Source organism: Mesocricetus auratus, unplaced genomic scaffold, assembly GCF_017639785.1.
Source record: "Mesocricetus auratus isolate SY011 unplaced genomic scaffold, BCM_Maur_2.0 Super-Scaffold_100676, whole genome shotgun sequence".
Lineage (NCBI taxonomy): Eukaryota > Metazoa > Chordata > Mammalia > Rodentia > Cricetidae > Mesocricetus > Mesocricetus auratus.
In genome coordinates this window covers 86,330,057-86,398,540 of record NW_024429266.1, presented here as the reverse complement: position 1 = coordinate 86,398,540, position 68,484 = coordinate 86,330,057, and the positions used below count along the sequence as shown (strand labels likewise).

The 68,484-nt window shown below is 50.7% G+C and overlaps 1 protein-coding gene, 2 long non-coding RNA genes and 1 other non-coding gene across 6 annotated transcripts; 2 read left to right on the top strand and 2 right to left on the bottom strand.

The window, feature by feature from the left end:
- Window positions 1–7,908: 7,908 nt before the first annotated feature.
- LOC121137238 lies at window positions 7,909–18,391 on the top strand. Its single transcript, XR_005874477.1, has 2 exons — window positions 7,909–8,195; window positions 16,605–18,391. It is a non-coding gene; the product is annotated as an uncharacterized LOC121137238 (long non-coding RNA).
- A 17,208-nt stretch (window positions 18,392–35,599) lies between these two features.
- Window positions 35,600–35,692, bottom strand: Trnai-uau. The gene is given in 2 exon segments: window positions 35,600–35,635; window positions 35,655–35,692. It is a non-coding gene; the product is annotated as a tRNA-Ile (tRNA).
- Window positions 35,693–42,694: 7,002 nt separating this feature from the next.
- On the bottom strand, window positions 42,695–44,068 carry LOC110342230. 2 transcript variants are annotated; one of them, XR_002384257.1, is made up of 3 exons: window positions 44,013–44,068; window positions 43,405–43,552; window positions 42,695–42,961 (listed from the first exon to the last, which is right to left on the bottom strand). It is a non-coding gene; the product is annotated as an uncharacterized LOC110342230 (long non-coding RNA). The 2 variants fall into 2 exon arrangements; XR_002384256.1 differs by having other exon boundaries at window positions 43,454–43,552.
- Window positions 44,069–45,748: 1,680 nt separating this feature from the next.
- Window positions 45,749–63,839, top strand: Haao (3-hydroxyanthranilate 3,4-dioxygenase). Of its 2 annotated transcripts, none has more exons than XM_021231306.2 (10): window positions 45,749–45,859; window positions 52,153–52,231; window positions 56,994–57,077; window positions 57,332–57,438; window positions 59,778–59,867; window positions 60,118–60,161; window positions 60,418–60,563; window positions 62,851–62,919; window positions 63,227–63,309; window positions 63,413–63,839. In XM_021231306.2, the coding sequence occupies exons 2-10, from the start codon at window positions 52,175–52,177 to the stop codon at window positions 63,489–63,491; spliced, it is 759 nt and encodes a 252-aa protein (XP_021086965.1). In that variant the 5' UTR covers window positions 45,749–45,859; window positions 52,153–52,174; the 3' UTR covers window positions 63,492–63,839. The 2 variants fall into 2 exon arrangements, with proteins under 2 accessions (XP_021086965.1, XP_005077310.1); XM_005077253.4 differs by lacking the exon at window positions 45,749–45,859 and adding an exon at window positions 48,675–48,956.
- The last annotated feature ends 4,645 nt before the right edge of the window (window positions 63,840–68,484 follow it).

Below are 68,484 nucleotides of genomic sequence, written 5' to 3'. Positions count from 1 at the left end.
CCCCTCCCCTCTCCCCCCTCTCTCTCTGAACCCCTGTTGGCAGGTACCCGTAGCTCCCCTCCCCTTGTCACCCCAGCCTGCCTCTGTCCCTCCACACGGATCCAGCCAGGTGAGCCCCTCTTAGCCTCTCCCACCTCTCTTCCCTGCCTCCCCAACTTTGCTCTGTGTCTGTATCGGCACTCCTACCCCTTCAAAGTAACAGCTCACCCAGGCATCACCTTCTCATGAGGCTCTCTGGGGGAACCTTTTAGGCTAAACTAGTTACCCCTTTCTAACCCCCCTCCCCCCCGCCCCAGCAAAAGTGCTATACCGCATTGCCTGACACCCACACACCACTGTAAACTTTACATGGGCAGAGCTGTGTCTCCTGTGTCTCCACAACCTGGTCAAACCTCTACCGCGCAGCTAGAAGGTTTCGTTCAGTATCTACTGAGTGAATAAGTGTTTTCAAATGCAACGAGATGTCTGTCTGATTTTTTTCAATGATAAACAGTAAAACGGGAGGGGTGTGGGGAAAGGGCAGGAACAGAGCAACCCAAGAATGTCCTCACCACCTCCCAGGAAAGGAGTGATTTCCCCAGAGGACACAGGCCTGTCACATCTTGCCCAGCTAATCTGACAGAAGCCAGCTGCAGTGGTTGTCCTGCCCTGGGGAAGGCGTGCTGAGGCTGGGAACCACATGCCACTGTTTGCCCCTGGGGACAGGGGCACAGAGGGAGGGTAATTGACTTGTCTCCCAAATTTATTTATTAATTCCTAGCTGTACCATTTGATGTGGTTTCCAGGAGGCACACCGTTGAAATCCCTTCACTGCCTTCACTGCCTTCCCCCAATACACACACACACACACACACTCACACACACACACATACACACACACATACACACACACTCACACACACTCACACACACACTCACACACACTCACACACACTCTCACACACACTCACACACACTCACACACACTCACACACACACTCACACACACACACACACACACTGCAATGGCCCCTAGGGAGCCCAGTGAACCTCAGAGCCAGCTCACCAACAAGACTCCAGGCAGGCAGGGTGTAGACATGGTGCCCACCACACAGAAGAGAACGGCTCCCATGAAGGGTTCCGCACCCTAGGCTGCAGACTTGGGTACCAGGAGGATTGGATCTCCATTGGATATCCCCGGGATCAAGTCCTCAGCCACAGAAAGGGGGAATCAGTGGCTTTGTAATAGGCGGGAAGACCTAATAAGCCACCTGGTGTGTTGGAATCATCTGATCCTTGGCAGGTAGAAACAGGAGGATCAGGAGCTCAAGATCATTCTTGACTACAGAACAAGTTCAAGGTCGGCCTGAGCTACAGGAGACCCTCTCTCAGGTGTGCACTTGCAAGCAAGCGCACGCGCGCGCACACACACACACACACACACACACACACACACACACACCAAGAAGAGAGCTGAGGCTGTAACTCCATTGGCAGAGAGCTTTCTAGCATAGCCCTGGATTCAGTCGCCAGCACTGCATAAACTGGGCATAGTGGGCAACCTGGGCCACACACGACTTCGTCACAGGGAGGGTGTTGGAAGTGAGGGGTCCTGGCTTGCCTGTTTACGTGGTTCACCTGGCCACAGGCGTTGTGGGTCATTCTAAGTGCCAGGCGGATGCCATGACTTGGTTCCCTGCTTATGATCCCCAAGGTTCCTGGGGAGCATGCCTGTTTCCTACAATTAGTATAAACAGGTTTTGTACTCAGGGAAATGAAATAAAGAGTGGAAGGCTGTGACCTAGACATGAGGTGCATCTAAATTTGTACCCTGCACGCAGCCTTGTGGCCACACTTGGACAAGCAGGGACATGATGGCCTGCATGCATGCTGTGTGGACACCATCGAAAGTGGGAGGTAAGGTCCTTGTTCTTCCGCTTCCCCATTTTCCTGTCCCCCCAGTCCCTCCCTACAGAACCTTTCCCCCTCTACCCAGTCTGTTCCCTGATTCTCTTTTACCTCTAAAGACCCAAATTCACTCAGCCCACACCAGGACCTGCCCTTCAGCTCCACTGAGCCAGTCATGCAATCCTGGAAGTCTTTCTTTCTCTCTTCACTCCTACATACACACCCACAAGCACAGACACACACGCACATACACACACACACATACACGCACATGCACTCACACACACACGCACAGACACACACACGCACAGACACACACACACACGCACACGCACACGCACTCACACGCACACGCGCACCAGCTACTTTAATCTATACACATCTTGGCTCTTGGGTACACCAGGGCCAGACCGAGAATTTCTTTCTCTGTGTATCCTTTACTGTTGTCATGGACACTGACCTAAGCTAGGAGGGGCCAGCAAGGTCCTCGTCCCAAGAACAAATCTTAATGGAATTCCCCAAACCTCAACAGTCAATTCAAATATTTGGAGCACTATTTTTAAAAACTCAAAATTAACTCCAAATATCCAGGATGAATGAAACGTCAAAACGTTTAGACTGATTTCTGGTGTGTCTTAGGCGTAATTGAGTTTGGCTTAGCATGGACTCCAGAGTGAACTCATCTGTGACAGAAAGGCATTCCTCGGCAGGATTCAGGATGCAAGAAAATGTGGCTCTGAGCCCTGCGTCCATCGAGTCTGTGCCTGTCCTTCTGTACAAGGACACCATGACACTAGGAGCTCAGGGTCCTCAGCGGCTGGAGGGACACAGCCCTGAAACCAGGACTAAGACGGTCAGCTGTGAGGCATGTTCAGAGCCAGGGATTCCAGCGTCCACAGGACCTGGTCCAAGAGACAGAGGCAAACACGTGATGATGGACAGACAGACTAAGAGTTGGGCTCAGGAGGCTGAGGAGTCAGGAGCTCAGAGGATCTTTGTGGATGTTTCCACCAAGCAGCATTCAGACCTGTTGAGGCAGGTCAGCCTGCCTACCCATGTGAGGTCACGTCAGGTGTCACCTCCATTACCTCCTCAAGGAAGGACACATGGCCCCTGAGCCCCGGAGAGCAAGCAGGCCATTACTCCAGAGGATTCTGGCCAAGGGGCGCCTCCACAGCCTGGCCCGCATGACTTGTGTAGGAGTAGGAATCCTGCCTTACATGTATTTTAGCCTCGGGTTCCTACTTGCTTAGACTCTAGGGGTCTTAACAGAATCCTATTCCGACCGGGGAGGGTCACCTTCTCGGCAAAGGAAGGAAATCCGGGGCTGCTCATTTCTACTTCCCTGTCCCAGGAGCCTCTGAAGTTCCAATACCACCTCCCAGGGAGGGTCTTTGCTCACACCCCCAGAAGCTCAGTGTGGCTAGTACAGCCTGCAAAGGCCAGGAGTACCCGAGGAGGGGAAAAATGCAACCACCGTTCCAGTTCTGACGGTGAAACCCCCAGCCTATACTGTGTGTATTGCATGCCTGCCCGCCTGTGTGGAAGGGATTGGGGACAGGTCCAGCCTGTAGTCACCAGCTAAAGAGATCCAAGCAGACTGGCCTCACTTGACACAGGTCTCTGATAGGTTTCAGTGGGCTATGCTGTCAATCAGAAATTCTGCTTGTCCTGGGAGCCTGAGCTGCGACCACATTTGCATCTACTCAATATACATCAATCTCCTGCCAGGCCTGAGGCTGCCCCACCCAGGCTGTGTGCACCCCAAAGCACACTGCACACACCCCCAAGCTGAGCAGTCTTCTTCAGCCCTCACCAGGGCTGAACGCAATAGCCATTGTGGTTGTGTGCAGCTGGTCCACACAGACATCCACACACTCTCAGTCGAGGGCTCTCTTCCTTTCTACCTCTTCCCAATGGAACGGCACCCACCACTGGTAACAAACAGGGGATTTGGGTGCCAACGGGTAAAACATCCAGGGGCTCACTGCAGAGAGCAGACACCCCAGCAGAGCCGGGAAGACGGGCTGACATCTGAGCTGCCTTAGGGCCCTGTCTCTGCCTCTTGGACCCTGCTGGTCCACTGGGCTGTGAAGAGGGAGTGGTATCAGGCTGACACAGGAGTCACAGGTCAGGGAACTCTAAACACAGAGCCACTATCTGAATAAAAAAAAAGACCTGAGGGCAACACAGTTCCACACTGTTCCTCAAGCCTCGGTCCCACTCACAGCCCAGGCTTCCTCATTTTAAACGCCAGCCCTGCCTCACCCACAGTGTGGCCCATCATAAAGCCAAGCTGTCTTCAGGGGAATCCCCTCCCCTTTCATCAGGTTAGCCCCTGCTAAGAGTTTTCAGTAGCTCCCTACCACCTAAGGATGAACTTTGACCAGCATTCCAAATCCTTCTGAGGACTGGAGGTGATTTTCTTGGCTCATCTTCCTCTTGTCTCTCCCAGAAACCCACACACAAGCCAGTGTGCACTGCACTCTCTCTAGACTGTGCCCTTTTACACCTACACACATTTTGTAAACCTTTCTGTATCTCCTACATACACACACAGACACTCACACACACTTACATACAGACACACACATAAACACACACTCACACACACAGGTATGCACTGATGCTTGCATGCACACACACACTTCTCACATGCATACACACAGGCATGCACTGATGTGTGCACGCACACACTCACACATACATACTCACACATATACGCACACATTCGTGCACACACACGTCTTCTACTGGGAAACCGCCTGTTGCCAGCTAGAGGCCCAGCTAACCTCAGAGTTGAGGCTGGGGCCAGGCCATCCATCTCCTCCTTGCTACTTGCTTCCTGCAGTGCAGGGCTGGGCACCCCGGCACAGACACTGTCACCCACTTATCGCACTCCAGCCTCGGGGGGTTGATGTGTTGTCTCTCTCCGGAAGGGTGTGACCCCAGCCCCCTGTGGAAGGCATCAGCCTCTGGCTGGGTGGCTCTGAGGCCCTAAGTCAGGCTGGGGCCTGCTCAGCTGGGTGGGAACCGCACACATTCCTTCGGAATTAAACAAGGTCCCGCTGGCTCCAGGCTTCTCAGGATGAAGAGGATCCGGTTTGCTCTTATGGCAACTTCTCTGTTTCCCCAGGCCGTGAGCCCCTGTGGTTCCAAAAGAGGGTTCTTCAGTCTCCCAGGGCAGTGACCTGAGCAGCCGCAGGGAAGGGTGAAAGGTCACATCTGTGGCCGTTTGGAAGCCTGGTTCAAGGCCAGAGCCTCTGCCCTCTGCCACCTCCTGCCTCGAGTTCCTCCTGTCGTGTATCTACCACACTTACACACACGTGCGCACACGCATGCCTGCGTGAATCCACAGCCACATGCACGCCACGCAGAAATGCATCGTGTCCATACAAGATATTCACGTAAACACACAAAGTCGTTCCCACACAGAACTGTAAGAGCATGTGTGTGCATAGAAACAAATGCACACTAACCTACACGCACAAAGGCAAACACAAAACCCTGTAATAGTGGCTGAGGGAATGTGGTCGTGGCAAGGGCCACACAAGCCACAGTTTCACGGCCGACCTGTGCCTCTCCTGAAATCACATAAACCCCTTTCACTAAGCTCAGCCCATGAAACTAAGATAAACATGTGACCCTGCTTAGATTCAGTCCCTGTGACTAACCGCAGTAACGTGGCCTACTCCAAACCAGTCCAGAGTGTTAGGCGGTCATGTGAGCCTCTGCGGCCCCAAAACTTGGGGCTTTGTATGAAAAGACAGCTCTCGTTCAGGCCACTTTACTCCCTTCGCCAGAGATGAGCAAACACACCCAGAGAACGTCTTTCTGCCATCTGCAGGAAATCGGTCACAAGAAATATAATTTGCCCACTGTTGGGTCCAACACAAGCATAAAAACATAAAGATTTTCAAAGGACAATAAAAGTGTCCAAGATGGAAAGGCGGGGGAGACGGCCCAGTCGGTAAAGTGTTTGCCGTGTGGGGCTGAGGACCTCACTTGGCACACCTGTAGCCTCAGGCTCCCCAGGAGAGGCAGGAGAATCCCTGGGGTTTGCTCATCAGCCAGTCCAGTCAGATAAGGATACCCCTGGTTTGTTAAGAGACCTTGTCTCAAAAAATAAGGTGGAAACTGATCGAGAAAGACACCCAATATTGACCTCTGATCTCCATGCACAGGCACAGGCACATGCACACAGACACAGACACACACACACACACACACACACACACACACACACACACACACAAATGCCATGATGTAAACAATACCTCTTAACTGTTGCAATCCCACGGCCACCCTGTATGTGAACCCCATGTCATGGGCGGAACTGGGCACCCTCAAACTCCTGTTGTGAGGCCCTAGCCCCCAGCACCTATGAATACAACCATATTTGGAGATGAGACCACAGCCGGGCGCTTTAAGATGGGACAGCTAGAGTGGGTCCCAACCCAGTCTGGCTGGTGTCCATATAAGGAAAAAAGACTAGAGCACACAGAAACCAGGGGCTCAGCGTAAAGGGGGCTACCGTGGGAAGAGATGGGCCAAGCAGGGGGCTAGAGAGGCCTCTGGCCCTGGCGGCTTGATTTTGGACTTCCAGCTTCTGTAGTCCAAGCAACTTGCACTGGTGGCACCAGTGATTCGAAGGCGGGGTGACCGGGTCCGGAAAGCCACCATGTGGCACTGGGAGCTCTCAATGCTGGGGCTAAGCTGCGGTGGGCCTCTCTGCCTTTCTCCTTCATAGGAATGAAGTTCTAAGCCCCTCAGCACAACCTGCTCCTGGTTCAAAGGTCACCTTGCAGCACATTGGAGGTCACTGGGCAAGTCAGGAGGGGTCAGCAAGGAGAGCAGGTAGGCCTCTTAAGCCTGGGCCAGCACACGGGCTGGCACTGAGCCCAGTGTCTCTCTTTGTGCTAAGGAAGGGCTTGGCAAAGCCTTCTTGTCAGGAACCCACGTTCGCTGAGGGCAGGCTCAAATTAGTCTGCCCGGCTGCACTCAGCTGGTTGCAATTGCAGCCCCTCGTGCTAGGATTTCACTTTCGACACTGATTTATGGGAAACACAAGGGTTGCCTAAAAATCACTTGAATTCCTGTTCAGTGAAGCGATGGTTCAGCGAGGCGAAGAGGGAACGAGCCCAGCCCTGCCTCCCCACAGGGGTGGGGAGATGAAGGTGGGAGTGTCCCCACAGAGGGGAATACACCCAGTGATCAGAGCCGCTCGGGTGGGCCACCCCACCCCCTGCCCCTCAGGGGCCGCAAGCGCTCTTTGGAAAAATGACATATTCGTGTAATCAGATTCTCAGTGGCACCGAAAGTAAATGAGCCAGAGGTACACATGTCAACAGGCATGACTCTCACCCACATGTGGCGAGAAAAGGCTAATTGCCGAGCATATACTACAATGTCACAATTTATACGAGATTTCAAAGTGTGTGGAACAACCCTGGAAATGCCTTTTAAAGATTTACACATGAGGGGGGAACAAAAGAGGGGTAGATGGGAGCAACACTCACAAAATACATTGCGTGTGTTATGAAAATGTCGTAATGAAGCCCAGAATAACACAGGTTATTCTGTTGTTGCTGTTGTTTTTATATTTAATCTTGTCTTGGTCTGCACTTAGAGATGAAGCAAGCTTCCTAGCCTCAGAGACGGGCATGGCAGCACACAACTGTGATCCCAGCAGGAGACTTGCTGTAGGTTTAAGGCCAGCCTGGGCTACATAGCAACCCCATGCTATGAAAAGGGGAGGGGGAGAGGAAGAGGAAGGAGATTATTTTTGCATTTTCGCAGCTCAGATCCCCAGATTCGAAGTCCATGAGCAACATTCCAAGTGGCTTTAGGAGCAACATCGTAAAAAGAATAATCCTCCAGTTGAGCCTCAGAGATTCTCTTACTCCTATTGCACCAAGAGATGAGGGCAGGGGTGGGGCTGCAAGCCTCAGAGCAGACTCCCATAGAAGTGGCGGGAGGCCTTCCTTGTGCTCAAATCTAGATAGTAAATACTCTTGGGGCCTCCTGCCTGAGGCCTCGGAGCTCTGCCCTGTCCTCTCAGACGGCCTACCCCTCCCAGGCCCTGGGGCCCTCCCTGTACAGCACTCCAGGAAACCATGCCTCTGCATGGCTGTGTTGGCCTACTGGGCAAACCTGGACCGTAGCTGCAGCTGTACACCCCAGTTGCCCCAAGCAGCCCAGAATGTGGCCACCCCCTGGTTCTTCTCAGTTCCTCCAGACACTGAGTCTGGCCCTGGATCCACCGCTCTCCTGCCTCTTGGCAGAATTAGCAGCCTGCTTTAACACAGGTGAGTCTTGCCCTCCAGCACCCAGCTTGTCTGGTTGTTCTCTGCGTACGTGGCTAACTTCTGGAAGCCAGAACTGTGGCTTATTTCTTCATTCAACCGGCATGGTGGTAAGTACCTCTGACATTCCAAACGCCCTACAAGGCGCTGGGGATTCGGTGGTGAGCAACAGTGTTCGGTCTTACTCAGAAAGACATGCCGAGTTGAATTGTGGAGCTAGAGCGATGATGGGAGGCAGAAGAGTAGAGTCATCAGCAGAGAAGGCCAAAGACCTTCCAACCAGAGCCATCTACACACAAGGGGAACGAGACTTAGGGGGACATCACTTGTGAAGGTCACATGTTAATAAGATACAGAGCCAGACACTACAGGGACCTGGGGCAGAGTTGAATATCCCTCCTGAGCATGGTAGTCACTGTCAGGCTGGCCTTGGAGAGCCGAGTCAGGCCTCTGGGCGCTATGTCCCCCTCTATCTGGAGGCCGTGCCCTGGAGGTAAAATCTGCATTCCCCTCTTTCCCAATGAGGGGTGGGGTGTGAGGCCTGGAAAACTGAGGACTGTCCCCTTAACAGGCAGTGACTCCTGGGACACACACCGCCACCCTGGGAAGCATGAGGCCCCCTCTTTTGCACAGACCATAACCCTGGAACCTGACCTTGACTTACCCTTACTCTCCCCGATACGCCATTATCACTTCTCCCCAAAACCGTGGGTCTCAACCCCCTTGGGGGGTGTCACAAATAAAATATCCTGCATATCAGATATTTATATGATGATTCATAACAACAACAAAATTACATTATGAAGTAGCAGTGGAAATAACTTTATGGTTGGAGGGGTCACCACAGCATGAGAAACTATATTAAAGGTCTCCACCCCTTTGGGGGGCTGTCACAAATCAGATCCTACATATCAGATATTACATTACAATTCATAACAGTAACAAAATTACATTATGAAGTAACAGCGGAAATAACTTTATGGTTGGGGAGGGGGCGGTTACCACAGCACAAGAAACTGTATTAAAGGGTCGTAGATCAGGAAGGTTGGGAACCACAGCTCCCAACACCCATAAGAAGCAAGGCTCCCTGACTGCGCTCCCTACTGTCTACCCCTCAGCCCCGGGGACCCCCAACTGCGGTGCCCAGATGGAACTCTCCAGAACCTGCTAAGGGAAATAGCAGGGTCCCGTGTCCCTCTCCAAGTAGAGCAGCTTGGGTGGCATTGGACTCAGGAAATGGGCTGTTTCCAGCTTTCCCCGCACAAAGCGCTCACTTTCAAACATCACTGGCTTTCAAAGCTCCCACTCGAGGCTCCCTAAGTGACTGGCGGGCCGCGTGCGTGCGTGGGTGCACAGTCCAGCGCACATCTCAAATGACAGCTCTGCCCCGTTTCACAATAATAGCACAGGGACAGCCCAGCCCCAACCAGCCTGAGACTGTTTTGCTTGGCCTGCAGCGTGTTTGACATGAATCTTGTTGCCAGCACTGTAACACTAGGAGAGGTCACATCAAAACCCAGACCTGCAGAGAATGGCTTCCATGAGCTCACCCTCCAAGGAAGAAGCCCCAGTACCCAGCATGCTTCATTGTCCGTCCCCCTCCCCCCCCCCTGCTCCAGCTTGCCCACCTACTGAGGGCTATTTATCTCTGCCATCTGCCCTGCCTCTCCTTTCAACACGTACTTTCCGGGCCGTGGGGGGGGGTGGGGCTCCGGGATTTGTGAATTCTCATTTTTAGGGTCTGAGGACGGGTTTCACCCGTGGGAGGTGTGGCTCTGTGGTCTGCAAATTCTGCAGACCCACACTCCCTCTGCCCGGGCGACAGCACTCTGGTGGGGAGGTGAGGCAGCCCACAGGAAGGCAAGTTTGGTTGGAGATGCACACATATAGCTGGGATTAGGTGCGGAGAGCAAGGAGAGGCCCTAGCCAGACTGTGAGAGAACAGTCTTGAGTAAGACATGAACCTGGGGAGGGCTGTGGGCTGGAGTTTGAGCCTCAGCATGGAGGGTTGACTTTTTCTCTTTTTATTCTAAAGTGAGCTCATTCCTACGGCACAACACTGCCCTTCAGCCTCTCCCTCCCTACCCCAGACTCAAGGTTCCCCTCATCCCTGCCCATAGAAAGCGGTGGGGAGTCACCAAGGCCTAGGCCGGGTGCCAAAGACCGCGAAACAGATGGCCTGAGAGGCTCCCTTCCCACAGAATGTGTAGAAGTTCAGGCAAGTGTCTGTTGATTCAATGTCTGTCCACCGTCAAACCTGTAACACACTCACCTTGGAGAAAAACCCAAGATGGAGGTAATCGAAACTGTTTCCCTGCCAACTGGGATGGAACGGTCTTGATTTGGTGTGAGGAAGGCTAGAAGGAGGCAAACTCTCCTCCCCAAGTGAGTAACAAACTCCCTCAGGCTTTGACAGAGCTACACCACCATGACTATTCCTGCAAGGCCATTTTGAAATGACAAGAAAGAGTCTACAAGACAAGAAAGAGTCTACTAAGGGATTGGCCTCTGTACCCTGTGGGCCCCAAGTACCTGGCGTGTGTACTTGTGGGAGGGGGTCCCTAGATGCAGGAGGGTTCTATATGGAACCACTGCCTCTCCTGCCTAGCCCACTGGCTTGTGTTAGAGCGACAGTCGACAGAGGCCCCAAGGTTCTTGTCCAGCCAAACGTGGGCTCCTCTTTGTGTCTGACTGGCTCGGACCCTCAGCTGACTCCTGACATCTCCCTCCCTCACCAGCTCATTTGCTTCCCCCATAAAATGTGGTTCTGCAACTGGAGATGGCTTCTTTCTCACCACCCCCCCCAGGCCCTCAGAGCTCCCTTGCCCCACAAGAGTAGGTTGCCCACACTGAGAGGAAACAGTAGGAACAGTCGGATTAAGCTATGCAGAAAGGCGCTCTGAGTAGGCAGTCTGCCTCCAGATTTTTATAGTTACGGTCCTGGACGGAACAGGGCTAATGCTCTTTTTGCCCTGAAGCCAAGTACCCTCCCTTTTAACCCTCATTCTTGCCCTCCTCACCCTCCCTTAAGTTATCTCCTCCAGGCCCTTTAACTGCCAACAACCTACTCTCCCAACTTTGATTTACGGTGAGCAGAGGAGGGAGAGCAAAGTTAGAGCTAGCTCCTCCACCCCCAATCCCATTTTAAAACCACCGGACAATCTGGGCAGAACTTTTCCTATTGAAAGATGAACACAAACCTACACACAGCCCCACATGGAGCCGCAGACGGACACACACCCTCACAGCCAGAGATAACAGTGAGGGCCAAGTCCTCCTCAGATCCACTGTCCACCCTAGCATGCCCTTTCTCTCTCACTCTGGGCACTCGGGCACACCCCCCCCCCCCCACCAGCCTGGCCTGCACCGTGAGGCATTTGCATCTTCTTTTGAGGAAAAACACTCGCTCCCAAGAAGGTTCCTGACAGGGCCGTTCTTTTTTTTTTTTTTTTTTTCCAGAGCCGCTGGATAAATTGCTTTTGTGCAAAAATAAACACAAGTGAAACTGCATTAGCTGAGCGAGTGACACATTAGTTACAGATGCAGGGCCTGTCAGAACGCTGAGGGAACAGCTTTTATTGGGGAAAGGCTGAGAGGCTCATAAATAACCAGTTGGCAATCTCACATAAACACCGCCTACCACAAACGGGGCCTGGCTGCCAGGAGGGCTTGGAAGAGCCCTCTCTGCCCGTCCTCAGAGAATAACGGCGAGGCTGGAGGAGGCAAAGGGTCACAAGCCCCCTTCCTCCCAGAGTTCCCTGCTTCTTGGACCCGCACCCTGGGCTCTGTGGGGTGGAGGGAGGGATCCAAGCTCTAAGTCCTAAGTGTCTGCCAGAGAAAGAGGGTCAATGGCCGGCTCCAATGAACAACTGGTCCATTTTCCTCCCTCCACAGAGGCTCGCATTAGCTAGCCCAGAAAGGAGAGAATAGGCTATGCTGCGGCACTGGGGACTGGCCTGCTGAATAGAGCCAAGGGAAGGGTTTGAAAGGAGCTTGGAAATCCTTCTCAATGCAACCCCAGTGGTTCCCATCAGAAGCGCTGGGAAAGTGGTACGAAGCCAGTATCCCCCTCAGCACCGAGGACAAAGGCTACAAAGGGTGGCACCAGCCTCATCCCGTCCCAAGACGCAGGGCGCCCAGGCTTCCTCTCATTGGCTCTTGAGAATGTCCTTGCGTTGGCCCTAAACTTCCTTTCTCTCCTCGGAGACCAACACTTCAGGCCACATCTGTTTGAGGCTACAAAGAAAGGCAAGGCCAACCAGTCCATTCTCGCGGCTTTTCCTTCTGTGCCAAGCCTGGTCGCCCCCCCCCACCTCCCCGCGGTTCACCCCTTTCCCAAGCAAATGCCCTTTGGAAAGGCTCTGATGGCCTTATTTGCACTGAGGCGGATGGTGTCTTGCTGTTGGGCTATGTGGGCTCCATTTGATCCCATCTTCCTCCCAGAGAGACCGAGCATGAATGATCATTGGCAAGTAGATAGCCTCAAACCCCTTGACAAGTTTTAGGATCGGCTAAAGGGGGGAAGGAAAACTGGGGCTTTTCTGCCTCCCACCCTTGTGTTTGGGGTTCCAAAGAGAACTCCTACCGGTCTCAAACTACCTCACAGCAAAGACTGGTGAGCACCGGTGAAAGTACCATCTTCCCTCCACTCCACATTAACTGGTCACCACTTTCCGCCACACGAAGGACCAAAAGTATTTAGACCGAGTATCTTGCTGTTTTGTCCATCGTGTTTCTTCATCTAGTCTCACATTTTCTTCAGCCTGACTTCCCTCTCCTTCCCCATGTACCTCGGGGGTTCAGCCCGTCTGAATTAAATCCCATCTGGGTCCTATAATTTTAGACTTGCCCTCCTGGATGCCTTTCTCCTTCTGCAGGCCCACATCCAACCCATCTAACTAGACACCTTTAAAACTGCCTTCTCCTAGAGTCTTTCTCTGTCTCTCTGGCTCTGTCTCTCTGTCTGTTTCTGTGTCTTCTTGCCTGTCTATCTCTCTTGTCTCTCTGTCTGTTTCTGTCTCTCTATCTGTCTCTGTCTCTGGCTCTGTCTTCCTGTCTATCTCTCTTGTCTCTCTGTCTGTCTCTGTCTCTGTCTCTCTGTCTGTTTCTGTCTCTCTATCTGTCTCTGTCTCTCTGTCTCTGTCTCTCTATCTGTCTCTGTCTCTCTGTGTCTTTGTCTCTGGCTCTGTCTTCCTGTCTATTTCTCTTGTCTCTGTGCATCTGTCTCCGTGTGTCTCCTTGTCTCTCCATCTCTGCTTCTCTCTGCCTATGTTTCTGTCTCCCAGTCTCTCTATCTCTGTCTCAACCCCGGGAGAACCCTTGAGTGTCTGTTAACTTTCCGTCTTGTTCCGGGTTGTTTGTGCAGAACCAGCATTTCCTTGTATCCCCCCACATCCGGCTCTCAGATCTGAGGCATTTATCCCTCTTCCAGGTCCCCTTCCTCCAAAGCTCTCGTGCCTAGGAAATGGTACCTATGCTGAATCAGTGAAGGGAGATGGTGACACAGTCTGGAGTCATGGTCCTGCCATGGTGGGAGGAGGTGATGGGGGGGTATGGCGAGAGTCGGCAGCCATGACGGAAACTGGCCCAGAACTTTCCCCTAGGAAGCCTTTTTAGGCTTTCATTTTGTTGCTGAATAACTCTGCTTTGGAAGAAAAGTTGAGATGCCTGGCAGGTACCAACAGCCCAGCTCTGCGGCTCTATTGGCTAAGGCTTGCCATCCAGACTCTTTCTTCCTGTGAGCAAATGCGGTGCTAAGGGAGATAGAAAGAGCAGTCCTAGGTGGCAACGGGGAAGGTTCTTTGGCCAAGACAGCCCTCAGGAGAGAACACAGTGCAGCCATAATTTATTGCTCTCGATATTTTTCACTTCCAACCTTATTTTTATAGACATTATTTCATAGGCTACAGCTTAAACACAGATGGAAAAGATTCTGGCTTTGTAATAGGAGATGGATTATGGTGGGCCCACCCCGCCGTTCTGTGCCTGTGAGTGAGTAAGTGCACATGACCATGGCCTTAGGTGGGGCTGGGAGATGCCTTCATTGTGTGTGTAGATTTTGATCTCTAACAATTCCACACTTATCTCTTCTTCCTCGTGCTCAGGCCCTCCGGATGCTTCCGGGGAGGAAACGGGATGAACAAGACGGTGGGGAAGAGGAGGGGCCAGGGCAGCCTATGAAATGTGTGGCTGGTTCTACCTGGGTTTGCTCTTTTTCGAGTCTTCAATGTGGCAGGATCCAAAAGGCATAGCTGAACAGATGGAAGGGGGAGCGCATGGTATCGTCTACATGACTATGATGTATGAATTGCCTTGCCCTTTGTGGTGTGTGCGTGGGGTGCAGGGGTGTCAGGATCTGGCTAGAAAACAGTCTCTGAATCCCTCTGATGTTGCCTGAGGTACTCTCCCTCCACGCCGTAGCGCAGAGTCCCACCTCAACGAATATCTTTAACATATCCTCAGGATTGAGGAGCCGGGGCAACAGCACAGTTGGGGAAGCACTTGCCTTGCAAGCACAAGGGCCGGCTTCAGGGCAGAAGCTGTGCTTGGTGGCATGGTGGTAGGGACAGGAGGGTTCCTGGGACATAGCATGCTCTCCAACTGGCCTAGCCTACTTGGCCTATTTAAGGCCAACGAGAAGGCTGTCTAGATAGATAGATAGATAGATAGATAGATACATACATACATACATACATACATACATACATACACACACATACATAGAGAGAGGGGGAAGAGAGAAGGTGGATGATGCCTAATGAATGAAATCTAAGGTTTCTGTAAACCTCCTATGACATAAACACATAAACACACAGGCATGCTCACACACAACAACATGTGGTTTTTAGAGTCTGGTGTGGGGCTTTGTTGACCCATACTTATTTAGGGAAAAGAGGAAAAGGAACACAAGGAGGGGGAAATATTGGAAGGAGAAGAAGTAAGAGGGACATAGGAAGGTGAAAGGAACATTACTCAGACCAGAGCCAGGAGATAGACCCCAAAAGAGATGACCTAGCCCAGAGCCAGAGATAGACCCCAAAAGAGATGACCTAGCCCAGCAGGAGTGTCTTGGCCCAGACCGTGGCCCACACACATCCACAAACTCTGGGAGTGCAGGCTGAGGCTAGCGTCGCTGCTGGCAAGCAGCAGGCCTAATAGAGCCCGGGCAGGCAGCTTAAAGACATGTCTTAGCGGCGGCCCTCCCTCCCCTCCCCAGGGAGACTTTTCATCAGACTTTATGAAGCTATGGGAGTGTGTATCTGGAAACACGAGGGGCTCAGGCTCATGGGGAGTCAGAAGCAAGAACAGCTCCCACTCAGCTTCTAGGGTCTGTGGGAAGTGACCAGAGGGAGGGGGGACCCGGGGAGGAGACCCACTTCTGAGGACTCTGTCCTTGTGGAGGAACGGCCATGTGGAGCGACACGTCCTGGGGAGACTGAGAGGCCATTCCTGGGTAGCTCTGTCCATGAGGACCTCTTGGTAGAGCTCTGTGGGAAATGGCTGTCAGTGACTTGGCAGAATCGTTTCTTTCGGTTTTCATTATAGGCATTTCTGTATTGCACAGTCGCAGTGGTAAAATTCTTAGGATCTGTCCTTGGGGTATCCTTGAGGGTCTGACAGACCAGAGGAGGTTAAAAATCTGTGCCAAGAAAGCCTTCTACCCTCTTAGACTTGGCCCAGCAATCATCGTGCCTGCTCAACTGAAGCAAAGCCATACCAACGCTGAGGGATCGGACGCTTTGAAACAGGAGAGAGGGAAGGATCTGCTCCATGTAGCAGAGAGCTTCAGGAAGGCAGTGCTGTGCCCACCACCTGACCTACTTGAGAAAGCTGGTCCAGGGATCCAGGAGCTACATTTCAGAAACAGTTCCTATGAGATATAGAAGACTTCCTGCTGCCCGGCTCCCGTCTTTGGAGGAAATGCATCCCATCCCCCAGACACATATACACTCTAGGTCTGATGGGGTTACCTGTCAATCACAAGGATCCTGGGCAAACACTCTTGAAAACCCGCTTTGAACTCTAGCTCTCTGCCTTTGGACTTCCCAGTCCTGAGAATCTATATACGCCCTTTTAACTCGAGCCTATTTGAATTGGTCTTTGGTCACTCACAGCTTAAAAAAAGGTCCCAACTGGTATACATGAGTAATAGGTGAAATATACTTCTCCTAGGCATGGCCAACCCACAGCCCACAGGTCACATGTGCCATAGCAAGGCTATGAATGTGCACCAACACAAAATCATAACCTTACATAAAACATTATGAGATGTTTGTTGCTTTTTTTGTGACTCAATTGTTAGGTTCTCGGGTGTGAATTTTGTAGACAGCACTGTGTTGCAATGTCAAAAGTTTGTTCGTGCTTTCAAGTTTAAGCCAAAGAACTAACCAGAATAACAATGCACTTTCCCAGGAGCAGAGGCCCAGAGACGTCTGGGAAAGAAGCAGAGAGACTTGGACAAGAAGGCTGGAAGCAACAGACAGAAGAAGCCCCACTCTGCTCCTACAGTTGGAAGGCTCCACATTTCACATGGAGGTGCACATGCGCGCATGCGTGTACACACACACACACACACACACACACACACACGAGCACACTTGTAATATAAAGACTGCATGGATCCTTGTGCCCCTTGGAATCCAACACTCAACCTCAGCACACAAGGTCCCCATCTCTAAGCATGCACTCTCGTGACGGACACTTTTAGAGTCAGTAGAAGACTGAGTCTGCGTGTCTTGCAAACCTTGAACTAAGCTGCCTCCCACATCAGCAATGGACGGACTGAACGGAGGAAGCAGCTGAGAGAAAAGCACAAACATGTGATAGCAACACCCCATGACAGCGGCAAGCACACATTTTGTTCCATGGGTACCGGCACAATAGCACAGTGTTCGCTACGCTTGCAAATCACAGGTGTGGAGCGTCTTCCACGACACATAATTTATGATTCACCTACATTTGCACATATGCATCTCAAGATGCAAATGCATGAGGCGTGAGACCGACTCTTTACACGGGCAACCACCCAGACACGGAGCAGCGCCGCAATGGCGAATGAGTCATCACTCTAAACTTGTCTACTAAGAAACCACTAAAGCTTCAAAACTCCACTCTAAAGTTATCCTCACTTAAACATTTTTATTAAACTTCATGTGTGTCCGATGGAACCCACCAGTCTGACATCTTGGTAGGGAAATGCTGTGGTTTGAAATGCAGGGTGTCCTCCATGGCTCACTTGTGCGACACCTGGTCCTCAGCTAACGGTGTTGTCTTGGAAGGCTGTGGAAACTGCGGGTCACTGCGGGCAGGGACAGATGTTCTGGAGCTCAGCCGCATCTCCTGTCTGCTCTTGTCTTCCTGACTGTGAATGCCTAGTGACCAGTCACAGTGCCACATCCCTGCCATGGCGCCTCCCCAGCTATGATGGATTATAACCCACCTGTCACCGTGAGCCAAAATAAACCTATCTGTATCACTGTTGCCGGGTACTTTGTCACAGAAGCAAGGAAAACAGCTAACCCAGTCACTCTGAAGATTTTTAAAAGGCATCTTTATCCCGTTTATTTATATGTCTGTTTGTTTATTTTAGGTCTGTGTGTGTGCATTCACACCACAGCACACATGTGGAGGTCAAAGGACAACTTTCAGGAGTCAATTCTCTCCTTCCACCCCGTGGCTTCTGGGAATCGAACTCAGGCCCTCGAGCTTGGTGGCAAATGCCTGTACTTGCTGAGCCATCTCAATGGTCCTAGGGACAATATGTTTAAGGTTTACGTGAGAAGGACTGGGGAGATGGTTCACTAGGTAAACGCATGAGGATCTTGACCTCCACCACCAAGTATCCAGGTGTAGCACGGCGGTGGGCACCTGGAATCCCAGCACTGGGGAGGAAGATACGGGACTTTCTGTGATTGGCTGATCAACCAGTCCAACCAAATTAGCAAGCTCCAGGTTCCACAAGAGACCCTGTCTCAATAATAATAAAAATGTGGAGCTACCTGAGAAAGACATCCCACAAGGCCCTCATACATGCGTGCACACACACATACAAGTAGACGCACACATACATTTTCACACGAGAAATGGTTGTAAATGCACATCTTTACTAGTTGACCCTGTAGCTATCAAATTAGAATAGGTGACGTTCCTGTGCTGATTCTCTTGTCTCTGTCTAATAAACCCCAAACCTTAGTGGCTCACAATGGGTTATCGTGCTCTGCGTTCACAGTTCTGCCCGTTGACTGTGAGAGATGGTTGCTTGGTGATGAAAAACTCTCACGCAATTAAACGGCAGCGGGACCTGAATGAAGCCTGCCGCCAAATGCAGCCTTGACAGTATGGTGCATCTAAGACGGTGGCATCTGCATGCTCTTCCCCCTGCCTCAGGTGGGATGCATGGAGCAAGTGGGATATGCTTAAACATATGGTTTTTGCCATGTGACTTTCTTATGGCTGTCTTGACTCTCAGTGAATGATAGATTCAAAGGAATCAAACGCCTAATATGATGATTGGTCAACCCACAGAGTACTCTGTTTGTCTGTTTTTGAGACAGGGTTTCTTTGTGTAGCCCTAGCTGTACTGGGATTCACTCTATAGACCAGGCTGGCCTCAAACTCAGAGATCCACCTGCGTCTGCCTCCCGAGTGCTGGGATTAAAGGGATATGCTACTGCCATCCAGTCCACGGTGAGTATCCTAAGACCCCAGGTAGAAGCCTTTTATAACCTATGCTCAGAAGTCATGTAGCATCATGGTCACCTCTTCTGTGGGTCCAAAGAAAGTCACAGATACAACCAGGCTTAAAGAAGTGAATCAGAGCAAGAAGTGCAAGTTCATTGCTGGGTGGGATGAGGAAGCTGTCTTTGAAGAACAACTACCCATAGTCTGGTCCTAAATGAATCACCTTCCTCTACTGTACAAATATACCTGCCCACTAAGACCCCCTAAGGCCTCAGCCATTAAACACCCTCAGACTCAGGCTCCAAAATCAAGACTTAAGCATCTAAGGTAAGCATATGACCAACCCTTCGGGGATGGTTCTTTTTGGTCCCAAAATTTGTGAGCCAAGAGACAAGTTATTTTACCATATTTAACTCCCAGCAGTGGGCAGTCACAATGTCAGAACAAGGGTGCTCATCTCCCAAAAGGAAGAGCAAGCTGCAACAGAGCTACAGGTATGCCACCAGTTCCCTCATTAGACCCATGTCTTCTCTCCAGAAGTGCTGGCTCCAACTCTTAATTTCTGTGCTGACTATATTTCTGTCAACCTGATACAGGCTGTAGTCATCTGGGAAGGCGGAATCTCCACGGAGGAATAGCCTCCATCAGACGGGCCCATAGACAAGCCAGTAAGAGCACTTTCTAGACTAATAGTTGACCTGGAAGGGCCCGGCCTACAGTGGGCAGGGCCACTCTTGGGCAGGTAGTCCTGGGTTGTATAAGAAAACAGGTTGAGCTATCCATGAGGACAAGCATGTCTCAATGGTCCTCTGCCTCACTTCACTTCAGGTTCCTGTCCTGGCTTTCCTCAGGGATGGACTGGACCCAAGGTGTCTATGTCACATAAGCCCTTTCCTCTCCAAGTTGCTTTGGGTCAAAGAGAAAATTAGGACAACTGCCCTTCCTTTTCATAAGACATATCCAAGAGACCTCTTTATTTGAACTGTACTTCAGTCCAACTTGTAGAATTATTTCTAAAACTCTGTGGGCTTCCTTTTCCTTCCACCTCAATTTTTAACTACATGTAAATGTGTGGAGGGGCCTGCTCAAGTCCTTAGAAGCCCCACTGGCCAATTGAGTTAAGAGAGTATCGGCAACGTCTTCCGACGTTCTGCTGTCTACCCATGAGGCCTCCAAGACATACCCTTGAGTGTTACTGAGGCATTACTGAAGGATTTACAGCCGCACCCTTGGCTTCCTCTCCAACTCAACCCACAATTTACTGGCAACACCCTGGTTTGTGCCTTTGCCCTGAAGCCCGTTCTTCTGCTAAGAGCCTTCAACTGGAACAGCGCTACTAACTTCTTACATTTCCTAAATTCTGCTCCAAAGCGGAACAGTGCCTTCTTTAGTTCACTGTTAACCTGCTCTTCTGCCCGACAAAGTCAGCTCGGAGAAGTTCCGGGGACAATTTTAATGCACTGCTTGGAAATTGCTTTAGACAAGACACTCTCCCCCGCCATGTCAGTGAAGGCAATGCCCTCACACCAGCCGGTGATGATCTGAGGCATCCTTTGCGAAGGCCTCCTCCCTGTGTCCCAGGACCCCAACCATGTTCCCCTCAATGTTCCTCAGTTTCTGCCTCCCGAGGGCCCCAAAGCAAAGGCCACAGGCATCTGTCTTCTCTCCTCATTCACCACTTCCAGCCTGGTGGTATGGACCTGCCCAAGAATGCCCCAGAGAACACTTCCGTTGTTCCCGTCCTGTGTGCTCCTTCCCCGGTGATTGAGTCTGAGCTGGCCTGTGACTCATGCTAGCAAATGGAATGTGCTGGAAATAAGTTGCCTACGTTTGGAAGCGTTCTTTCAGAATACTGCCAGCTCCTCTCTCTCCCTTCCTAAACACTCACTTCTGGGAGTCCTGAGCACCTTGCAAGATGTCCAGCTACCCCACTGCAGAAGCCAGATGCTCCATTACAGAGAGGCCCTCAGACGTTCCGGGGAGAGGAAGAAGGCCAGTGCTGCCTGACTTCAGTCCAGTCAGCCTCCTGTGATCCCAGACACCCTTTCCTAACCACAACTGCCTACAACTCCCAAGAAAGAGCAGTGACAGACGCCCTGATAAGCCAACGCATGGGGTTCCCAGCTCCACAAGACATAATAAAGTGGTGGCTGTTCTGGTTTGGTTCTAATTCCTTTTTTGTTTGTTTGTTTTTCTTTGTTATTTCTTCACTTTTAAAAGATTTTTAAAAGGTGTGTGTGTGTGTGTGTGTGTGTGTGTGTGTGTGTGTGTGTGTGTGTGTTCACGTGGGTATGTGCATGTGAGTGCAGGTACCCAAGGAGGCCAGAAAAGGGCATCAGACTCCCAGGAGCTGGAATTCTAGAGGCTTGTGAGCTGTCTGACTGGTGAGCTGGAAACCAAACTCAGATCTTCTACAGAGGCTCTCAACCACTGGCCATCTCTCCAGCCCCCCATTTTTAAGCTCAGCGTACAAAGTTACAGGCTCCCATAAGACATCTTATGCCCTCTGTTTTGGCGGGCCCTCCCCTCTCACTCTATGGAGGTTGTTTTAAGCCACCAAATTTGGGAGCAGTTTGCTACACAGTAATACATAATCAAAGCAGCTTCCAGTGAAGTTTTGTCTTAGTTTCAGTTTTTTAACTTCATTTCCACACCCACAGGAACCCAAACTATGAGTTCCCACCTGCAAAAGCATGGTTAACAGTTCTACTAACACGGAAGAAAATTGAAGTTAGAAAAGAATTATGTGCTGGTTTATAAAGTATAAATATATATAACACATATTATGTGTTATATACATAAAATATATATTATTACTTGTCCAAATATCACTGCCCATGATCAGAACTCTTATGTTCTTAGTAATAAACCCTGCCATATTTTTATCTTACATACTTTCATTCACCCAAAACTCATAACTCTCTATATTTTTTCAATTATTCCATTTTAATTTTATGACTTTTATTACATTTTTTCTTATTTTCCTTTTTTTTTATTTGTATTAAGACATGGTCTCACTATGTAGCTATGACTGGACAGGAACTCACTATGTAGACCAGGCTGGCCTTGAACTCAAAGAGATCTGCCTGTCTCTGCCTCTGAGAGCTGGGATTAAAGGTGTAAGCCACCACATGTGGCTTCTTTTTAGTTTTAATTTATTAATTAATATTTGGGTGCATGTATGCCATGGCGCACATGTGACAGCCAGAAAACTGTCCTCACTGACCCCCACTGTGGGTCCTTGGAATGCAACTGAAGTCAGGCCTGTGTGGCAAGTGCTTCTTTCTACACACGGAGACAACTCCCTGTTTATTCGTCTGAGACGGGGGTGTCGCTGTATGACCTACATTGCCCTTAAACCCAGAGTCATTCCATTCTCAGCCTCCTGAGTGCTGATTTACGAATGAGAGCCACCATGCCTGGTTCACGTCATGTTGAATCAGTATTCGCTTGTTAACTTGATTTATGGCATCTAAGTATAGAGACATAAGGACTTTGTCTCCCTGAAACCGATGACATGAGTGCCCAAAGGGCTTTGGCAGATGGAAGAGAAGCACTCAGGGAGACCAGAGGGAGCACTGCAGTGACCAGAGGAGACCAGGGAGGGGCCCTGATGAAGGGGCATGCTGACCTGCCCACCTATCTGCTTTCTCAGACGGCCACTACTCTACTGGCCACGTCTGAATGGCCTGGGCCATGGGAATGCAACACACCAGAGCTAAGTAAGCCCAAGGTCACCCCAAAGGCTGGTTTGCACCAGAAGACACCAGGTCTTCAGAGAGCCCCACTTCTGGAGCCAGGGCCCAGGGCAAGCTGGGAACCCTCAAACGGTGAAGTCCAGTGAGAACGCGTCTACTGCGCGCGGAGATCCAGGCTCCCTGCACCGTCCGTTTGTGCAGTCTGGGGTGTGTTACCTGTCCCCCACAGCTTCCAAGACTCATTTCTGAGAAACTGTAGTCTTCTCTTAGCAAAACAGAGGTGGGAAGAGCCTGTCTCTCCTTTGGTGAGGAGAGGAATGGGGAGTGAGGGAGCTGAATTGGAGAGATGGCAGCAACGCTCACCTCTCTAAGGCTAAAAACAAGCCAAGGTGTGTCCAAGGCCAGGAGCATTCCTGTGTCACAGACCTACAGGGCTATACAGATAGACAATCTGGGCCCCAAGATGGGTGCTTCCTTCCAGCCCGTGGGGCCACTGTAAATGGTGAACAGCTGGGACAGTGGCCAAGCCTCATGACAAGGATCAGGTTTGCAGCAAAGGGTGAGCCTGTTCTCTACGCCCACCTGGTGTAACATGTAGCTTTCCCCCACCAGCCTCCTGGGCCCCACCAAGCTGTCTGAACCCCCAAATAACACACAGGACACTATATTAATTATGAAGCTGTTGGCCGTTTGCTTGGTTTCTTACTGGCTAGCTCTGACTGAAGTGTTTAACCCATAATTGTTAGTCTAAGTATTTCTCTTGCCAGAGAAAAGGGTCCGGACCTCTTACTCCTCTGGCGGCCTACATTGTGTCTGCCTGTGTCTCTCTTTCCCAAAATCCTCCTTGACTCCTAGTCCCACCTATCTTGCTTCCCTATTGGCCAACAGTGCTTTATTGACACAGGACTTCCCCATCAACCTAACGGGACTTTGGGCAAAGTCTTTAATCCCTTTGTGTCTCCATTTCCCACTGATTAAAATAATGAGCAAGTGGGGGGGGGGTGGAGAGGGATAAAGGGGAGGAAGGAGGGGAGAAGGGAGGAGTGTCAACTGTTGTTGTTTTCAGTGGGAAACCCAGGTAGAGTTCTGAGGACAGAGGTTGGCACCAGGGACGCTCACGCGTGTGATAGAGAAAATTTTCGGGGGGAACCACGCAAGGCAGAGATGGGAGGACTCTCGGTGACCCACAGGCCATAGAGTCCTGGGGTTACAGTCCAAAAGCCCCACCAAGCCACAGTCATAGTTTTTCCAGATAGCTCACTTGTCCCAGAAGCTTGTACAAGGCTGCTGTGATCACAGCACTCGGAAGGCTGAGGGGGGATGACTCCATTCTAGAGAGATAGCATCCTGGGATACATAAGAGGCATCCCAATGTCCATAACACGCATGCTTAAGAAGCCTCCATCTTCCCTACCGTGGAGCCTTGTTCTCTGACACATTGAACCAGGCTCAGGCTTAAGACCAACAGTGGAGACTGTAGGGTGACTTGGTCACGTCCCTTCCCAGAGAGACGCCACTCTGACACCACAGACACTCAGTAGAACCAGTCATGCCTGGCCTTGATTGTGTCAGACACCCCAGCTTGCGCTGGCCCCTGGAACCTTCACTCCCTCATCCCTTCTCAAACCCATGACCGCTTAGCCAGGGACCATGATGAGACTTTAAAGCCCACAGCTAAGTGAGTTCATTCACCCATCTGTTAAGTGTGGTGAATAATAATCATTAACTCGGGACACTGTTGTCAAGATTAAACCACTTAATCTCTTTACAGTGTTATATAATGTCTACAGGGTAATACATTCCCGATAGATACTAGGCATATTTATTACATGGACCCATGTATCTCCATATCTCCAAGTATAGAATCAGGTTACTTATTGGTTATCTTAGTTAGGGTTACTATTGCTGTGACAAAAGGCCATGACCAAAGACATGTGGGGAGGAAAGGGTTTCCTTCCGCCTCATTATCAGTCATCAAAGGAAGTCAGGACAAGAGCTCAAGCAGGGCAGGAACCTGGAGGCAGAAGCTGATGCAGAGGAGTGCTGCTCACTGGCTTGCTCCCATGACTTGCGCAGCTGCTTTCTAAGAGCCCAGGACCACCAGCCCAGGGATGGCCCACTTACAATAGCTAGGTTCCCCTATCGATCACTAATACAGAAATTGTCCTACAGCCCAATCTTATGGAGGCAATTCTTTTTTCAGTTGAAGCTCCCTTCTCCCTGATGACTCTAGATTTTGTCAAGTTGATATGAAACTAGTCATTGGTGTAAAAGTACATGATACATGTCTTTGATTATGAGGGTGAATACATCTTAGTACTTGTGTTTCTGTGAGTGTCTGTATACCCAATGATAATAAAAAGCACTGACCAGGCAGTGGTAGGAGGCAGGCAGATCTCTGTGAGTTCAAAGCCAGCCTGGTCTATAGAGTGAGTTCTAGGACAGTTAGGGCTACACAGAGAAACCCCATCTTGGGGGGTGAGGGGGAAGTTCTGGCACTATTGTGTGCTCACTGGGACAGACACTAAGAATTCTATAGGTATTTACATGGACACACATCGTATTCACTAGGGTATGAATGACTGAGCACACATTTGGCTACGGCATACCCACAAACATAGCCATCTGCTTCAACCCTACCCATTGGTCCCCTTCCAGTGGACTCTGGAAGACAAAGTCTCACAGTATGAGTTAACCTGTCCCTGCCACCCAGCCTTTCCCCAGACCCTCAGTTGTCTCTCATGCAATAGGAAAGGGCACGGACATAAATCCACCAATCACATCTTCTCATCTCGTGAGCACATGGCCTACCTCTCCCAGGGAGGTTTCCATACCGGGTAAGGCCATCTTTTCACAGTGGGTGTCTCCACAACTTCCTCCCCATCTGAGTGGACTCAGCTCACACTGGGGAAGGGCAGATCTTTAATCAGCAAGGGAGCGGGTTCCCCTGGTGGATGAAGGCTACAGTGTACCTGTTGTTTCCGGGGATTCCGCTATCCAGGGTGGTGACATTTCTAGCATGCCCAAGACTGACATTTCATGAGTGTGTGTGTCTCTTTTGCCTTGAGGAGGGCCCCAGGACCCTCATCTTCACATGAGACATCCATCCCTGCATAGGACTGGGATTTGTTATGGAAAAGAGGAATGCTGCAATGTTTGGCACCAAGTTAAAAAACAGTCCATTACACAGCCCACTCTCTGGAGAGCATATTTTCTGGATTCCTGCCTCTGTCTCCTTGGGTGTGACCATGAAGTTTTATGTAATAGATGCCCAGGCCAGAAAAGGGAGCCTTTGGTCCTCTCCTGTCTAAGGAGATGGGGGATGATGGGACGGGGGCAGGGAGGGGAGGGGACCCAGATGATCACATCTGGCCTACTGGGTCCCCTCTGGAGATGGCCAGTGTTCCTGACCTCCCTCAGAACTCTGGGGGGGGGGGGGGGGAAGCAGTAGCCTCCCAGCTGCTCCAAACCACCCGTCTCTGCCTCTGACCACAGGGTTCCAGAGCAGGGCAAGGGAGCCTCAGAAATGCAACTTTCACAAGGCTTCAACTCCCACAAGGCTTGACTGTCGAACTGACACAACAGACCAGCAAGGAAACTCCACAGGCAACAAAGGACCCGGGTTCAGTGGGTTCCGACCATCCCAGGAGGGACTGGAACACGGGTTATGTAAACTCAGCTCAAGTCTGTCAGTGGTCAGGGGTGACAGCAATTCTGGCTGGGAAATCAGCAGTCACCACACCCCAAAACCCCAACTCCTAGTCCTCTTGCCAGATGTCACTCAGCTGTCCCTGTCTGTCCACACATCCTGACACCGTCTCAGTTAGACAAACCATGGAAAGTAATCCAAGAGCTAAGCACTTTTATGTAAGACAGTTACGATTGCTTCACGGGACAAGCTAAGTTGTCAGGTCCCATGACGTTTAAATCACATTGAACATTTAATTGTTTTTCTCACTAATCATTATGCAGGGGATGGGAGAAAGGCCGGTTTGGTTATAAATTAATAAATAAGGAAATTCCTTTTATTTTTCCCCCTCTGCACAGACAAACTGAAGTGTGAATTAAATTTCCAGCCTCTGTTGCATACACAGAAATACAGGATCCCCTGCTGGTTTGCCCAACTGAACACAATGACCCTAACAGAGGGTAAGTCCTGGCTTTCAGGACCCCAAACTACCTCCTCCCAGGGGGATGAGACACGGCGGTGGCAGAAAAGGACATGGTGGCCCTTAACCCTGAGTCCTCACGCATTGGTCCTCTTATGCTCGCATACCAGCCCCCCCCCCAACTGATCTGTGTGGATTTCATTGTTTTTTGGTTTTTGAGAAGTGGGACGGGTTTTCATTCTCTTTCCAAGCCCTTTTCTTCCTGGACACTTAGCATCCCTCCTTTTCCTGACCCGTTCTGGTCCAGGGATGTTGGAAGGAGGAGTGCAACTATACATTGTCTTGTGAGGAGGGCAATGCTGCCCCCTGCTGGCTCCAGGATGAGACACAGCCCACAAGGGCAACCTGGTTCCCTTTTCCAAAACCAGCCTTGCCTTGGTTGTCTGGTGAGCAGGCTGATGTATCATCACCCCCCCCTTTCCCAACGGTTTGGAACTTTATTTGACCATCTTTTTTTTCATCCACACGAACTGTCTAGATTTTGTGTATCTCCACTGAAGAACTGTCTTTATCAAGCTGGTCTGTGGGCACACCTGGGAAGGATTGCATTAACTGGCCTAATTGACAAGCAGGTTCTAGCACACTGTGGGTGACACAGTGGTCTTGAGCTCTCTCTCTCTCTCTCTCTCTCTCTCTCTCTCTCTCTCTCTCTCTATCTATCTATCTATATATATATATATATATTTTTTTTTAAAAAGCTATCAAGCATGAGCCTGTGGGTGAGCAAGCAACATTCCTCCATGGTTTCTGCTCCAGGTTCCTGCCTTGAATTTCTTCCCTGCCTTTGCTCGGTGATGGAGTGTAATCTGGAAGTGGGAGCCAAATAAATGCCTTCTTCCCAAGTTGCCTTTGGCCATGGCATTTCATCCCAGCAATAGAAACCAGACAAAGACAGTATCAGACTGCAACTTTCAGGAGGTAATCCGCTCCTTCACTGTGTATGTTAGGGATGAAACTCAGCTCCGCAGGCTTGCCCACCAAGAGCTGTCACCCCAGGCTTGCCCACCAAGAGCTGTTACCCCAGGCTTGCCCACCAAGAGCTGTTACCTCAGGCTTGCCCATCAAAAGCTGTCACCTCAGATTTACCCACCAAGAGCTGTTACCCCAGGCTTGCCCACCAAGAGCTGTTACCCCAGGCTTGCCCACCAAGAGCTGTCAACTGTGGAGCCTCTCACTGGCCCTGCTCATCATTTTTGTGGCCCAAGGAAAAAACAGTACTCAGTCTGAGGTCACATGACTTGCGTGACTACTGGTGATTACCCAAAGGCTAGCCAAGAGCTCAGTGCTCAGAACAATGGTCCACTAAGAACAAAGTCATTTTTATTGTTGTTTTTGTTGTTGTTTCTTTTAAGACAGATCTAATGGAGCCCAGACTGACCTTGAATTTACCCAGGAAAACCTTGAACTTTTTGGGGGTTGGGGGTGATTCCAGACAAGGTTTCTCTGTGTAGCTCTGGGTGTCCTGGAACTCACTCTGTAGACCAGGCTGGCCTCAAACTCAGAGATCCATCTGCTTCTGCTTCTCCAGTGCTGGGATTAAAGATGTGCACCACGGCTCCTGGTTGACCTTGAACTTTCAAATTACATATTTACTTATTTAGAGGGAGGGATGCAAGCGTGCTGTAATACACTCACTACATAGCCCAGAGTAGCTTTAAACTCGAAGCCATCTTTCAGCATCCTAAGTCCTGATATTATAGGCATGAGCCACCAGGCCTGGATACAGAATGGAAGTTCAACATGGGGGGAGGGGGCAACGATGCCCAAAGGGGGGCAGCCCTCAGTCCAGAGAACTATAAAATCGAGCAAATGTCCTTAGCGGCCTCTGCCCTCTGTCCCCCCTCCTAGGAGATCCCTGTACTGTTCTTCATCCCTCTTTCCCATCACCACCTGCTCTCCGGGGGGCTTTGATACCTCTTCCAGGCTAAGGTGCTGAGGATGCCGGGGTGGGAGGGCTGGGTGGGGGTGGTCTATTCTAGGAAGCTCTGAAGAACAAAACCGTGGCTTTTGCCTTCAGATATACATATACCTCCCCGCCAGTCCTCCAGGACCAGGGACTCGAACCGAGGGCCTTGCATACACCACTCGGCGCTTACCGCTAGGCTTCCCCCCCAGCTTCGTATTCTAACCTCAGATCACACAAGCCAAAGTCTGCCGTGAAGCAGCTAAAGCTCGCTAGAAGACGCATAGACTGTGAAAAAGGCTTAACGTTTATTTCGCTGAGGGGAAGCTGGTTCTGATGAGAGTCTAGAAGGGCTGAGTCCCAGCCTGTATCCAAGGTTGTTCGTATATAAAACGGCTGGTAAAAAACAAAACAAAATAGATGTTTCCCCAAATGCCGGTACAGCGCGAACACACATGGGGACACTTTCGGTGGCCCACGGAGATAATCCTGTGATCGGCAGGTGGAGAAGGGAAGAAAATCTGGGCGTGGTCTTCTTTTCTAATTGGGCTCTCACAACTTGGGACTCTCCTGTTCAAACCCGGGATCTTCTATCCCAAGTCTTTGATTGGCTAACAAAGTCTGTGAGAGCAACTCTCTGGTTCTCCTGGTGTTGTTTTGGGGGATGCTGGCAGATAGTCTGAGAGTCCACGTTAGAGATACAGAGAGAGCCCGATGGCTCTGCAGGATGAGGACGAAATCCCAATCAATGGCTGGGGCAGCTTGGCTCTGCCCAAGCCCCATTGTAAGGAAAACCTTCTGGGGCAGGGACGCAGCGCCACCGTGTGGTTGAAGACTGTCTGTCCAGCCAGGCACAGCTTTTTTCTTTCTCCCTCTCTCTTTCCCTTTCTTCCTTCCTTCCTTCCTTCCTTCCTTCCTTCCTTCCTTCCTTCCTTCCTTCCTTCCTTCCTTCCTCCCTCCCTCCCTTCCTTCCTTTCTTCTTTTGCAGCTAGCTTTCTTTTATTTTATTTATGTTTTACATTCCAATCCCAGTTCCCCCTCCCTCCTCTCCTCCTGCTCCCCATCTGCACCACGAAGAGGGTAAGACCTCCCCTAGGAAGTCTACTAAGTCTGTCCCATCATCTCATCGAGGCAGGACCAAGGCACCTCTCCGCCCCCACACCCCTGGTGTCTACCGGCACAGCTTTTCTAAAGGCCCAACGGACTCCCCGGAGCGCTCCCTAGATCCCAGGAAAGTGCCCGGGAACACCTACCCGACTAAAGCCTAGTCTCTGTGCCAGGCAGGCCTCGCCACTCTGAGCGCACCTCTCGGCAGATGTCTGAGCTTGGGCAACTATATGATCTTATGGAGTCTTGACATGTTTTCTCTAGAATGGGGATAGCAAAAGAATTTTTTTAAAAACTGATAGTAGTGGCTGCCTATGTGCAGTTGCTCAGGGAGAGGAGGTGCCTGTTGTACAGTCATGACGACCGGAGTTCAGATCCCAGCTCCCACACATAACAAGCTCATCGTCCACACAGACTTCTAATCCAGCACAAAAAGGGTCCAAGGCCTCCTTCTGGTCTCCACACACTCACAGGCATGGGCACCCCACATATGAACGCAAATGCAGATGCACAAATAAAAATAAGCCTTTTTTTTTTTTAGAAATAAACTATAGTTTCCTCTCCTTCCTTCTGGGCTGGTCTAGTTAATCCAAGAGTGTGCAAAGGCAGAGCTGAAGAGAAGCCAAACTCCAAAGCCTAAGGTGAGAAACTTCCCTAACTTAGCTCCCACAGAAAAACATTTTGCTAGTTCTCCCTGGGACCCCTCCAGTTTTAGAGTGACAGGCCAACCTGGTTTGCAGGGCTGGGGGGATTTCTCAGAACTGGTCACCCAGTCTTCACCTCTCCTCCAAGTCTAGCCTATGGGCTTCCTGAGTGTAGGTGACAATCTCTAGAGCTGCAGCCCGGGACCCTGCATGGCCACACACTCCCCAGGCAAGTCTCATGTATCCTGTGGTTTGTGAAGCACGCTGCAGTGCTCCTTGGTGGTCCTCCCTGGAGCCCAGTGTGAGCCATACTCTTCAAGCAGACAGTAAGCCCCCCCTGTACTGAGACCTTGGGAAGACTCCAGTGCACTTTGTAACGCCAGGCCCCAGCAGACCTGTACATGAGAACTGGACACTAGTTCTTCTCTTAGCTTTAGAGGTTGTGCCCATGTCTTCTCCTTCCATTCATTCACCCTGTGTGCTGTGCATATTGATTGGCACCATGGGACCTAATATCTGAATGGAATGATGGGAGATGAACTACTAATAATTGGATAAATGAGATTACCCCTGCTCCCTCTCTTATGGGAGAGCAGTAGAGGTAAGAATTACTGCAGGGAGAATAGTTCAAATAGTTTCTACTTCTTGGGCATCTATTGTACTGATGTGAGTTAGTTTTGTGGTTAGTATTACCATAATAATAGATAGAACTAAAGAGCTACTCAGGAATACAATTGTAAGAGTGTGGTCATGGAAGTTTGTAAGTTCTTCTATAATAGGTGATGTAGCATCTCGTAAACCCAGTTGAGAAGGAAAGGCCAAATAAGATATATAGAGGTTAGTCTATAATTTAACCTTAGCAAAGTTCTGTAATGAATTTACTGCCATCCCTGTTTATTGAGACTGGGTCTTGTGAGGTAGCCTTGGATGACCTGGCATCAAACTTGTGGCTGCTCTCCGGCTTCAGGCTTTCAAACACTGGGTCCATAGGTGTGCAAACTACCCAGCGAACATGGGAGCTTGAGACCATCACAATACGCAAAAGCTACAGAGTGGTGTGGTGGGGGCATCTGCGCTCGACCTCGTCTCCGAGGAAAGATGTATGACGGAGCCGAGATGGTTGAGTGGCCAGCTACCCTAAGATTTGGGCAAGATGATCAAAGATACAGACTGGCTTTTGCAAAGGCCCTGAGGCAGAAACAAGAAACAGAATCAGAAATCCAGGGGATGGCCAGAGAACGGAGAGCCAGGTCAGAGTGATAGGATAGGTAGGTGGGCAGAGGCTGGTTTAAACACAATGGGCCTTCGGAGCCACTGGCAGGTCTCCGCACTTCAGTCTGCACTCCGGGGAAGGGCAGGAAGTGACGGGACCTGACTTGTGTAATTTGGGTTTCGGTATGGAGAAGAGAAAGAATTGGGGGAGATGTAGAATAGACTGATACTTAAGAGTCTACTGCAAGGGGCTGTCAGGATGGCTCAGTGGGGAAAAGCCCTTGGCACCAAGAATGACAACCTGAGTTCAATCCCTGGGACTCACATGGTAGGAAGGGACGCGCTTCCAAAAGTTGTTCTATGACCTTTACACGTGTGCCATGTCCTGCACACACGCACACACATGCAAACAAACACTAAATAACCCCAGCACTCGGAAGGGAGAGGCAGGTGAAATCTCTGTGATTTCAAGACTAGGATAGTCTACATATTGAGTTCCAGGAAAACCAGAGATACATAGTGAGACCTTGCCTCAAGACAAACAAAGAAAGCCTGCTGCGGTCATCCAGAAATCCAAGTGTGTCAGAAGCTTCTGTAGAGATGTGTGAGGATTGTCACTGGAGAGCCACACAGGACTTGAGGATGGACAAAGGACAGAGAAGAGCACAAATATAAAAACTTCTCACACAACCCAGCCATGTGGGCGAAGGGCCTTCCCTGGTGTGAAAAGACCAGGGCAGATCTGGGTCCCCTATCGTCCGTGGAGACAGAAGATGTGCCCCACCAAAGAGCTCTTGCAGGATACAAAGCCATGGGTTGTTTAACCCCTGGCCATTTAACAGATCAAAGGTTATGGCAATTTTCAGTTTAGCCAGAAGGGAATTCTCAATAAGAATCACAGGCCTTTAGTGCCAGCATTTGGGAGGCAGAGATGGGTGGATCTCTATGAATTTGAAGACAGCCTTGTCTGCACAGTGAGACCCTGCTCAAAAAAAGGCCTTGGGGGTGGGGGTGGGGGTGGGGTGGAGATGGGTGGAACCTGGTGGGACGGCTCAGTGGATGAAGTTATTTGCCACCAAGCCTGATGGTCTAAGTTGGATCCCCAGGACTCAAACAGTGGAAAGAGAGAACCAATTCCTAAAAGGCGTCTTCTAGCTTTTGTACGCCCACCACGGCCTAGACACCCCCCACAACATACTACACACACTAAACAAACGTAAAAACAGTGCGGTTGATCATCCAAGTGAAACGCCACCATGCGTGACAGCCACCTAGGGCAAGACTCATCTTTGTCACACGCATGGCAGACATCCAAGTCTGACGACTGGGAAAGGCGATGTTTTGTAGTCACACAATCAAGCCACAGAAAATACAGGTGGGTGGGGCTGAGGGGAAGAACTCAATGCGAGTGGTGGCCACCACACTATAAATAAATCCTTTAAAAGCTTACTAAATGGATGAAACTGAAACTGGAAAGGGGTTGCCCATGGTTTAAACGCCAGCACAGTCTGCGTTTCCTTGGACACGCTCCGGTGGGGGGAGACAGGTAAAACAATGCTGCCAACGGTCAGGGACACACGGAGGTTAAGTGACACTGTGCCATTCCTCTACTTTGGGGCATGTTTACGCTTTCCTGTAGCAGAGGATGGGGCTTTGGTTTTGGGCTGTTGCCTTTAAGTGGGCTTGTCCGTACAGGTGACAGCCCTCTGGCTGCATTCTGACCGACTGAGAAGTCAACAGAAGCAGCCCATCCCTCTACCCAGGCACAGGCCACTGGCTCCGGGTGAAGTGAGTCAAGGACAATCTGTGGCAGCTGGCTCCACGCCCAGTTCTGCCCGGAGACTAAGGCACGACGGGGTAGGGGTAGGGGATGGTCAAAACCAAAGACTCCAGAGACATCCTGAGAGATAGCCAACACTGCCATGGAGGAAATAAGGGCTTGGAGTGGGCTGCTTTCCAATTTGTACTTAGAAGTTAGACAGAACACCGGGGTCTTTCAGAAAACACCATCCATGTCTGCAACACGAACATAAATGTCTTTTAAAATGTAGACATTTGTAAGCTGACTCCGGCAAGCCACATGAAGCCTGTCTCTGGGCTAGATTCGTTCTACAGGTTGTCCTGGGGCCCGCTGACATCACACCGTGCAATGTCGACACATCCGTGACTGATACTCTTAGCAGTTGCTGTCACAGTGGGGCCCGCTGACATTACACATCCGTGACTGATACTCTTAGCAGGTGCTGTCACAGCAGAGGTCACATAGAGCTCAAGTCTGGGGTCTACATGGAAACGGCAGCCCAGGCAGGCAACCACACACACCCAACGTCCAAACGGAACGCAGTCATTCGACAATCTCCATCCAAGTCCAGCTCCATCATCTGTCAGGAGCATTTACTTGTTGTCCCTAGGTTGACTAGACTCTGTCTCCATGTTCTACCAGACTGCACTCCTCTGGGGTGTCACCCATAGCACTGATGAGTCTGTCTACAAGTTACCTACAAAGCTGACAGCCTGGGGTACATTAGGTTTCTGTCCTGCTGGGAGCCATTCAACTGTGGTGTCACCCTCCTTTACAGTTTGTGGCCTCAAACTCACAGAGATCAGCCTGCCTCTTCCTCCCAAGTGCTGGGATTAAAGAAAGGTGTGTGCCACCACCGCCCAGCAAATCTCAGCACTTTTAATGCCCTGTATGTTTTAAAATCAATTCTCTTTTGAAATGAGATTTTTTTTCCAACAAATTTTGTTTGGGAAATGCTTTTGTTGTTGCTTTTGCTTTTTAAACCTTCTGTGTCAATGAAGATAATCTTTACAATGGAATATTTTTTACTAATCAAAGAAACACAGTGTTTGGGGGCCGTGAGACTGCTTAGCTGGTAAAGGCCTTTCCGTGCAAACCTGAGGAACTGAATTCCACGCCCGAGCTTCATCCTCAGAACCCACGTAAACGTAGAAGGGGGGAATTGACTGTCCTAAGTTGTCACCTAAAGATTTATTTCTAATTGTGTGTGTGTGTGTGTGTGTGTGTCCTTGCTCTGAGCATTGGTGTCGAAGGAGGCCAGGCCACAGGACCCCCTCCTGAGTTGCTGGAGGTGTGAGCCGCCCCTTGTGGCTGCTGAGAACTGGCCTCCTGGTTCTTGGCGAGAGCGAGCAGTGCCCGCTTTTAACCACCGGGTCACTTCTCCAGCCGGTTTGTTTGTTTGTTTAAATAAGCAAACTTTTAGTTTTATTTTTCACAGAACTCACATCTGTTTCCAGGCTCGGGACAGATTTCTAAAGAGGAACTAAGTCTCCATCCTGCTGAACAAATGAGAGGGTATGGCACTGAGCACCAGGGTTGGGTGGGGCATCCCAGTATGCTGGATGGCTGCTAGGGTGGCCGCTAGCTGAGAAGACTAGAGGCCTCCTCTAGTGGCCACCATTCCTGAGTGACAGCAGAGTTTTGTAAAGAGGGGAATGGAAATTTCCCAGTCACTTGTGCCTCCCCCCCCAACTGCAGATGCCAGGGGAGGGTGGAGGGGGTGCCTTGAACCGTGGGTGGGGAGAGGGGCTGCAGACAGGGGTTCTAAAATAGGGAACGGGGCAGGTTCTTCTCCCAGGTCCCATGCTCGTGATCCATTTGGTCCTGGAGAACCACCCGGAAGTAGTGGCCTGGATCCGGACGAGGGCAGCGCCTCCTCCGCGTCCGCAGGAAGCCACCCGGCATCAGGAACGCCGGGGACCTCGGTGTGCATTGCATCCCCGGTCTTGGATGCGGTTTAAACAACCGACTAAAGATCGTTAAGGGCAGTCGGCGGCAAACTGAAATCCACCGCTGGCTGGATACTGCTCAGGGTCTACAGAGCAGGCCTGAAAAAAAAAGGAGTGCCCAGCTCCTCGGCGAGCTTGTTTTCCGCTCGGACTGAGACAGGAAGCGAGGAGACCAACCAGGGGGACCCTAACTCCTTCCTGCACGAATATAAAATGACCGCACAGCTTAGCTCCAAAAGGGTCGTGCTCCAGGTGAGGCTCGAACTCACAACCTCGGCATCGCTCTGCATGTACTGCCATATAAGTACCGCGCGCTAACCGATTGCGCCACTGGAGCTCCGCTGATCCCGCCTCGCGAAGACTCTATCAGGCCCAGGGAGGGGCGATGGAGCATGCGCAGCCGCCGCCCGCGGGCTCCGCCCGGGACTCCAGCCTCCTGCCACTTGGGAGCGGACTCACGGCCAGAAGCCAGCGTCTGGGGACCGGTGGATCCGGGAGAGACTCGGCGAGGGTCCCCCGCGGGGACGGGCTCGCACGGCCAAGCCTGCGGGCGAGCGGCGGCATCCTCCGCGGAGCTTCGCTCCGTGCGATCCAGCCCCAGGCACGCGCAGACCGGCGTGGCAGGGGCGGACCGAGCGACCCCGCGGCTGCCGTCCCCGGGAAGCGAACCCGGATCCCCGACCCGCCCTTCCGATGGCGCGAGGGCGAGCCGCGGAGACAGCCAGGGCGGGCGGCTCAGCCCGAGGGGCCTCGGGGTCCAAGCTGCAGGTGTTTCCTTTCTTTTCATCTTAAAACTAAATTCCAACGTTTAAAACCCAAAGACCTAGAAACCTCGGAATATCCGTTTCTTTCTTAAAACCAGAAATATGGGAACACTGGACTCGGGCCCCAGCGATGACTTATGGGCCATATGCACTTTGTGAGTCCCTTTTCCTCGTTACAGAATTTTTAAAACGCCGTGCTCTATGAAAATACAAAGCGGGAGAGACTGGCGAGGCGGCCCGGAGGTAAAAAGTACTGCTCTTGCAGAGTTACCGGATTCTGTTCCCATCACCCACCCGCGGCTCACAGTGCCCCTTCACTCAAGTTTGAGGGAGATGTGCAGCGTGCACAAACACACATCTACACTTATTTTTAAAAAATGTTTAAAAATAGCAGGAAGGCTACTTGGCAAGGAGACAAATGGGGGGTAAAGGAGAATGGATATGGTCAGGAAACTGATTTTCTCTCACCAGTGTCATAAACCCATCACTTCCTACACTGAGTAGATGCTCAGAAAGTGTAAAAATCACCCTTTACTGCGGAAGTGGGTTAAAGATGAATAGAATCCGTGCTGGGTCTATGATATTCGTTGTATTCCTATGGAATAATTTGTTTCTTCTTAAAACAACTTGAAGGTTGTAGGGAAAGGGACCAGTCAAAGAAACACACCCTGACCAGAGCCAAAGAAACACACTTTGGCCCTGCAACCAGAACTAAAGAAATGTACCCTGACCCTGAAACCAGTGCCAAAAAAAAACACACTTTGTCCCTGAAATCAGAGTCAGTGAAAGATACACCCTGGCCCTAAAATTGGAGCCAAAGGTTAAAAATGACCAGAGAAAGAAACACATTTTGGCTCTGAAACCAGAGTCAAATCTGACCCTAATCCTGTGCAGAAAACTAACCAATCCCTGAGCAGAGCTCTGGCCAATGTTGGCATTTCCCGGGTTTCGGCACCAAATGTAAGCATTTCGGGATGGGTCGGGACAGGATGAAACAGGAGTGGGTCAGGTATTCTGGCACTCGGGAGTCACAGAATACTGAGTGTTACACAGCTCAGGTGGAAAGGTATCCTGGAGCTCGGGAGCCAAGGATACTGAGTGTTACACAGCTCAGGTGGAAAGGTATCCTGGAGCTCGGGAGCCAAGGATACTGAGTGTTACACAGCTCAGGTGGAAAGGTATCCTGGAGCTCGGGAGCCAAGGACCACCACAGGTTGCAGTAAGCTTAGCAGCTTACAGCCTTGCCTCAGAGAAAGACTTCTCTGGTGTTATCCACTCCGCTTCAGCAGGACAGGGTCTTCCAGCTGGGGATGTTCGCCCAGTGTAGCAGTTTTGCTCCGCAGGAGGTAGGGATTGGTCCAATTTCAGTGCTGAGCTCAGATTGGCTAGAGCTCTGCTCGAGGATTGGTTACTTTTCTGCACAGAATTAAGGTCAGATTTGGCTCTGGTTTCAGGGTCAAAGTGTGTTTCTTTCTCTGGTCCTTTTTAGCACTTTGGCTCCAATTTTAGGGCCAGGGTGCATTTCTTTCACTGACTCTGATTCCAGGGACAAAGTGTGTTCCTTTGGAACTGGTTTCAGGGTCAGGGTACATTTCTTTGGTTCTGGTTGCAGGGCCAAAGTGTGTTTCTTTGGCTCTGCTCAGGGTGTGTTTCTTTGACTGGCCCCTTGTCCCTACAGCCAATCTGAGCTCAGCACTAAAATCTGACCAATCCCCACCCTGTAAGCCCTATATAAACCCTGTGTCTGTTCAGCTTGTGTCTGTTTACGTTACCAGGCTACAGAGGGCAGCCACTTTCCTGGATTCTTCCTTCCAATAAACCCCTTCGGATGAGCTTTGGGTGAAGGTCTTTTGTGGCAGCAATGGAGCAGAGGCAACCCTGGGCAGAGCAGAGCAAGCAGGGCTGTAACACTTGCTGGGGAAACCTTCCCTTGGCAGGGCGGAGTTGCCTGCTCTCCAGGAGCAGAGCTGAACCATAACAACTTCACCTCCTGCCGAGCAAAACTGCTACACTGAGCGAACATCCCCAGCAGGAAGACCCTAAACTCCTGCCAATAAGTTGGTCACCTTGCTTGGTGACCTCTACTCTCCTTAAAGAGGAAACCAGAAGATCAAACAGCTGATTGACCACATGGGTGGTGGTGGCAGACACATGGGACAGGAGCAAGTGATGCAGTAGAAGCCACCACTGTGGCCATCCGTGTGGTAACAGGTTTGGGGTGACAAATGTTAAACAGTAGCATGGTACCCAACTTCAGAAAGCCTTGACATTTGAGCAGGAGAGGTACCGGTGGTCAGGTTGACAATGTGCACATTCTTACCACGTCTGGATCCATGCAGGTGTTTTTAGGAAGCTGAAAGATCAGCCAGATGTGGTACTTCTCACCTGTAATTCGGGCACTCAGATGCGGCAGAAGGATGAATGTGAATTCAAGGTCAGCCGCACCACTGTTCTGTGCAGCATGGGCTATAGTATGAGACCATGTTTCAAAACCGAACAACAACAAAAGAGCTGGTCATAGTGGTGCAGGCCTTTAATCTTAGCATTCCAGAGACAGAGGCAGGCGAACCTCTGAGTTCGAGGCCAGTCTCATCTACAGAGCAAGCTCCAGGACAGCCTGTCTCCAAAAACAACAAAACAAAAACAGGACTGGAGAGATGGCTCAGAGGTTAAGAGTACCAGCTATTCTCCCAGAGGACCTGAGTTCAATTCTCAACACCCACAGGATGACTCACAACTATCCATAATGAGATCTGGTGTCCTCTTCTGGCCTACAGGGATACATGCAGACAGAACAATGTATATATAATAAATAAATAAATATTAAAAAAAACAAAACAGGGACTGTCCTGTGCAGACTGGATTGTCTGTAGAGAAAGGAGCCAAATGATTCCCCCCCCCCAGATGGTTTTGTAAAATTCAGGAGACATACAAATAGACTTTGAGTGCCCATGCCACAATATGGGATGCTCTCTCAGCCAAGCAGGGCCTAGGCCCTACCCTGGATGAAATGACAGTCACTGGAGATCCACCATGGAGGGCTTCACCCTCCCTGGGGATCGGAGTGGAGATTGGGACTGGGGGACCTGGTGGGGAGGATGGAGAAGGAGGAGGAGGAGAGGGAGCTGGGATTGACATGTGAAACAAGCTTGTTTCTAACTTAAAAAAAAAACCGTGGTTGTCAGCTTGATGACAGAATCTAGAATCTCTTAGAATGCAAGCTTTCAGACACACCCATGAGGAATTGTCTAGATCAGTTCTCAAGCTGCGGGTCATTCAGCCCCCTTTCACAGGGGTTGCATATCAGAGAGCCTGCATATCAGATATTAACATTATAATTCATAGCAGTAGCAAAAATACAGTTATGAAGTAGCAACAAAATAATGTTATGGTTGCGGGTCACCACACTAGGAACTATATTAAAGAATTGCAGCATTAGGGAGGTTGGGAACCACTGCTATAGATTAAGCTTAGCCTTTGAGAATCTGTGTTGGCTAGTTTTTTTTTGTTTTGTTTTGTTTTTTGTTTTTGTTGTTGTTGCTTTGGTTTTGGTTTTTTGTGACTTAGCACATGCTACAGTCATTTGGGAAGAGGGACTATCAGCTGATGAATTGCCTCCATCAGATTGGCTTGTAGGCAATGTTTTGGGCATTTTACTGATCAATGATTGATATAGGAGGGCTAGCCCACTGTGGGAGGTGTCACCCCTAGGCAGGCAGTCCTGGGTTGTATGAGAAACTAAACTGAGCAAACCCTGGGGAGCGAGCCGGTAAGCAGTATTCCTCTGTGGTTTCTGAAACAGTTCCTGACTCTAGGGCCCTGCCTTGAGTTCCTGCCCTAACTTTCCTCAAAGATGGACAATCATTGGGATGTGTAAGTCAAGTAAACCCTTTCCTTTCCAAGTTGCTTTTGGTCATGATCTTTATCACAACAATAGAGATCAAACTAAGACTCAATGTCTGTTCCGGATTGTCTTCATTAGGGAAGACACACCCACTGTGGGTGGCGCCATTCCCTGGACCACCCTAGAGTGTATGAAGAGGAGACCGAGACCTGAGCACAAGCATTCGTTGCTTTCTGCTCAAGAAAGCAATCAACTGAGCAGCAAAAACCCAAACCCTAAAATAATTCTGAAGATCTTCCAGTTGGGCAGAATCGTTTTGGAAGCTGGGTGTTTGTGACCAGTACCCACAGTGACATCAAGATACCAACTGTCTGTCCACGGTGACCGCTCTGGAGCTCCTCGTGTAGGATTTGGCTTCCATACAGCAACCTTTACACTTCTGAAAAAGAAGAAATAGAAAAAGGTTGATGCAGCAAAGCAAACGAGGACCATAAAATGGTAGTTCTATAAATCTGAATCAAAATGAGCTTCATTCACAGACTCTCAAAACCAAAGCGGTTTTGTATGGCTCATGTCAATGCCTCTTGTAGAGCAGAAAGCAAAGCCATGAGGGGAAAACATAGCGGCCATTACATGTTGCTTGGCCTTCCATGGTCAGGAGTAAGGACAGTTGCCACCCGCCCTTGTAGTTTGCCGGATGGCACACACACACAGCAACTGGAACTTGTTTTGTTCATCTCATCATTTAAACACAAAAACATGGAAGTAAAAAACATTTTTTTCAGTGCAAAAGGCATAAATTCCAAACATTCATTTAGGAAACAGTTTTTGTCTATTTCTGATGCCACAATGAGTCATTGCATTTCATACATTTTAATGTACAGTACATTCATTCCTATGCCAAGATGACATGTTATTTTAAAACTTATCTGTTAACACAGCAAGCCTTTCCCTTACCTTACATAATTAAACATTTTATTATTGGGTATATGGGAAAGATTGAGACTCTTTTTACATTACAGGCATCACAGGTTTTTAACTACCCATGTACCTGAAGAAAATTTTATCATTTTATTTCTTTTCAAAAAAAAATCCCTGCTTTATTACTCAACTTACATAATAATTCAAATGATTTCAGGTTAGTGGCATAGGCTTGTAGAACCTGCACTCTGAAGGCAGAGGCAGGAGGATCCTGAGCTTATGGCCAGCCCGGGGAACATGGTGAGACCATGTCTTAGAAAGTTAAGTTCAGTGTGCTGGAAAGAGTTATGTGGGGAAGATATTCTCCAGTTAAAATTTTGGGATTTAGAGATGAATGGCGCAAGAGACTTGAGCCCCCTTAGGATGGATAAAGACCAGTGATGTTTATGGTGAGACTCTCCGTTCCCTGCTCTCTCAAGGCAGCCTGAGGAGGGTAGGCCTACAGGGTCCAGAAAGTTTTGCCTGTGGTCCTGGCACCCACTCTCCTACTCCATCTCAGTATTATCCCTCTAGGTTCCTCCCTGAGAGCCTTGATTTTTTTTTTAAAGATTTATTTATTTGTTACAAACACAACACCCTGCCTCCATGTATGTCTACACATCAGAAGAGGGCACCAGATCTCATTACAGATGGTTGTGAGCCACCATGTGGTTGCTGGGAATTGAACTCATGACCTCTGGAAGAGCAGTCAGTGCTCTTAACCTCTGAGTCATCTCTCCAGCCGGAGAGCCTTGATTTCTTAGGCATCCAAGAGGTACTGTCTTCCCCCGTACACAGTGGGATCCCCCAGTATCTGTACATATGTATCCATAGTGCCTGATCCCCGCTATCTAATAAAACAGCAGGTACACAGTGGAGACTAGGGGACAAAAGGAAGCAGAGTTTTCATCTGTGACTCTATGGCATGTGATTTATCTGGTGGCTCTGCCTCAGACTCAAGGTGTCTTAGTCAGTGTTCTATTTCTGTGAAGAGACACCATGACCAAGGAGACTCTTATAAAAGAAAACATTTAATTAGGGGGCTTGCTTCCAATTTCAGAGGTTTAGTTCACTATTGTCATGGAGGGGGGCACGGTGTCATGCAGGCAGGTGCTGGAGCAGTTGCTGAGAGCTACATCATGACCCACAGGCAGAGAGAGACTCTGAGACATCAAAGCCCAACCCCAGTGACACACTTCCTCCAACGAGGCCACACCTCCTAATCCTTCTCAAGCAGTGCCACTCCCTGATGACTAAGCATTCAAATATATAAGCCCTGGGGGCCGTTCTTATTCAAACCATCACACAGGGGCAGATTCCCCAAATGCTAGTGGATTTGCTTACAGCATCTTCACAACTTTCTTATTAACTGGGAACTGTGTGTGTCCCTTTTACAGCACTGAGAAACAAATAAATCCTACCCAACATGCATTTACTTTCTCACCTATTTCTAACTTCGGAGAGAAACTGTCTTCAAAGTTGATGCTGCCTTCATTTACCCTGGCCTTCCCCACCCATACCCCTAGGATCCCAGAGGCTGGCATTCTGCAATCGGCTTCCCATCTTACAGTGACATGCTTGAGACCTAACTGTAAGGTACTAGCCTTAGGTCACTGAGGAGGCCTAGGTTATCTATCTGACAACCACTGCTAATCACTACACCTTCCATCTTCCAGAGCTCCACATCCCAACCCCTAAAATCCACAAGTACATTATCTTAGGATGCTTTAAAGGGGGATTTTGTAGGTACAATTACACCAAAGACACAGGATTGGAAGGAGGTCATGGTTCATCCCGAGTCGGTCTTATAGAATCACTGGGACTCTCATGGTGGAGAGAAGGAGGACGAAGAGTCAGGGGCATGACAATGTGATGACAGCAACAGAGGGCAGAGGTGTAACTAAACAAAGCAGTGATTATGCTGGGCAGGGAGTTAGTTTCGAGGTAACCAAGGAAAACTGCAGCTGGATCTTGGGAACTGTGATTCTCACGACATCTCTTCTGGTGAAAAATCCTTGAGGCTGCAGTTGGGTCATTCCTGTTAGATGGGGAAAACGATGCATTGTTTTCACATGCGTGCGATAACAAAGGGTCCGCATCTGCCAAAGACCCTTCCTTCATTATAGCATCATTTGCATTGTGGCCCTTGACGCTCACCCTGTGTGGGTTTTCCTAGGGGAACATGGGGGGAAATATCCTGAAGGGGAGATCCTGTCCACCATGGTTTGAGAAGGAAAGGGGTCATCTTACCCTAGGACATTGTCAACCACCTCATAAATATTCATTAAATGCCCACAGCCATGCCACCCACCTAATAAATATTCATAAAATACAATTTTGCTTAAATCGTTCTCTTGCCTGAAACTGAGAGCCCCACACCCATAAGAGCAGGATTGGCCAGGCCAAGGAATGCAGGCAGCTTCCAGAATGTAGAAAGACACAGAGCAGTCTTTGCCAGAGTGGATGTAGCTTTAGCAATACCTAGGCTTTCACCAAGACTTCTGACCTCCAAGATCATAAATTGACGTACGTGGTGGTGCATTGTTTTCTCCTTTCTTCTTTCATGACTGAACCTAGGGCGCTGTGCATACTAGGTGAGTGTTCTGCCGTTGAGCTATATTCCCTGCACCTTTAAATAAAAAAAATTCTTAATCACATTTATATAATATGTGTACTTATTGATGGTTACATAACAAAGTGTATTTGGCGGTCAGAAGACCATTTCGGGGTTCAGTTCTCTCTTTGCATCAACGTGGGTCCCAGGGATCGAACTCGGGTCACCATGCTTGGTGGCAGCTACCTTTGCCCACAGAGCCACCTTGCCCTCCTCTTAACATTCTTTTATTTTTGAGATATAGTCTCCCTATGTTGTCCAGCTCAGCCTTGAACTTCCTCAGTAGCCCAAACAGCCTTGAATTTTCTACCCTGCCTCAGCCTCTAGTAGCTAGTTTCATGGGCCATTGCTGTTGTGTGATGTTTTACTCTTTTTGCTCTTTAGTCTTTTGACCCAATAAAGCACACATGGAGGCTTATTCTTAGCTATGAATGCCCGACCTTAGCTTGGCTTGTTTCTTGCCAGTTTTTCTTACCTTAAATTATCCCATCCATCTTTGGCTTTGGGGCTTTTATCTTTCTCTATTCCTGTATACCTTTTCTTTTCTTCTTACTCCATGTCTGGCTGTGTAAGTTGGGTGGCTGTGTGGCTGTGTGGCTGTGTGGCTGGGTGGCTGGGTGGCTGGGTGACTGGGTGGCTGGGTGGCTGGGTGGCTGGGTGACTGGGTGGCTGGGTGGCTGGGTGACTGGGTGGCTGGGTGGCTGGGTGGCTGGGTGGCTGGGTGGCTGGCCGCTGAAGTCCTCCTTCCTCTCTTGTTCCCAGATTCCCCTTCTCCCAGATTTCTCCTCATATTTATCCTCTCTGCCTACCAGCCCCACCTGTTTCTCTCTCCTGCCTCACTATTGGCTGTCCAGTTCTTTATTAGATCATCAGGTGTTTTAGGCAGGCACAGCAACACAGCTTCATAGAGTTAAACAAATGCAACATAAACAAGTCACACACCTTAAAACAATATATCCCAAAACATTGCCACCAGGCCTGGCTTTCTGGCATTATTTTAAATCACTAATTTTGTGTCTTAGCATCAATAGAAAACCATCACAGTATAATCACTGGAAAACCCAAAATAAGATGTCAGTGGAAGTACTGCCAATAATATCCGCAGAAGGCTATGGATTTGAAGTGGATTCCAACATTTGACACAATACACCAAACCAATGTAGATAGGGTTGGAAGGCAGGACCAGGGATTTATTGATTTTGGGAAGTCCTGAAATGGATTAAGCAGATGTCTACTAATTCTTGTGTGTGTGTGTGTGTGTGTGTGTGTGTGTGTGTGTGTGTGTGTGTGTGTGTGTGTGTGTAAGTTCCTCTGCTTTGCAAACACCTTAGATTCCTCTGTTCTTGGAACTGCTTCATTTATGAATTGGTTTGTTTTTGTTTTCCTTGTTCAAAAATAAGCTCTATTTGCTACCACTGGCCTAAAGAATTCTTCCTTTCAGGAACACAATTATATCAATAATTAAATATGGAAGGCATGGACCCATCTACTAAATAACAAGCTTGTCAGACTGGATTTGCTTAAAATTCATCCATGTGCCATTCATGAGAGGCATTATTGTGAAGTAATTCCACCAGAAAACACACAGACTCTCTTAACACAGAAAGTCTGTATTGCCATCCAGAGACTGCACGGGGGACTTGCTCAAACCGTGCTGCCCCAAGCCTCACTGCTCTTTGCCTTGTATGCACAAACACATACCACATCCTGTTAACACACTTCAGTTAGCAAGAACAGTTAGTAAGAAGTGTGACTGCAGAAGCCAAAAAGCAAAGTTAGTACATTTAGGGACCTTCCCAGAGCCCGAACTACAGACTATGTCCTTGATGGATTGGGTCTTTGTTCCCGTTTTTGTCACATGTTGGGGCCTATGTACTGGGTTCTAACATCAGAATGTGCCTCCAACGTGTCGTCAGTTGTGCTAAGGTTAAGTATACTTGAAACAAAATGGCACTGAATGGCCATGGAAACTCCCACAACTGTAGTCTCAGGTAACTGAAGCCACCCCCAATTTACTGACACGCAGTCATAACCATTTCATTTGCCCCTGATGCATCGGGTCAGTGATTTAAACTACAAGGCAGATCAGCCGCCTCCCCTGGGGTCATCTAAGCAACCTAGCACTTCCTCTTGTTCATCGTGGATGCTAGCCCAGACTTCTGCACAGGGGGGCAGCAGTGTGCCAGATGATACTCGGCAGTCCTCAATCTCTGGAAATCCCAATTTGTAGCTGGCCACCTTCTTTGCAATTGGCCTGAAGTTGGGGTCAGACTTACGGAGCTGAGCCCTCAGCCTGTGGGGTCTGACGCTGCCTCCATGCAGGTAAGAATGGATTTGATGTCCAGCAGACTCTGATTGCTTGTGTGCTAGTTGGCAGGAACACCCGCACATTTAGGATTGCATCATTGAACTGTGTTGTGAGAGTACAATGGAAGACTCCGAGTTTGGCTTGCTTTTTCCCTCTCTTCACCGTATAGTTCATGGGGTGGGTAGACCTTTTATCCATAGATAGCTACTTGTTCTTGCATATTGATGAGCATATGAAGGGGGGAGGTATGGAGAGAGAAAGGAAGACAGATAGATCAAGGGGGTCTAAGCAGCTGACACACTAGCTTAGACTATTGAAGGTCTAAGGGATCTGCTGGTTATCAACAGCCACGGTCAGCAATCTAGGGGGTAGAGCACGACCCCACCCTGCAGGCAGGAATGCCTCGACGGGCTGGGAGTCCAGGGTACATGCTGTTTTCTTCTGATCCCATGCCACAGACGAGCTCATGCACAGAGGAAAGCAGTGGCAGCTGAGAGCAGCCCAGTGTTTGATCTTGATTATTAACTTGATGGGATTTACAATCACCATGGAAACAAGCTTCCCTGCTCGTCTGTGAGGGAGTTTCGAGTGAATCAAACTGGGAAGGCCCAGTAAATGTGGATGGCGCTTGTCTTTGAGCTGGTGTTTCTGGCTGAATAAAAAGGGGGGGCAGAAGCTGTGTACCAGCGCTGGTCTCCCTTCGCTTCCTGACTGTTTACACAGTAGAGCTGACTGCCTCGAGCACTTGCCACCATGACATGCCACCATTAGGGACTGTACCCTCAAACTTGGAGCCAAAATAGATCCCTTTTGTGCCTACAGTAGGCAAAGCAACTAATACAAACATGTGCGATCCAGAAACTAGAATAGATCAAGGATCAATGTCCAGAAGGCCCCAATCAATCAAGAACTAATTGATGCCAGAACACGTGGGTAAGAGGGGAGCTGTTGGTTTTTTGTTTGTTTGTTTTTTGATGATGAAGTCATCCAGCTAGTGATGAGGCTTGCCCATGGTACCCTAGAATAAAATAGTGTTTTATCTACACAGTCCAAAACAGAGGGCATCTTGATAGTGATTATCTTAGCCTGAATCTAGAGCCTTCTTATCCCCAAATTCTACTTACAGCCTCACTATTCACATTTGATTGCGTCAGTTAAGACACAGGGTAACCACCGTTCTGTCCTTCGTAGTATGTAACAGAACATCTGTTAGTCTCAAAAGTACCACCCCCACCCACCCCCCACCTCCTTCCAGCTACCCAGCCCTCCCTCCATTTACAACACCCAACACAAACCTAAGACATCATAGATCCCTGTGTAGCCCGTGTCTTTGTTTACACCCCCTCTGATTACTTGTAGACGGGAAACACGAAGGTAGTTGGAGCTATTTGGGTACCAAAGAATAATGCAGAAGGAGACACTCAGCTAAAATGTGCTAAATAAATAACTACAAAGATACAGGCGTAAAAGGGGGAGGGGTGATAGAGTGGGAACAGAAAGCCCCTGCCAGGTGGGTGAGACTCTTGCTCAGTAGCTGTTTGGGTTTTGACTTACACGGGCAGCTTTAGAGTCTGGGAAGTTAGTCGTGGGCGCTGCCCATGTTAGGCTGCAGACAAGGACAGGCGAGCATGAGCACCACAGAGGGAGACATTGAAGCCCCTCTATTCCAGTGGCCCTCAACCTTCCCAATGCTGAGACCCTTTAATACAGTTCCTCATGTTGTGGGGACCCTCCCGACCACAAAATTATCTTTGTTGCTACTTCCTAACTGTAGTTTTTGCTACTGTTATGAGTCATGAATGTAAAGATCTGATTTGCAGGATGTCTGATACGCTTGGCCCATGGGTTGAGAACCGTTGTTCCGTTCTGTAGTCTGCCTTCCGGTTTCAGATCCTGAGACAGTTTCTTCTCCCTTGCCCACTCAGCTTTGTCTGCCCTCCCTTCCAAGTGTTCCAAGAATTCTGGGACCTGAAGAGAGAGGGGGGAAGGCAGGTAGTCCTATCTCCACCCCCCTCCTCCCCCCCCAGTTCTCAGTCCCACACTTAGGTCTGCCCCCAGGGCCACCTGGGCTGAGGAGCCTCTAGTCTGGGCCACCTCACCTGCAAAATCCTTCATATGCAAGGGTGGGGGACTGTGGGCTTGCGGTGGCACCCACCTGTAATTCCCAGTACTGAGGCAGGAGCATAGACTTTGAGGCTAGCCTGAGCTACATAACACGTTGGCCAACATCCTGGATTACAAAGGGAGTCTTTGTTCCAAAAACTAACCAAATCCAAACAGAGCATGCAAGGGAGCTGGGGGACAGTGAGCTCAATGGCGGAGCTTGCCTAGCAAACTGAAGGCTCGGGTTCGATTGGGAGGGACATAGAGCTCGACAGCATTGGGCACCTCATTCCTGCACACTACTACTGGGTGCTGAGGTTGCATCAGCGGGACCCGGCCTCAGCTGCAAAGCAGGGAGCATCTGCAGCGGCTACCCACATAGGGCCTGGTGCCTAGCCAACCACACTCTGCAGGACGTGGGCTTGACCTAGGTGTTCCCAAGGACATGGAATGTCTCCGTGTGCTCACTGTCGCCCTCAGTGTGCCTTCCGGTCAAAGCCTCGGATTCTCAACCTTTATTTCTTTAGGGGCGGGGGGGGGGGGGTCGGTCCTCAAGGCAAATGGAGAACACAGCATCCTGCATCTTACACGGGTCGAGTAGGCACCAGAATCCCTCTTCGAACCTAGGCCACTAGGTGCCTGGAGGATGCTGGCCAGGTCCCAGGAGGTGGGTCTGCTCTGGGGCTTCGATCCGGGCTCCGGAGGGCCCGCCCTCTTTGGTGCGCAGAGGCAGGGACGAGGTCTGTGCTCAAGGCAGGCGGGCTCAGACCCAAGAGCCACACCGCGGGGCGGCAGGGGCTTGCTCTGCTCTTTGGCCTCCGGAAGGCTAATTAATGAGGTGACCCACAGGAGGCTGGGCAGACCGGCCTCTCCAACTGCCGGATTACCGGGCCACACGCGGTGGGCAGAAGAGTCCTGTCTGCCGACCATGGAGCGCTGCGTGAGAGTCAAGTCTTGGGTAGAAAAGAATCGGGCCTCTTTCCAGCCCCCGGTTTGCAACAAGCTTATGTGAGTCCCCAGCACCCGGTGACTTCTACCCCTTTCTTATTTCTCTTCCCCTTCCTCTTCTTTTTCCAATTGTTCCCTCCCCCTCCAGCCTGAGGCCCCCACACCCAGAAGGGTGTGGAAGACCATCTTCTTGGTGCTTTCAGGGGAGCGTGAAGACTGGCTGTTTCAGGTTTCACTACCTCCGTCTGTTCCTCTTTCTGAAGACCACAGTAAAGACGGCTTCTCTACTGGCTTCTGAGACTGACTTGAGTGTCTCTGAGGCTGAGAGAGATGAGGTGGCTGGATGTGACATTCCTTCCGAGGCTGAAAGCAAACATACACCTTGGGGGAAAATCATGGTTTTTGATGCCCCAGACCTGGAGACAGTTGAACCCTGGCAAAACCTGAAGCCATGGAGTCAGAGGACCGGCTTCTTTGGAGTGTGTGTGTGTGTGTGTGTGTGTGTGTGTATCTCCGTAGCCCAGGCTGGCCTTGACTCGCTATGTCGTTAAGGGTGGGTTTGACCTCCCAGTCTTCCTGCTTCCCCTTCCCAAGGGCTAGAATTATGTGTGTGTGCTACCATGCCATCCCTCTGAGGTGCTGGGGTTGGAACTAGGGGCTTCTGGAATGCTAGGCAAGCACTTTTCCAAATTGAGCTCCATCCCTAGCCCTGGGGCTTCTGGGTTCAGGGCTCAAGGCCACACATGAGAACACGGGGCCCTCCCAGACTTCCTCTGCCTACAGAAGGGACCGACCTGCTCACACCACCTTTCATCTCCTCCACCCCCTCCCCCTCATTTCTGCAGCTGAGCTTCCTGTCCCTGTACTAGTGTGTCTTTACGTCATTTCCAATGAATGGGTGACATCCTAACCCAGACAGCTACAGCCACTTAACCCTCCCACAGGAAGATTAGGCCGATCTTATTCCCATCATCTCATTGCCCCCATGGGGTGGGATTTAATAAGTAACTTTCCCAATGTCATAGAGCTAGCGAGGGACAGAGTCCACACGCAGGCCCAGAAACAGTTTGACTACAAAGTCCACGCACACCCTTGGTCACTGCGCAATACCCCCGTGTCTAACCATGAAGCCCCTTGAAGCCTTCCCTCTCCTCTCTTCTACCTCTTCCGCCTCCCCCAGTTTGGAGCTTTGTCATTTCTGCCTCTTTCCTCCACTCCATCCCTGGCTTTAGTCTCTCATTCACACTCTTCCAACTCCTCCTCTCCCTCTCAAGGCCACGGCCACGGCTCTGAATCTATCCCCACCAGCCCTGCCTCCAGCCCTGCCCCCAATGTTAATTATCACAAGCATTGGCTCTCATTGCCAATCGCCATGATGCTCTGGACTTTGGGGATATGGGAGGAAACAAACTGAAAAAAAAAAAAAGCCTTCCTTGTAGAACTGGGATTCTACTGAGAGCGGACATCAGCCAGTATGAGCGAGCCTTGGCGGTGGCCCTCCATCCGCGGGAGGGCTGCTTTTCATGGAGAGTCTGTGCCATGCCTGGTTCTAGCTTCTGGTGCGTTGCTGGCGTCAGTGACGTGGCGTTCCTCGCTTTCGAGTTCGTGGACCCAGCATCGCCTTTCACCTTCACAGACCCCGCCCTGTTGTGAGTCTCCACATCCAAATTCCCGCTCATAAAACCTCATTTACATTGCACCCAGCAAATCACACGACAACTGGAGCTGTCACCCCTCCTGCTCGGGACTCCTGCTTCCTCAAGGCGCTCTCTCTGTCTCTCTGTTTCTCTCTCTCTCTGTCTCTCTCTCTGTTTCTCTCTCTCTGTCTCTCTCTCTTTAAAGATTTATTTATTTATTACATATACACCAGATTGAATTATAGATGGTTGTGAGCCACCATGTGGTTGCTGGGAATTGAACTCAAGACCTCTGGAAGAGCAGTCAGTGCTCTTAACCTCTAAGCCACCTCTCCAGCCCATCTCTCTCTCTCTCATCCCGTCAAGACCGGCCCCTGTACAGCACTGTTAGAGAGGTAGGCTCTGAGGTTCACACCCAGCTCCTATAAGCTGTGTGATGTAAAGTGTAGCTCACTCCGTTATAACTTACTAAACCAGCAACAGCCCTGTTTCTGAATAAGTTCACCTTCTGAGGTACTGGGGGTTAGAACTCCAACGTAAGAAATGGACCAGTCAGAGGATTCAACCTGTCACACCCCCAGAGATATCTGCATTCTGACTGGGGAGGGGGTGGTTCCCAAATAAAATTGTTCAAGAGCTTTTTGTACCTATTAAAGTTTATTAATAAAAGGCAAAAAACAAACAGACAAAAAAACAAAAGCAAACAAACGAAAAACAGTGGCTGAAGGGAAGGGTCCGTGGGTAAGGGCCTGAAGGCCTAGGCTCAAGTTCTGGGATCCACGTTGATGGAAAGAGAGAACTGATCTCAAAGCTGTCCTTTGACCTCTGACCTCCACACTCACAGCTTATGAGAACATCACTGGGAGAAGCCAGGGCAGGAACCTGCAGGCAGGACTGACGCAGCGGCCATGGAGAATGCTGCTTGCTGGCTTGCTCATCATGGCTTGCTCAGCCTGCTTCGTATAGAACCCAGGACCACCAGCCCAGGAAAGGCGCCACCCACAGTGAGCTGGGCCCGCCCCTCAACCATCAATCAAATGTCTGGCTAAAAGGCCAATCTGGTAGGGGCATTTTCTCAATCCAGGTTTCCTCTTCCCAAATGACACAAAACTATCCAGCACATAAATACATAAAAAAAAATCCTATGAAATGGTTTAAGCCCATTAAGATCAACTAACTAATATGTCCAAGATTGCAATAAAGCTAGACTGGCCTCAGTGCCTGTGTTTTGGAACACGTGCCACACACATGTCTGTTTCCCCCTGCTAGATGTCACAGTCTCCTGAGTGCCCTGAGTATGGTCCCCAGGGGTGGAGAGGCTCACAAGCAGACGGGGTTGAGGGCTCCTCTCACTTCTCCTGTCATTTCAATCTGGAATGTGGCCGGGGCCATGGAGAGTGAAACTCTGACACACCACTTCTTTGTTGGCCTGGAGGCTTGGAGACTCACAACCACACACGGAGAGACACTTAAATGCACGAGGAACAACCTGGTCCCGGGAGTGTCTGCTCTCCTCCCAGGCGCATGCGCCAGGTCTCCTCCTGTCCCCACAGGTCCCTGCCCTCCTCCCCTCACTTCTGGGAGCTGATTTGGGTCCTGTCCTTGCCTCTTTGCTGCAGGCACCAGGAGCAGCTCAAAATCATGTTCGTTGGAGGCCCCAACATCAGGAAGGATTATCACATCGAGGAGGGCGAGGAGGTAGGCCGCCGATGCTCACCCTTGCCGTCCTGCTGCCGCTTTACGGGGGAGCAGACACTTCCACCCCAGGGTTAGGGGGCGTGGCCCAGAGAGTAGCAAACCTGACTGCTGCAGGAAAGGAAGACCTGCAGGTCTGCCTTTGACTGCCCTGTGCCCAGGGATCTCTACTGGGGAGGCCCTGTGGAGCAATCTCCACTTTCATGGACCTGTGCGGTGGTCAATACCGATGGTCTTTCTCTTTCAACCTGAATATATATGATTGGTCTCCCATATGAGACACGAACTCTGAGAGATCCCAGAAACCACGCTGTTGCTGGAGTTTTCTTGTTCCGCCAGGTCCCCGCCGCCCTTGTCAGCCCCAAATAAGCACACAGAGACCTACACCAATTATTAAGCTGTTGGCCGATGGCTAGGGCTTCTTACTGGCTGGCTCTCTCTTAGTTATTAACCCATGTCTATTACTCTGTGCATTTCCATGTGGTCGTGGTTTTCCGGAGGACGCCTGGACCTGCCACTCCTTTGACAGTCACATGGCGCCCTCTTGAGGCGCCTCCCTCCCCGCCTTCTCCTCGTCTCCTAGCCCCTCCTATCCTCCTAGCCAAACAGTGTTTTATTCATCAACCAATAAGAGAAGCATGTATATGGAAGGTCGTCCCCCATCACCGGGCTCTCCTTCCGGACCACTAAGGAGCAGAGTGTCTAAGGACACGAGGAGGTGGAGGTGTTGCCTGCAAAGGCATCCAGGGAGCCCGGGGGATGCTAAGGGAGCAGGAGCAAGGTGGACCCTTACTACCAGAGCGGCAGGGCCTGATTCACAGTCTGGAGACTGAATTCTGTGCTTCTCCACCAACTCACTGAAGCTACACTAAAAAAAAAAAAATTAAGTTTGATGTGCATACCCGTAATGCTAACGCTCCCGAGGGGAGGCAGAGAGGATCAAGGGTTCAAGGACAACCTGGGATGCAAATTGAAAACTGTGTGAAAGGGCTGGAGAGATGGCTCAGTGGTTAAGAGCATGGACTGCTCTTCCAGAGGACCTAGGTTCAATTCCCAGCACCCACATGGCAGATAACAACTGTCTATAACTCTTGTTCCAGGCGATCTGATTACTGCATACAGGCATATATTTCCAGGCGAAATACCTATGTATATAAAACAGTTTTTAAAAACATGTTAGAAGAGAAGAAGAGGAGGAGGAAGAAAGAGGAGGGAAAGGAGGAGGAGGAGACAACATCTGCTACCCCTCCTGGGACACAGACAGATCCGCCACCATAGATCAGGACATAGCGGGAAAGGACCACTGTTAAGTGCCGCTTATTTTCTAGGAGACCTGATTCTGGGGTTTGAGACTCCACCCCATCACTGACATCCCCCACACCTAGGACTGCTCACCCTGAACCCTTGAGAATTGCTCTGCCAGCAAATACTGGGGGCCCAGTGTGTGTCCTGGGTACCAGGGCAAGAGGCGGAGGGCAACAGGCCTGCAGCAGCTACCCGAGCTGAGCAGAGACAGGTCCACACACCTTGGCCCTCTCCTGCCCATTGAACACGTCTCTGATTTTTTTCCTGTGAATTAAAAAAAGAAAAAGATATAGAATCTAAAGCTACAGCAGGGAGGCGGGCCATGGCTGAGTGCCCATGGTGATTGAGGCCGGCTAACCGTTCCGGCTTGCCTGGGTCAGCCTGATCTCCACGCAACGGTTAGGCTTGCTGTCAGTGTCCACCCCAATGGCTGTCCCCATCTATCTCCCTCCTTCTTTGCCCACGCTCATCTCTGGGGCTTTCCACGCTGCTCAGGTGGGTGGGTGTCTGTGTCAGCTGGCTTTTATGTCAAATGGACACAAGTTGGAGTCATTGGAGAGGAGGGAGCCTCCATGTAAAAAGTATTTTCAGAAGATCCAGCAAGCCAGCTGGCATTTCTTAACTAGTGGGAGGGCATAACCCACGGTGGGTGGGGCCATCCCTGGGCTGCTGGTCCTGGGTTCTATAAGAAAGCAGGTTGAGCAAGCCGTGGGGAGCAAGCCAGTGAGCAGCACCACTCCAGGGCCTCTGCATCGGCTCCTGCCTCTAGGATGTTTGAGTTCCTTTCTGCTACCTTCAGTGATGAACTGTGATGTGGAAGTGTGTTTCATCACAGCAGTGATAACCCTAAGTAAAACAGGGCCCACAAGTCCCGGGGCCAGTCCATGTCTTGATTCATCTGGCGGCTGGGAGATGAGAAAGGCTGGCTTCAATGCAGGGGGACATTTAGTGGCTCAAAAAGTCTGGCTGGAGGTAGGCTTGTGATATTTGGACCTACTGTTTGGTCGGAGGGCAGAGTTTGGCAGCTCCCCAGTCCCTGGGCAGCCTCCGAGCAATGCAGAGGTTCAGCGCCCTCTCTGTCCTCGCCTGTCCTCACCCAGAGCCTGAGCAGTCACTCTGAGTGAGGTGTAAAGAACATCCAGTCCTGGCTGTGCTGGATTTCCCATCCTGGCTGAGCTCTGGCCTCTGTGACAGTCCTTAGGTGGCTCGGACCCTCCCCCCACTTACCCGCTTCACAATTTTTCTGGTGGTTGCCAAGAATGAGGACATCTGGCTGGGAAGGAGACAGGGTTCCTCTGCCCTCAGGAAAAGGCAATGTGTACAGAGTAGGTATGTATCATCCTGACCTGTTCCTGGTTCTCCTGCCTGTGCAGTCCTTTCCAGGTCACAGACTCAGACTGGCTCAGTTTAATATCTGTGTGAGCTGGTACACTTAATCTTCCTGCTGGCCCCAGGCCTCAAGCATCATTTCCTTTGCAAGGAAAAGCGTAATTCCTTTTGGATTGCCCAGGGCTGTTGGTGATTTTCTGCTGTCAGGGGTATGTCCTCTGTTGCAGGCTTGGTCCACCCCTCATCACAGGGAAGGCCTCTGGGCAGAGGGCAAGACAGGGAAATTCTACCTCTGCCTTCTGGTTTTGATCGATAGCTGTTAATGCCTTGCAGTCGGCCTGCAAACAGTTTGAATCTGGTCCCCTTTCTCCAAGTTTCCCTGACACTAGCAGATTCTGGGGATCCTGGCCCCTCCCATAACCCTGATGTACCTCTTCTTCTCCTCTATCAGCTATCATGAAAGAACCCAAGATTATACTGAAGATAAATATCTCTCTGTCTCTTCCCTCCCAATACACACACACGTGCACACACACACACACAAGCTTAATTGCTTCCTATGAGACAACCTAGTAGGTTTTTCTGATTAGTATTCAATAACATAGTGTGTTGTGTGTGTGTGTGTGTGTGTGTGTGTGTGTTGTGGGGAATTAAACTCAGAGCCTCATACATACTGCATAATAAACATTCTGCCATGGACCTGCATCTTCAATCATATGGTTTGTTTTTAATAAAGAAAGCAAATACCGTTCACTGTAGAAAACTTAAGATGTGCAGAAAGAAAGCTTCGCCTCACTCACAACCACAAACACTGTCACTTACGTTACATATGGCTACTGTGTCATTAGTGTAATTAATTACTGTATAATGACAAAGTCCCACTCCATAGCCCGGACTGGCCTCAAAGTCAAGGCCTTCCTTCTGCTAATTAGAGACACAAGTCACCACGTCCAGCTCATAAGCTATCGATTGGGACTTTAGGATAGAATAGAAAACTTGGTAGGAGTCCCCCAGAGAAAACCCAGCCACCGACTCCATCCACCTAGGCTGCCATCTTCCACAGCCCGGTGCCAGAGCTTCTCAATGGCTGGAGGGATACACACGGGTCCCAGAGCCACACACAGGCTACAGCCCCAGCCTCAACTCCAGGACTCACCAGCTTAGACCGGATGCTTTGACCCTTGGCTTTATTTTCTCCAGAATGGGGCTAACATTGATATTGGGGTTGTAAGATTTCTTTTGGGGGGGGGTTGTAAGATTTCTAACCCGCATGGGAAGGACTCCACTGCTGAGCCACTCAGTTCTCCAGTGAGCTTCTTTTTTTTATTTAATCTAATTTTTTCTGTCTCTTTTTTATTTAAATTACAAACGAGCTTGCTTCACATGTCAATCCCAGCTCCCTCTCCCTCCCCTCCTCCCCCGGCCCCCATTAGCCCTCCCAACCCCCCACACCACCCTTCCTCCACTCCCCAGGGAGGGTGAGGCCCTCCATGGAGGATCTCCAAAGTCTGTCATATCATCCAGGGACCCTAGGCCCCCTGCAATGTGTCCAGGCTGAAAGAGCATCCCTCCATGTGGAATGGGCTTCCAGAATCCATTCGTGTGCCAGGGATAAATACTGGTCTAATACCCAAGGCCCCATAGATTGCCGAGGCCTCCTCACTGACACCCAGATTTAGGGGGTCTGGATAAGTCCCATGCTGGCCTCTCAGCTATCAGTCTGGGGTCCATGAGCTCCCCCTTGTTCAGGTCAGCTGTCTCTGTGGGTTTCACCAGCCCAGTCTTGACCCCTTTGCTCATCACCCCCCCTCTCTCTGCAACTGTGTTCCAGGAGTTCAGTTCGCTGTTTAACTGTGTGAGCTTCTTACCCAGCCTCCTACACTCCGCCTCCCGAGGACTCTGGAGGTCACCTATGTATTCCAGATGTGATCCCGCTATGCCTCCAGCTTTCTTGTCTGTGGCCTGGACCAGGGCGTGCAGGGACCTCGGGGTGGCAGTGCGGGAGCTGTTCGTAAGCCCTGAGGTCTTCAGGAAGCTGTTCCAGTTTTCTGGCCAGAAGCCAGGTCCTGGGCAAGAGTTGGGGATCTAAAAGATGGAGCAGGGTGGTCCCAGGCTCTTTGTCTTTTCACAGGTGTTTTACCAGCTGGAGGGAGACATGGTTCTCCGAGTCCTGGAGCAAGGGAAACACCGGGATGTGGTCATTCGGCAGGGAGAGGTGAGACTAACACCAGGGGGAGGAAAGGCAGAGGGCAACAGAGCAGAAACCCACCCGGGTCGCTTTTCCTGCCGATCCTCTGGGCTTCCCCTGAGCCCAGCCATTCGGGTGTCCTGGGCAGAAGCTGGGCGGAGAGTAGGGTCCAGGGTGGACGGAGAGCTCCCTGCTGAGGTGTAGGTTACACCCAGCATGCTGGGGCCACTGAGGTCACCTCATTGCAGCCACGCTGGACTCCTGTTCTCCATCCCCTACAGATATTCCTCTTGCCTGCCAGGGTGCCCCATTCTCCACAGAGGTTTGCCAACACCATGGGGCTGGTGATTGAGAGGAGACGGCTGGAGAGCGAGCTGGATGGGCTGAGGTAATTAATTGCTCGCTCGTGCCTTGTGGGGCTTAGGTGATCAGAGGGCTAACAGTGAGGGGCATAGTTCAAAACTATAGCAGGAAGGATCCAAGATAGACTCGAGAGAGCACTTCCTGGCCACCCAAGGACTAGAGGGATTGGCAGCGGGAGGTGATGGAGACCCTGGATTTGCTGGTTGACCAGGAAGGAGAAAGTGGGTTTGGTCATGAGGCAGGGGAGTGCTCTCTGTGGTGCACTTGAAGTCTCAGCTGGAGTTGGCATTTGTGTTTTCTGTTGGAAGAAGCCAGTGGTGATGGGGGGAGGGGGCGATGCAGACAGGGAGAACGAAGGAACCTAGGAAGCCACTTGTCCTGGCGGTATAGGCAAATACCGCCTGGGTCTGCAGAAATTGTCCTAGGTCAGTGCCTCTTACCCTTGTGTCTCTACCCCAGATAACCGTAAGTGCAGACATCTGGCTAGCAGCAGCTATGTGCCAGGCAGCAGCTAGGGGTTTCTGTGTATATTTAGTTACCCTGTGTGTCCCCCCACGATGCTGGGGGCTCAGTGTTGTTTTACCATCTGCTGTTTTCCAAGCTCCGGGGACAGAGAAGAAACTAGGTCCAGGTAAAGTAACTTGCTAGACCTGGAGTTATAGAGAGATACAAAGCCAGCGTGTGTGCCGGATCAGCAAGGTAGAAGGGTAAATCAGATTCCATGCCTCTTCCCTTGAAACTCCCCACCGGTCAGTCTTTACACCAGTGGTTATGGGTCTCCACCCCTTTGGGTGGTTGAACGACCCTTTCACAGAGGTCGATTAAGACCATTGGAAAAGCCAGGCAGTTGTGGCACACGCCTTTAATCCTAGCACTTGAGAGGCAGAGGCAGGTGCATCTCTGCATTTGAGGCCAGCCTGGTCTACAGAGTGAGTTTCCTGACAGTTAGGGCTCTACAGAGAAACCCTGTCTCAAAAAAACAAAACAAAACAAAAATCACAAAAAACCCTCCGAAAGTTGTTCATAAACCCTCTTCTGACCTCCACAACCCATTTCATAGCATGCATGCATGTCCGCCCCCAATAAATAAATAATGTAAGAAAAAAATTCTGTAGACTTCTAAAACTTACGCAGTTTGCATAACTGCAGCCCCTTGTCCACTGAAGAAGTTTATAAGTATTTCTCAAACTGCTAAAAGTCCCTAAGACATATACTGCTAATGGTGCACCATAGTCTACAGCATAATGGCCCCTTGTATAGGCAGACAGTTGGTCTTACTTCTAAAAAGAGTCTCTCTAAGGTGGCTTTATGGAGGAGACTCTAGTGAGTTATTGGTGTCCTCAATAACATTTTACAGCAAGTTCAATAACGGATTTCATCTGGCTGCTTTTGACCTTTAATAAAAGCCAGGTACTCAACATTAAAATGCCACTCTGAAGGCCATTCCTAAGGGCACTGTGGCCCCATAATGAAGCTTCCTGGTAACCAGTTCCATCCCAGTGTAGAAGCTGGGGGGGGGCGCATGGTATGTCTACAGCCTGTCTCACTCCTTAGGACTGTCCCTGCTTTTCTGGTGAGAGTTGGAAACCAGATAGAACTGGACTGGTCTGGAGCTCTTCAGAGATTAGGCATTCTGGGGACAGTTACTCCCAGAACCTGCCTTGTGCTACCTGCCCATGGGACAGCACAGCTCTACCTGCCCAGGTGTTCCCTGGCTGTGGGGACATGGGTCATTGCAGGGGTGACTGAAGACTGTGTGTGTGTGTGTGTGTGTGTGTGTGTGTGTGTGTGTGTGCCTAGGGTGACTGTAAACTGTATGTGTGTGTGTCAGGGGTGACGGAAGACTGTGTATGTGTGTGCCAGGGAAAGCCAGCAAGTCCTAAGGAACAGAGGTAACCTCAGACCTCCGAAACATAAGAATCCTTCCCTCATGGTGTGTGTGTTTGTGTATGTGTGCCTGCCCACGCGTGCACGCATGCAGCATTGGCTACTGAAGTTTCTGTGTTTGATGGTCGAGAACCCAAAGAACAAGCTTCAAGCTGCCAGGGACTCGGGCTTCAGCTTCAACTTCCTTTTGCTGAAAACAAATACAGTTGGATTGAATGTCCTCCGACCTTCTGTCTTAAGCATAGCCTGCTCTGCCACAGTTAGACTGTGTAACCTACCAATGGCCCAAGCTCTACCTGCTTCACACATGCCAGGTGTCAGCGTGATCCCTGGGCTGTGCCAACAGAGGTGACAAAGCAGCAGAGCTATGCAATGCCTGGGTCCAGAAAGGGGCGCTTAACCAGAGCTCGGTCTGGACCAGGCTGCCCCTAAGCTGCCCAGGTGGGGAGTGTGTTACCTTTGGCTCTGTTTCGGCAGGTACTATGTAGGGGACACTGCCAGTGTCCTCTTCGAGAAATGGTTCTACTGCAAGGACCTTGGAACACAGTTGGCCCCCATCATCCAAGAGTAAGTCACCGGCTTGGCCCCACCCCTCACCGTCCTTCAGTTTTGTAACGCCCACTGGCCTGGACCCATCGGGCATGGCAATTAAGTCTCCCGCCTTGGGGATGGGATGAGATGCTCTTCAGAGCTGGGAGGGCAAGCATGATAGGTGATCAAGCCACTCGAGGATCTATGTCCTGGATCCCGTGCGTGGTGTGTGCCTCGCTGGCATCTTAACGGGAGTGCTGCCATTCCTGTCTGTTTGTCCCTGCAGGTTCTTCCGCTCTGAGCAGTACCGGACAGGAAAGCCTGACCCTGGTGAGGCCACCGGCAGCCACATTTTCCTTCTCTTCCCTCTCTCCCTCCCTGTAGTGGATTGGGTCTTGACCCAGGTACCCCAGGGTCCTCTGCCCAGCACCCACACCAAGTAGCACCCCGGTGTGGCTGTTCAGACATTAGGCAGCACCCAAGACCCATATCTGCTATTGTGTTCTGGGCTTCTGGGACCTGGCTATTCTGGGGCTGGGTGGGCCGAGCCTGGAGGTCACTGCTCATCACTGTGTCGCTGGCACAGACCAGCTGCTCAAGGAGCCTCCGTTCCCGTTGAGTACGCGGTCCATCATGGAGCCCATGTCACTAAAGACATGGCTGGATGGCCACTCCAGGGAGCTGCAGGCAGGCACATCCCTCAGCCTGTTTGGGGACACCTATGAGACCCAGGTAACACTCAACATCCATCCATCTGGCACCTGGGAAGAGGGAAGTGTGTGTGTGTGTGTGTGTGTGTGTGTGTGTGTGTGTGTTTGTGGTTTGTGTGCATGAGAGAAAGAGAGAGAGAGAGAGACTTCAAAGTCATGAGAATAGCTTTTCTGCTCTCTGTCTCAGAGTAACAGTGTTTCTGTGGATGGAATCCTCTGGTAACTTCATGGTCCCACAGACACTTGTCTCTCAGAGTGGGAAGTTCTTCACCCATTGTGGCCTTCCTGGGTGCCTGCCACGTACCTACACCCCTAGGCTTTTGGCACATGGGAGCCTAGAAGCTGAAGGGAAAGAGTTACTTAGAAGCTGAAGGGAAAGAGTTACTTAGAAGCTGAAGGGAAAGAGTTGCTTGGCAGAGGCCTGGCAGCAATGTGTGGCGACCCTACCAAGCTGGCCTTCCATCTAATATTGCTCCTGCCTTAGGCTTTGGTAAGAACAAGGCAATAGCTGTGGACAACTTAACCCACAGCCGCCAGTCATGTGACAGCTTATTCCCTAGAGCACCATGGGAAGTCTTAGGAGGATAAGGAAAAAAGTCAAGGAAGGCTCCTGGAGGAGGTGAAGTGCGTATCGAATCTTTTTATTAAAAAAATTGATTTATTCATTTCACATTTATGCTTATGTGTGCTGGTATGCATGTATGTGTGCTGGCCTGTGGAGGCCGGAAGAGGGTGTTGGACCCTCTGGAATTGGAGTTACAGATGTTTATGAATGACCCTGAGGGCCCTTTGTGGGAACAAGTGCTCTTAACATCAAGCTGTCTCTCCAGCCCCCGAGCAGAACTTTAAAGCTAGTGTAAAGGCTTGCAGAAGGAAGGGAGGGAGGCAGACAGAGCTTCTAGGGAAGGCAGATTCACGAAGCACAAATTCACGAAGAACAGAAACAGCCTCGCCCTGCAAGCCGTTGAGGCTGGCCAGAGCCAGCTGGAGAAGCTAGGATGGAATCTCGACTACTAATGTTCCTGGAACTCTGGTGAGTTGGACTAAGAGGGAGGGGACAGGTCCTAGAGACAGTGGGGCTTTACCCAGGCAGTGAGGCCTTTCAAAGTAGCCCTCCTTCCTCCGTAAGGCTGGGTCAGAGGACGAGGTCTAACAGGGAGCCCTGCAAGGATCCTGGCAGTCCCGTGTGTGGTAACTTGCCAATGGCACAGCCTGTATGGTTAGAGATAGTCACTCTGGGTCGGGAAGATGGCTCACAGCATAAAGGTGCAAGCCTGGAAACCTAGGGCTTGGTCACTGGAACCCACATAAAAGTGGGAAGAAAGAGCTGATTCTATAGGCATCCTCTGATCATCAATGCACGTGTGTCCACACACACACATCACGTGTTCACACATGGTGGTAGTGGTGGTGGTGATGACGGTGATGGTGATGATGATGGTGGTGATGGTGATGGTGATAATGATGGTGATGGTGGTGATAGTGAGGATGATGATGGTGGTGATGGTGATGACGGTGATGGTGATGATGATGGTGGTGATGGTGATGATGGTGATGGTGATGATGATGGTGGTGATGGTGGTGGTGATGGTGATGGTGAAGATGATGATGGTTATGGTGATAATGATGGTGGTGGTGGTAATGTGATGTAATGATGAAGAGAAGAAGGAATAGGAGGAGGAGGAAGAAAGGGGAAAGTAGGAGAGAAAGAAGAGTAAGAGGAGAAAAAGAAAGAGAAAAATCTCACTCCAGGACAGGAGGCTTAGACTACTTTTTCAGTACCAGGAACACCCAAAGCTTATGTAAGGCTGTGATAATGGACCCTAACCCTGAAGCCCCTCCCACCCATCACAGCTATAGCAATGGCTCCCTTCTACCCCCAGTCTACCTGCTCTAGCTTTCCATAGCAAATGTCTATTGGCCCCTATTGCAGCTGGCAGGAGCAGCGGCCCTCAGTGGTCACAAGGCCGGTAGGCCTCAGCCTCTCTCTTTCCCAAGTCAGACTACGAACATCTCACAGGAACGGGGGAGGAGCTGGGGTGGGTGTGTCTACAGGTGAGCTGGTGACACGCATTAGAGGAACCACAGAGGACCACGGGTAACTGAGAATGACCGGCAGGCTGCCCGCAGAGGCCCTCCTTTCTGACCCCTGACAAGGAAAGCTTATCCTATGTAGGGCTGTAGCACTGCCCAGTCTTGCCCCTTGGAGGTCGCAGTGGTTGATGAGAGCCAGGGTCGGGACCATCTCCCAAATGGGGCAGGAGCCCCTCATCTCAAGATACCCCCAAACTCTGCTTTGTCTCCTACAGGTCATTGCCCACGGACAAGGTAGCAGCAAAGGCCCAAGGCAGGATGTGGACGTGTGGCTGTGGCAGCTGGCAAGTGGGATGGACAAGGGCAGGGTGGCGTAACTTCCCGTCCATGGCGACTGGGCTGTTTCTAGGCCCCAGGTTCCCACAGAGCCTCTTTGCTAGGCAGACTCGGGGACGGTGTCATCCCCCCTTCTTCCCCCAACCCTCTTTTGTTGCTCTGTTTTGCTTTTGTGGTACTGGGGATGGAACCTTCCTAACCCCCGACCCCCACACACGCTTTTCTTATTTTGAGACAGGGTTTCACCAAGTGACTCAGGCTGGCCTTGAACACAGTCTCATCAGCCTCCATTTGGTTCTGCTTATTCTTTCACAGGAGGGCTCCTCCGTGGTGACAATGGGAGGTCAGCGCGTGGGCCTGGCCCCGGATGACAGCCTGCTGGTACCCGCCGGAACCTCGTGAGTACCCGGCAGGCCTTCTGAAAGTGTGGAGCTGACTCCCTTTCCCTGGGGTCCTCGGGCTCTGGCCTTGCCTAGCCCTTGCCTGTCTGGGTCTCCACAGGTACACGTGGGAGCGAGCGCAAGGCTCTGTGGCCTTGTCTGTGACGCAGGACCCTGCCCGGAAGAGGCCTCTGGGGTGACCCTCGTGTGTGTGCCGGCCGGGCCGCAAGCAGTCACAGGGTGCCTGAGAGCTGGGCTTGCAGCTGCCTTTCCTGATCAGCCTTTTAGCCGCGCTCATCTTCACGGACACCAGCAAGCGCCACCACCCGCCACCCCCTGCTTGGCTGTGGCTTTTCACCGTGGTCTGCCCTCCTGCCATCCTCAGCTCAGGATGCCAGACTCCTAGGGTGCCAGAGGCTCCCCTCCTTTCTAACAGCCTAGCCCCACACTGTCCAGCTAGATGCGTATCATCCCCCATGGGCCCACCAGCTTGCCACTAAGAAATCTCTCAATAAAGGCACCCCGATGAAGGGGCGCTGTGGGTTGTAGGTGGCAGACTCTCTGTTCCCCTGCGCTGTGATGCATCTGGGGTTTAGGGACACCGGTGACCACAGGGCGTTAGAGGGACCGTCACTGTGTGTCACCACTGTTTGTGGATGGGCATTTCTTACTGCGTATGTGACCCCGACCCACACATGTGCTGGGTCCGTCCTGCCGTGGCCCAGCCGAGTGCTTCCTGGTCTCTTTCTCTCTTCCCATTCACTCATTCATTTGCTAACATAACTTTAAAAATAGCAACCCCCCCCCACTCTACTGCATTTCTTTCTCAACCACAGAAGTCATTCATGCTAACTGTGGGAAGCAGAAATCTTTAAAACATAATCCCCCGCCCCCAGAGTGAATTGCTGGTCACAGCTTCTCCAGGTGGAGGAATGGGAAGCAGGACATCCATAAAGAGGCTTGCACAGCCTTCCTGGGGCACCCTGGGCTCAGTGAGGGACTTCAGTGAGGCTGGTGGTACTGAGCCTGCATCTGCACAGAACAGCCCTGGGCTTAGAGACAGAGATGCCTCTAGGAAAGGGAACTAGCATTTTGTCTCCTACCCCAGCCTGGTGGCTCCCTGCCCCGGCACACTCCGCTGACTTCGCTTAGAGGTGTTCTGGCCCTGAGGGATGGGACACCAGCCCCTGCCGTCCTACCCCAAACTATTGCTGTAAGCAAAGAAGGATCACATAGGTGCTCCCAAATGTCTACTCTCTGGGGTGGCCTGGTCCATGCTTGGCTGCACCAACGTGCTTCTGTGGGCTGGGAAGAGAAGATGGCGCTAGAAGCTTCAGGGTCAGAACACAGAAGGGGAGGCTCCATCTGTCAAGAAAGGACAGCCAGGCTTCCTCATGTTCTCCTCATAACTCTCCATGAAGGTGACAGCACCTGATTTTACAGAGGACAATTTTATTAGAGTTTAAAAGAAAACCCCAAAGCAGGCAAGCTGTAAATCTCGGCAGCTGCCATTTGAGCTGGGCCAGACATGCAGCCAAATGGCAAAAGGGAGGGGAAGGAAAGCCTCACAGAGAGAGGAAGCCCAGATGATGAGGAAGGTATGCTTGAACCCATGAAGGAAGAAGGAAGGAGAGCTGTGCTCCCCTCCAGAAAAGTCTAACAGAGCATCTGCCTGCAACTCCAGAAGCCCGAGGGGGAGTTCTGAAAAGGAAACTGCTCATCTCATTAAAGGGATAATTGTTTCTCCTGTCCCCTCAGCATGGCTTAGAGTCTTCCTACCTGGTCAGGCGTTAGTGGCACGCACCTTTAATCCCAGAACTCGGGAGGCAGAGGCAGGTGGATCTCTGTGAGTTTGAGGCCAGCCTGGTCTATAGATCGAGTGCCAGGATAAGCTCCAAAGTTACACAGAGAGAAAAAAATTCTTCCTATCTTCCTAGAAATGGTCCCTTAGCCAAGGGATTGACCTGGTAGGCTGACTGCTCCATCTCTAAGGCTTTCCCATCAAGGAGGAGAAGGCCAACTCCAGGTCATCCCACCTCAGCCTGAGATAGAACATTTCCAAGTAAGCTGCCTCTCCCTTAATGGACCAGCTGGCACAGTGCCGGCCACCCAGAGTGCCTGTCTGTCATCTAGGTGTCTACCCAGGTTTGTGTCCAATGGGATCAGAGCAGCCCTGGTGTTGGAGGGAGACCACATTGCTGTGGAATGATCCCTTGGTACACTGAATAGAATAAGGTTGGGGGGAACCAAACTGAGAATGTCGGGAAGGAGAAGGGCAGAGTCAGGAGTCACCAGCCAGTCTCAAAACAGCCAGTCGGACACATGAAGTGAGATAGAGGTAAAAGCCATGAGCCTTGGGGCAGTCCATAGATTAGCAGAAATGGGTTAAGTTTGTGAGAGCTAGTTAGTACCAAGCCTGAGCTATTGGCCGAGCATTTATAATTAATGTCAGGCTCCACGTTGGTCATTTGGGAGCAGGCAATATGGACAGGGAAATTCCATCTACACCACATGGCATTGCCTCCATCCCCCCCCCCAACTTTCTGGAAACCTTTCTGCTAACACCTCTCTCTGGGCCTCCTACCCCATCTCTAAAAATAGCTGGCTGTTTCAGCCCAACCTAATGTAAGAGAAATGTCGAGATACCCCCGTGTGTGCACCGCTGTTCTTGCCGGCCTAGAACAGGCACAGGCACAGCTGCCTTTGAGAAGTCCCTGGGGACGGTGCGGATCCAGCTCCCAGCCAGCCCTAGAGCCTCCCTCGGTTCTGACCATACCCTCAGGCTGCCCCTAAGCTTGCCAGACCCATTCCCCTGGAGTGTGCCAAGCCTGATGGTGCCTGCCCCAACTTCCTCAGGCCTGCCTTCTCTAAAGGGCCCTTGCACCCCTGAGGTGGACTGCTGCCACGATCTCCCGGGAAAGTAGGGCACCCTTGGTCTGGCCCAGGGTACCTTTCTCTGGACATGCTTCTCCGTTTGTGGAATGGAAACCACGAGCCTGGCCCTTGCCGGCTGTAGGATGGAAGATGGAGACAGGCCAACAGTAGCGCTCCAAAGGGGAGAAGAAGAGTGGAGAACCGTCTGCCTCTTACAGCTTGGAGAGCAGCCGTACAGGGGTGCACGGCGAACTGGAGACGTCGAGGATCTAGCTCTCGCTATGCGAATGTGAGCCTGCGCTTTGTAGCCTCTTTCTTTCTCCCAGTATAACCTGCTCGCATCCGGGGCGCAAGACAGCAGCATCCATTGCTTTCCTCCCATGATCCCCGTATAGCAGGGGTGAGCGGGACAGGAAAGTGAAGGGCCAGTAGTCATTAACGTTTACCCAGCATCTACTGGGCCTCCCACGGGGTGGAGGGGCACACATAGCTAGAGGCAACGCACGCGTGTAGGGTAGAGCGCTCTCCTCTGACCTTAAGCTGTCTGTGACTCCTGGCAAAAGCCTGAACACAGACCCTGGCAAAGAGCACAAGCGTCAGAGCTCACGGGCACTGCCCAGCTGAGCAGGGAAAGCGGCTGGTGACGAGTGGGCCATGATTCATGACAGCGCCCATGGGAGAGCAGCTTTGGAGGAGAGGAGAGAGGGTTGAGGCCCGGGGCATGGTGTGGAAGCCTCCAGGGAGCCAACAGTACTCTCGGAGCTGGAATGGGAAGGCAGAGGTAATGGTAATGGATGGCATTCTTAGTAAGAGGGCAAAGTGGACCAAGACGCATCCTTTTAAAGTCCCTGCAGGTAGGGGGCACACACAAAATGAAAGACCCAGAAAAAATGCTCAGAAGAAAGCTTTAAATAGAAGATGCGGGCCGTAGCAAGGAAAAGAGAACATTAGGGAAGGCAATCTCTTCACCCAAGCAGAGAAATTTCCATTAGGAAAGATGGAATAAAACTGCCATTTAGGAAGGAAAAGTGCCTCGTGCAAGAACAGAGCATCTTCAAAAGTGCTCTCTAACTGCCAGCTGCAGGGAAGCCCGTCTGCGAAGCCAAGTCCATGCTGTGTCCAGCATCTGGAATGAGCGCCCAAGTTAACAATGTACTTACTATAGCACCGTTCTATACTTCTAAATTATAGACCAGTACTATATTAAAAAACAAAAAGCTTTTCAAGATACAGCAGGTCATAAGCTAGGTGTGGTGGCACATGCCTGAAATCCCAGCACCCAAGAAGACTAGGGGTTCAAGGCCGACCTGTGGGGAAGCGGCAGCCAGGAATGATATCTAACTGTGTCTCTGAGTAGAGGTCAAGGCAAAGAGGAGGGGGATGACCGCAGCTTTGAGTGCTCGAGACACTCGGGCGGAATGACTCCTAAGACTTTTGGCTCTTTAGACAGTCATTAGTGACTTTACTGACAGCGGGTTCTGTGAGTGTCTGCCGGCCCAGAGCAGAATGGAAACCGTAAAACAGTGTAATGGGTTGAGGCACTGGTGAGATTTGAAGTAATGGAGACACACGGCTCCTCTTCCGGTTGCTTTGCCAGTAAAGGGAGACAGAGTGCCATAAGCAGTGGACTGAGGTTTTAGTGGTTCGAGGGTTCTGCCGTCTTGTGGACTGAACAGGGGAACTTAAATATAGTTTCAGGAGGGAGAGGAGGGAGAGGAGAGAACAGTGGTAGGGATGAGCTAATAGTGATGAACACTGTGTACCAGGCTCTGGTCTAAGCATCACACATGTGTCAATTTCCTTAGCCCTGAGGTAGATACTATTATCCCGTCTTACAGATGCGACTTCAGGGATGGGTTGGGTGACTTTCCCTAGGTCCCATAACTAGTAAGTGGTAGTCTGGTTTGAGTATATGTACTCTAAAGTCCTAAACGGAGTAGTGGGTGTGTGAATTCAGCCTGTGTGTAGCAGGAAGGTGTGTCCCCCTTCTCAGCTAGGGAATGACACTTGGAGAGAGAGAGCTGACCTCTACGGAAAGACTCTTAGAAGACTTAGCTCTGTAGGGTGAGGCGCTGGTTCTTGGGGTATGAGAACCAGCTCCCCAAGGAGAACCTACAGAATGGCCTCCGAGCATGGGGGTCAAGGAGACCCCGAGAACCAAGCACCCACAGCACTGTTCCTGTGCCTTTATGTTCTGTTAGCTGAGAAATCTTGGTTCTGGGATATGAGGACATTTCTGGATATTTCCAGGAGCTACAACCTAACATTCCATTGAACTGGAAGCTAACAGCCAGCATGATGGCTCAGTGGGCTAATGTC

What these genes read in the sequence shown, in the direction of transcription:
- Haao (XM_005077253.4), top strand. Translation starts at nt 48,877, where the DNA reads ATGGAGCGCTGCGTGAGAGTCAAGTCTTGGGTAGAAAAGAATCGGGCC. An exon ending in CCGGTTTGCAACAAGCTTAT is followed by an intron (nt 48,957 to 52,152) that starts GTGAGTCCCCAG and finishes TCTTTGCTGCAG; the next exon opens with GCACCAGGAGCAGCTCAAAA. An exon ending in CTGGTACCCGCCGGAACCTC is followed by an intron (nt 63,310 to 63,412) that starts GTGAGTACCCGG and finishes GGGTCTCCACAG; the next exon opens with GTACACGTGGGAGCGAGCGC.